Genomic DNA, 72,089 nt, shown 5'->3' with positions numbered 1-72,089 from the left:
ATACTAATAAAAATAATGTTAATAATAATAATAATAATAATAATAATAATAATAATAATAATAATAATAATAATAATAATAATAATAATAAAAATAATAATAATAATAAATATAATAATAATAATAATTATAATAATAATAATAATAATAATAATAATAATAATAATAATAATAATAATAATAATAATAATAATAATAATAATAATAATAATAATAATAATAATAATAATAATAATAATAATAATAATAATAATAATAATAATAATAATAATAATAATAATAATAATAATAATAATAATGGTAATTGTAATACTACCCCATGGAAGTAGTTCTAAAAAAAATGCCCAAGTCCGAGTTTGAACCCGCGACGTCCCGCTAACCCGATAACACATTTAACCATTCCACCATCAATTCCATTTCTGTTAATACGCGGATTTTATTTCCTTTTAACCCTCATTTCCGTATCCTTCTCCACTTTCCATTATCAAACATCATCATCATTATAACACCATCATCATCGATCATAACATCTCCACAGACTCATTATCTTTATAATGACCATATTTATCATCATGCATCATCCTAATCATAATCATAACCATACATCATCACTCATCTTACATCATGCATTACTTATCAAATCCTTGCCCTCATTTTAGTTTAACAGGAAATAAGAAAGGAAGCTGGACCACAGCCCAACAGAAAATCTAAACAGGCCGTCGGCCCAACAGCAGGTAATGAAACGGCCTAACCTAAAACAAATCCTTGTAACATGCCCAAATGCATCGTGTAACCCATCCAGTTGGGTGCTGTATTGACGTCAGGAAGGATTTTAAAATAGAAACAAGATATTATATATTTGTAGGTTAGGCAAAAGAAAATCCCTTTACTTTGTGTGTCGCCCCACACCCCAAATCATAATTCAATAAAGGAAAAAAATTTTGCTGTATCTTCCTTTATTCTATCCGTCCCCATTTATTTATCATTGTCATCAATTCAATATTCAATATACCGAATATAGTGGAAGAAAAAAAAGATCTACTCATGGTTTACTTGGCCGAAGACCTCGGTGGCCACCTTCTTGTACATGTCACCCCTATTTGTTTAAAATAATCAAATGAGTTAATTGATTAAAAGGGTGTCGGCCATGATATGTGTATTGTCTCACCCTATGAACTCATTTGATTGGTAATTTGATAAAGCATTTAACAGGAAAAGGCAAGTGATAGTAGTCTATTAAAAAGTTTATTGAGTGGGCCGTGAGTGGAACTAGAATTCGGAATGAATGGGATTTAATAATCATAATCGTACAGCAGCATGATACAGAATGATACACCTCGTTTGTTTGATTGTTCTTGGATATAAGCTAGTGGTTGGGGTCTTTATGGGCACTTATGCATACTTCCATCATGAAAAAAAAAATCAAACGTCCCTTTTGAATAGCCCCATGTCGGTCGGCCATAAAGAAAAGAAAAATAATAGACATGCACCTAATTCATTGGCATAATTGGTGCATTTTGTTCTACTTTTATTATTAATATAAGGCATATAAATTCGGCAAGATTTTAACTTGATCTTACTCTTTTTCCCTCATCACAGATCATAGTTTTGGAAACAGGAAGAAGATTTAATGCGTGTTAGATGAAGAAAAGAGAAAAAGAAGGGTGATGGTTTTGATTTACTTAGAAACAAAAATTGCATTTTGATGATGGAAGGTTCGATGGTTGATGATGGTTAGGTGGTGTCATGTTGGTGATTGAAGAAACCGAAGTGGGAAACACAAGGTGGTGGCGATGGTGGTTTGTGAGAGGGTTTTAGAGTTGGTTTCGATTGGACAGGAAGCAAGAAATAATATGGTGAAGGTGGCTGGTGGTTGGAAGGTGGTTTCACCGAAAAGTTTAAAGAAGAAGAAATCGTATCATATTCACATATGTGTGTAAGTAATCTTAATATTCCGTTTTTATTTTTAAAATTGCAGCAATGTATATATATATATATATATATATATATATATATATATATATATATATATATATATATATATATATATATATATATATATATATATATATATAATGTGTTAATTAACAATTACTACAGTATTAAGATTCGATCGTACTTTGTTTTATATGCTTGGGTCGACAGATAATATTCGATCAGAAGGAAACGAACAAAGAGAAAGAAAAGGATTTGTTAAAGCTGATGCGATTGCTAACTGAATTCTATTATCTGACTGTATGATTATAGTGATAAACTTTGTTTGCATTATGAAGGGATTTGGACGTGTAACAAGAATCAGAAAGGAAGGACAAGAGATTTCAACCATGAAGAAAAAGGATAGGAAAAACAATTTAACAGACAGTGAAAGCTAACACTTTTCGTATAAATTTTATGTTTCTTTATTTTCAGATAACAGCGAATACATATAATTGATATCATGGTGGAAGAACTCAAAGGACTTCTTCAAATATGAAGAGATTGTCGATTGTTTTCTAGCCAAAAGAAATGTCGACACAGAATTACGATAAGAGCAAGAAGACAGAAAGAAAAAATGGAGCTGAGAGTGATAGCAATTTAATTCGTACAAGTTACATATATCTAGCCGACAAATTACCCAGTTTAAATAATGATAGGGAAACTGATTTTGATTCCTATATGTATAAATACGTAATTATCTGTATTATATATATATATATATATATATATATATATATATATATATATATATATATATATATATATATATATATATATATATATATATATATATATATATATATATATATATATATATCAATGTATTTTGTATATGTATATGCATTTATATACCTGTTCATATAACTGTATATGTATGTATATATATAATTGGTAAATTTTGATAATTAACAAGTATACATATACTAATACTATTAATAATACTACTAGTTATATTACTAATTAATATTATAAATGATAATATTAATATTAATAATAACGATATACTATTTTATACATATCAAATTTCATTTTTATATAATAATATTATTAATATTGATGTTAATATTAATATTTATTTTAATGTAAGTAATACTACTATAACAATTACATTTTAACTTATAAGTAATTTTACTAGGTTTAGATTTCATATTATTAACTCTGTAATATTTAACAACTATATAATAACATATATTGATTATTTATATCTTATATATATTACATTATACATATAAAAATAGTTATACAGGAAAATCATATATATTTATATATATTTAATTACATATTTATTTACAAACAAATTGTTCGTCAATCGTCGGAAATGGTCGAAGTTAAATGAATGCAAGAAAACAGTTCAAAAATTTTGAGACTCAACCTTACAGACTTTCCTTATCGTGTCAAAAATATTAAATCGTATCGAGAGTTTGGTTTAAAATTAGTCGAAATTTTCCGAGTCACTACAATAAGCCCAACATGTGACGACCCAGAAATTTTACACCAAATTTAAACTTAATCTTTATATGTTTCCGACACGATAAGCAAAGTCTGTAAGGTTGAGTCTCGAAAAGTTTAAACTGTTTCGTATATTCAATTGACCTTTGACTGCTCTCGACGATTCACGAACAATTAATTGTAAATAGATATGTGTGTATGTATATATAAATAATAATTCGAAATATAATTTGAAGTATTATATGTTTTTTTTTATTAAAAATTAATAAAATAAAAATAGGATATTATAATAATTATTATTTAAAATCTACCTCTATATATAAATAAAATATATTAAAAATATATATTAAATTATTGTAATACTCGTTTGATGTTTCAATTGATATTAAGCAAGTTAAATTCAAACTTATGTAATTTTAAAATAAACGGTGATACGAAAATGAGTTCTATAAATTTTAGGCTTATTAAAAATGTATTTAGGAACTATTTGTTAAGTTTTAACACTTTTTATATTTTACCCAGAATTGAGAGGGACAATTGATGTAATTTTTATTTAATAAATTAAGGATCGAATTTTATACCATAACGACCAAAATAAATAAATATAATTAATTTAAAAATATAGGATTTTTCTGAGACCTTTTTATCCGTCACTGATTTAACAACGAAGTACGATTTAGCAGTCCGTGAAAACTGTCGGCAGAATAATTCTAAAATCATGGCTGATCACTTTTTCTAACACGTTTTAGTTTGTGAATTGAATGATTATGATTATAATATATTATTATTATTACCTTACTTTTTGATTATATGTATATATATATTATTATGCATATTACTCCAAGAACACCCACCACTACCTCTCCCATTCTTTCTTTCTTGTTTAATATTTTCCCAAGTACCACTCTTTCTTTGCTTCTACTATTTATGTTTTTGGATTGACTCATCACCATATCCAATATCAAAACAATAACCACCATCACCTTCTTTCAGTTAACAATGGCTAACAATATCAAAATATTAGTTTTCCTGTCTCTTGTAAACCCAAACCGAAATTGTTTCAGTCGACTTCCCAACCCATAGACAAGTTGACTACAACCATAATCGAACCCATACGGTTCTCGTTACTCAAGCACGAAATCGAAACTCACTTTAATCTCACTTTCATCTTCACCTACAACCGCTACTACCACTATCTCTTTCCATTATATATATATATATATATATATATATATATATATATATATATATATATATATATATATATATATATATATACATATATATATACACACATATACTAACGTGAAATTTTAATCAAACCGACACCAACACTAGTCGAGCAAGTTTTTCTGTTTTGTTTCTCTCCTGACCTTTCGACCGAATCACAACACCATAACATACCCGCCACCATACCATGATCATAAACCACCACCATGAACCCTTTAAATACTGTTACTACTACTCGTTTTCTTTCTGGATCAATTCAAAGAGATAAATATCACAACCATCTTTAAACCGAAACCAACCAATACATGATGAAGCCAATTGAAGTTATCGAACGAAAATGAAAATAATAATAATAATAATAATAATAATAATAATAATAATAATAATAATAATAATAATAATAATAATAATAATAATAATAATAATGACGATGAACAGTAAAATGGCCTGAGATTACACTTTGGGTGTAGCTTGATACACGTTTCGCGTATTTGATCACTGGGTTACAAGATTCGCATGGAACTTAAGCGGTTCATGCAATTTGAAGAAAAAGAAAATGATGTTACCATTTCCTACAGCTATCGTTGCTTCTGTTTACTTTTCGGTGTTGGTTCTAACTACGACTACTACTGCTCGAGGTCTCTGTTCAGCTAACAATGATGATTGACGTAATGATGATTAAGTGAAAGATGATGAATAGTCACTCTATTGAACGATGAAGAAGATGAAGACTCGTTAACGAAAATCACGATGAAGTAAAGATGATGGTTACATACGGTTATGATGAGGAAGATGATGATTTTTTTAAAACCTATCGAACACCATCATATATTATCCTCAATAATTAAAACTTGCTACAGTTGCCCTCGATTCTGTGTTCTATTCCGATCATCAAACAAACAACTTTGCAAACTGCTACTATTCGACATACAGGATGTTGTTTTCTGTTCGACGGCTCAAAACACGTACAAACCATCGTTTATGTTTTCTGTTATCAACCAATTTACAGCCCATCAAAAAGTTAATTTAAATCATGTTTGTGGGCTTGTGAATTAATTTCCTTATTGGACTTATCAAATTGCTACTAGGCTATTTAATGTTGTTGGGCTGTATACCCTTGTGTTGCTGGGCCGAGTCCCATGATATGCTTTATAATTTGGGCCGAATACACATATATAGACGTGGGTACGAATTGAATCATAAATGAGAAGTAGAGCAGATGGTTGGGCGTTTGGATGGTGAACGAGAGGTCGTGGGTTCGAGCCCGGCCTGAGACAAATTTTTTAGGAAAAGCTTTTTAAGGTAGTTCATTTATTCTTATTTTTAATATTATTATTATTATTATTATTATTATTATTATTATTATTATTATTACTACTACTACTACTACTAATATAAATATTATACTTATTATTTATATTATTATCATTAAAATGAGTATTAGGATTATCATTACTATTAATATTATTATTACTATTATTATTAAGTATTACCATTAAAATTATCATTTTTAAAATTATTATTATTAACAAAAGTATTTTTATTAAAAATTATCATTCTTATGAAAATTATCATTTTTAGAATTTTTATTATTATCAGTATTATTATTATTATTACTATTAGTATTAACAATATTTTTATTATTATTTTTAACATTAAAATTATTATTTTTAACATTATTTATCTAAAGTATATATATAAAATAAATATAGTTAATTAAATTATTAATGAAACATAAAATTTACTAAAATAACAATTAATAATAATATATATAAATTTGTTCGATTACAAATTATATGTGTTAATATACATAATTGAATATAGGTTCGTGAATTTGAGGCCAATCCTGCATTGTTCAGTTCCGTCGTATTCATATTTTTACTACAAAATATCGTATAGTGAGTTTCATTTGCTCCCTTTTTAAATGCTTTTGCAATATATATTTTACGACAAAGAATACATGCGCTGCTTTTATAACTGTTTTACGAAATAGACAAAAGTACTTGAAACTACATTCTATGGTTGGATTATTATACCGGATATCACCCTTTTAGCTTGATAGCCTAAGAATTAGGGAACAGACCCCCTAATTGACGCGAATCCTAAAGATAGAACTATGGGCCTAACAAACCCCATCCAGGTTATGGATGCTTTAGTACTTCGATTTTATATACATATGAGTGTACCTGTATATTTGGGGATATTCTAGATGCATTTGTTAATTTCGGTTACCAGGTGTTCACTATATGAATGATTTTTAATTCGCAGGTTATGCGTACTATTTTGTACTCGGGTTATGTGTACAATTAAATATCTGAAATCTTGTGGTATATTAAAATATTGAAATGATTGTTATGATAAACCTATGAACTCACCAACCTTTTGATTGACACTTTTAAGCATGTTTATTCTCTGGTATGAAAGAAATCTTCCGCTGTGCATTTGCTCATTTTAGTGATATTACCTGAAGTCATTCATGACATATTTCAATAGACGTTGCATTCGAGTCATTGAGTTCATCAAGATTATTATTAAGTCAATTATAGTTGGATATATTATGAAATGGTATGCATGCCGTCAACTTTCGATGAAATGAAAGTTTATCTTTTAAAAACGAATGCAATATTTGTAAAATGTATCATATAGAGGTCAATTACCTCACGATGTAACCAAATGTAATGTATTCGTCCAGATGGATTAGGACGGGTCGTTAAAGTTGGTATCAGAGCGGTTTGGACTTCGACCGTGTCTGCATGTCAAAAGTTTTGCTTATCATTTCGTGTTGAAAATTATCTACTTATCATTCTTAGGGAATCACTTGCTTATCATTCTTAGTCTAGACACATCTTACTGCACTGATTGCATGAATAGTATATAGACAAAATTCACAACTTAGCATATCTGTTAATTCATATCTTAGCGTATCTGTTACTGTTACCTTTGCCTGACAGCTTTCGAAATTTTCTCCGTAATCTGCGAAATCTTTATGCTATATATAAGTATTCTATGTAGTTAGAATATCATCTAATATCCGAAAATTATTTCATATCGAAAAATCCTCTATTCAATCGTACGAAATGGAATTCGCCACTAGTTCAAGTCCCTCGGATTCTGATATGGAGTTTCACTCGAGCTCTGAAAGCAGTGTGACCGGAATGAATCAACCAATTAGACATCATCTATTCTGGATGAATTAGGGATGGGTTCGTAGCTTACTTAATTATTGGAGACAAGAAGAAGGTGATCCCTTCCATCCACCATATTCACCCATTGGTGAAGAACCTGAAGCACTTACCGGCGAACCTGTCCGAAACACCATATTCACCCTCATTGCCAGGATATCTCACAACTATTATATGATATCCCAAATTATGAACCTTATTCATCCGCTTGTTCCAACCAACAATCATACCGGTATAATAGAAGAAGTCAACGAGCTTCGCGCTTGAATTGTGACTCTGGAGAATATGGTGCAATAACTACGAGCATCAGCGGCACCAGCAGCATAACCAGTACCACCATCTATAACATCCACATCCCATGATTCAACATCACAAAATGTCCCACGAGCATCAATGTCGTACGCACCATAGATACCAAGGAGTACTAATAAAAACCAACGATGAAGTATTGATTCATAACTTCATTGGAGAACTATTAGGCGGCGATTATGTAATCTCTAAAGTCTTAGAGATTATATATTCTACATATCTGTTCTACATCGATTATCTTTGTTCTACATAATCATTCTATATCATATATCTTCACTGAACATGGCGATTATGTAATCTCTAAAGTCTTAGAGATTATCTATTCTAGTTCAAACCGAAAAGCAAATGAGATTAATATCATATTAACTCATTAAATCCATGATTTCATCTGAAGAAAAAAAAATATGTATATATGTTTTCATAAAGATTGTAATTAAAAATTCTTTTGTACAAACTGATAATGGTGAAAATATTTTAACGGGTAGGTAATACCCGAGGAATATTTAAATTTCACATTAATAAGTTACACTGTAGATTCTTCGAATCTGATTCAACATCCATTTACTATCCAACTTACATCCACAGATATACGTATCCGTTCACCGTAGAATAACCATTTTTATTCAATTTCATATTTGGATTTTGACCTATCAGAATCCAACAAGTGACATAATGAAGAAAACATTAGACAAAATAAAATTTGTTAGAAACAAACAAGTTAACTATGAGAAATTTGGTTAAGAATCCACGCTAACAAAATCCTAGCTAACTGTTCTTAGCTAACTGTTAATTCCTTATTACATTTATTTATCGCAATTTATTTATCGCAATTTTAATTCTCACAATTTTATTTATCGTCATTTAATTTTTGTTATTTATTTTACGCACTTTAAATATCGTCGGATAAATTGGGACACATATACAATGTTTTGACATATCATATCGATGTCATATATATATATTATTTGGAATAACCATAGACACTCTATATACGGTAATGCTCGAGTTAGCTATGCAAGGTTGAGGTTGATTCTAAATAATATATATACTTTGAGTTGTGATCGAGTCTGAGATATGTATACAATGGGTCACGACACGTATTAATTAATTCGAATATAACATATTAAACTAAATATGAATTATTGAATTGTTAACTATGGACTACTAACTGTGGACTACTAACATTGGACAATTAAAATGAATTAAAATATGATTATAGCATATGAAACTAAACATTTCTTCAAGTTTGTCACTTGATTTCATCTTAAATCTCATTTGTATCTTGACGATTACAATCTGCATTCAAACCTTTCATGATTCTTGAAAACAACTCAATCGAGAGGATGAACCAACCGCACTTCATCTACGGAAGAAAAGATTGATGCATGTAGTTATGTACCTGAAAACACTCGGAACCTGAGTAAACGTTTAACACGTATCTGTGCTAGTTCCATTGGCATTGCTATTACCAAAAATAACATTGCATTTTTTTTAATTAGCCAATTTTGTCACAGCTCCAGCAAATCAACATCAACCTTTCATTCGAATAAGTCTTATTATAACATTGATATATACGTTTGCCCCTTCATCATCGTTACCAGATAACCGTTTATATTCCACCACATTAGCAGTAAACTTACCAGCAACTTCATTACTCATTGGCTTAAATCTCTCCAAAGAACCATTATATTTATTTGTTAAAACCTATTCATATACGCATCCACATCTTATAACGATAACTACCACACCAATTACTGGGAATTAGCAATCAGTATTTTAAAATCTCGCAGCATGTCTACATCAACAGTTATATGTATACATATAACCTTTATCTCTTAGAATAATGAGCTTCCATTCTGAAATTCTGAAAAGCACCCAGTCTACGAATCAATACTCCAAATTTTGAAAGAGCCGAATGAAGTAGCAAAAACTGTAGACAACTGTAAATGACCTTAACCGTCAAAAGTTTGATGATAAAGAATAGTATGTTGGCAAAGCTCAGAAATGTTGGAACTAGAAAACGGATAGAGCAAACCATTAAGGAGGCTGTAGACCAATCACAAGGACTAAAGTGCCTTCAAAGAATCCCAAATGATTCAGTATATGCTGAAGTCATTAATGAATACCTAGCTCCTGACTCTAAACCTTTACGGACAAATCTTATTATCATCCTTTGATATTAGAAATTCTAAGATATCATCGTATCTTTCATTATAAATATCCTCGATATTTCTGAAGATATTTTCATAACTATTCTTATCTGAAATCATTTATCTCTTTGCGATATCAGTGTTACATCAGAAAGGAAACTGTTTTAGTTTCTAAATTCTAAAAAAATTTGAATTAAAATATGAATGTTTTGAAGAAGTGTTGGGAACTAAAGTATGAGTTAGTATAATATAATGACACTTGATCAACGTGATTATATTACAGTAAGTCATGCTGAGTTTCTAATAGAACGTGATGATTCACAGATTATAATGTCATCATATACCATGTTACGCGACTCTTACATTCTATCTAATATACAAACATATCAAGAATATATCTTATTGATAGTTCTATCTTTTCTCTTGAATTCTGGTAAACTAACCAATCAAGATCGTGCTATTACAATTTCTCTCTTAGAATGATAGTCATGTTCATTCGAAACTTTATACCTACGAATTCTGGACCACTATTCGCTTGACTTAAAGTCGGGAAGAGAAAACAAAAGGATGGAACTCCAAAATATAAAGGAAATGAAGAGGGTGGATTTATAGTGAAATATCCGACAGAGCAATCAAGACAGATTATCGTATTTAACCAAAGAAGATCCAATTTCTTTAATTACCGAAGAATCAAATCTTATTACGAAGATTTTCTCTAAATTCCTTGAATTCCGAAAATTCACCGTGATTATGTCAAAAGTTAAATCTTTATCTCAATCTTTTGTGATAGCTTCATGCGTACTCTTCATATAAATGAATTGTTTTATCCATATTACTCACTGAGGATAAAACTCTAAGTTCCAACTCATATGAGTCATGAAAACATATTTATTATAAGCCATGACCATCCCAATCAAATTTCGGGACGAAATTTCTTTAACGGGTAGGTACTGTGACGACCCGGAAAATTCCGACCAAATTTAAACTTAATCTTTATATGTTTCCGACACGATAAGAAAAGTCTGTAAGGTTGAGTCTCAAAAAGTTTGAACTGTTTCGTATATTCAATTGACCTTCGACTGCTCTCGACGATTCACGAACAATTAATTGTAAATATATATGTGTGTATGTATATATAAATAATAATTCGAAATATAATTTGAAGTATTATATGTATTTGTTATTAAAAATTAATAAAATAAAAATAGGATATTATAATAATTATTATTTAAAATATATCTCTATCTATAAATAAAGTATATTAAAAATAAATATTAAATGATTGTAATACTCGTTTGATGTTTCGATTGATATTAAGCAAGTTAAATTCAAACTTATGTAATTTTAAAATAAACGGTGATACGAAAATGAGTTCTATAAATTTTAGGCTTATTAAAAATGTATTTAGGAACTATTTGTTAAGTTTTAACACTTTTTATATTTTACCTAGAATTAGAGGGACAATTGATGTAATTTTTATTTAACAAATTAAGGATCGAATTTTATACCATAATGACCAAAATAAATAAATATAGATAATTTAAAAATATAGGATTTTTCTAAGACCTTTTTATCCGCCACTGATTTAACAACGGAGTACGATTTAGCAGTCTGTGAAAACTATCGGCAGAATAATTCTAAAATCATGGCTGATCACTTTTTCTAACACGTTTTAGTTTGTGAATTGAATGATTATGATTATAATATATTATTATTATTACCTTACTTTTTGATTATATGTATATATATTATTATGCATATTACTCCAAGAACACCCACCACTTCCTCTCCCATTATTTCTTTCTTGTTTAGTATTTTCCCAAGTACCACTCTTTCTTTGCTTCTTCTATTTATGTTTTTGGATTGACTCATCACCATATTAAATATCAAAACAATAACCACCATCACCTTGTTTCTGTAAACAATGGCCAACAATATCAAATATTAGTTTTCCTGTCTCTTGTAAACCCAAACCGAAATTGTTTCAGTCGACTTCCCAACCCATAGACAAGTTGACTACAACCATAATCGAACCCATACGGTTCTCGTTACTCAAGCATGAAATTGAAACTCACTTTAATCTCACTTTCATCTTCACCTACAACCGCTACTATCACTATCTCTTTCCATTTATATATATGTATATATATATATATGTATATATATATACACACACACACATATACTAACGTGATATTTTAATCAAACCGACACCATCACTAGTCGAGCAAATTTTTCTTTTTTGTTTCTCTCCTGACCTTTCGACATAATCACAACACCATAACATACCCGCCACCACATCATGATCATAAACCACCACCATGAACCCTTTAAATACTGTTACTACTACTCGTTTTCTTTCTGGATCAATTCGAAGAGATAACTATCACAACCATCTTTAAACCGAAACCAACCAATACATGATGAAGCCAATTGAGGTTATCGAACGAAAATGGAAAAAAAAAATAAAAAATAATAATAATAATAATGATGATGAATAGTAAAATGGCCTGAGATTACGCTTTAGGTGTGGCTTGATACACGTTTCACGTATTTGATCACTGGGTTACAAGATTCGCGTGGAACTTAAGCGGTTCACGTAATTTGAAGAAAAAGAAAATGATGTTACCGTTTCCTACAGCAATCATTGTTTCTGTTTACTTTTCGGTGTTGGTTCTAACTGCGACTACTAATGCTTGAGGTCTCTGTTCAGCTAACAATGATGATTGACGTAATGATGATTAAGTGAAATATGATGAATAGTCACACTATTGAACGATGAAGAAGATGAAGACTCGTTAACGAAAATCACGATGAAGTAAGGATGATGGTTACATACGGTTATGATGAGGAAGACGATGATTTTTTATAAAACCCATCGAACACCATCATATATTATCCTCAATAATTAAAACCTGCTACAGTTGCCCTCGATTTTGTGTTCTATTCCGATCATCAAATAAACACCTTTGCAAACTGCTACTATTCGACATACATGATGTTGTTTTCTGTTCGACGGCTCAAAACACGTACAAACCATCGTTTATGTTTTCTGTTATCAACCAATTTACAGCCCATCAACAAGTTAATTTAAATCATGTTAGTGGGCCTGTGAATCAACTTCCTTATTGGACTTATCAAATTGCTACTAGGCTATTTAATGTTGTTGGGCTGTATACCCTTGTGTTGTTGGGCCGAGTCCCATGCTATGCTTTATAATTTGGGCTGAATACACATATATAGACGTGGGTACGAATTGAATCATAAATGAGAAGTAGATCAGATGGTTGGGCATTTAGATGGGGAACGAGAGGTCGCGGGTTTGAGCCCGGCCTGAGACAATTTTTTTTAGGAAAAGCTTTTTAAGGTAGTTCATTTATTCTTATTCTTATTCTTATTATTATTATTATTCTTATTATTATTATTATTATTATTATTATTATTATTATTATTATTATTATTATTATTATTATTATTATTATTATTATTATTATTATTATTATTATAATTATTACTAATATAAATATTATACTTATTATTATTATTATTATCATTAAAATGAGTATTAGGATTATCATTACTATTAATATTATTATTAATATTATTATTAAGTATTACCATTAAAATTATCATTTTTAAAATTATTATTATTAACAAAAGTATTGTTATTAAAAATTATCATTCTTATGAAAATTATCATTTTTAGAATTTTTATTATTATCAGTATTATTATTATTACTATTAGTATTAACAATATTTTTATTATTATTTTTAACATTAAAATTATTATTTTTAACATTATTTATCTAAAGTATATATATAAAATAAATATAGTTAATTAAATTATTAATGAAATATATAATTTACTAAAATAACAATTAATAATAATATATATAAATTTGTTCGATTACAAATTATATGTGTTAATATACATAAATGAATATAGGTTCGTCAATCCGAGGCCAACCCTGGATTGTTCAGTTCCGTCGTATGCATATTTTTACTACAAAATATCGTATAGTGAGTTTCATTTGCTCCCTTTTTAAATGCTTTTGCAATATATATTTTGGGACTGAGAATACATGCGCTGCTTTTATAACTGTTTTACGAAATAGATACAAGTACTTGAAACTACATTCTATGGTTGGATTATTATACCGGATATCACCCTTTTAGCTTGATAGCCAAAGAATTAGCCAAAGAATTAGTACTTCGATTTTATATACAGATGAGTGTACCTGTATATTTGGGAATATTCTAGATGCATTTGTTAATGTTGGTTTCCAGGTGTCACCATATGAATGATTTTTAATTCGCAGGTTTTGCGTACTATTTTGTACTCGGGTTACGTGCACAATTAAATATCTAAAATCTTGTGGTCTATTAAAATATTGAAATGATTATTATGATAAACCTTTAAACTCACCAACCTTTTGGTTGACACTTTTAAGAATGTTTATTCTCAGGTATGAAAGAAATATTCCGTTGTGCATTTGCTCATTTTAGAGATATTACTTGGACTCATTTCATGACATATTTAAAAGACGTTGCATTCGAGTCATTGAGTTCATCAAGATTATTATTAAGTCAATTATAGTTGGATATATTATGAAATGGTAAGCATGCCACCAACTTTCGATGTAATGAAAGTTGTCTTTTAAAAATGAATGCAATGTTTGTAAAATGTATCATATAGAGGTCAAGTACCTCGCGATGTAACCAAATGTAATGTATTCGTCCAGATGGATTAGGACGGGTCGTTAAACAACAGAATATTATCCATACAACAATTTAAAAAGGGTTCAGTTTATAAAAATAATGAAACGAGATAAGGTTTGAGAATTGGGGCAGCCATCGAAGATTATATCATCATACAGTATCATCATCATTCTCGTAACATAAAATCACATCACCATCATCTTCGTTAACTTCAAATTTTCGTAAATAGTGTTAACATTTCACCATCGTCAACTATCAGTCATCCTTATCATTACTGTACGCATGATAGGAGTAGAAATAGAAAAAGAATTGTGGTCATAGCAGCGGCTGCTAGTAGCAGTGGTCTCCGACTGAAAAGGAAAGAAGGAAAGAAAGAAAAAAAGAAACGCGAATGGGTTTTGAGATGGAGGTTGTGATTCGGTTGTATTAGTTCTCAATCATCCGGCCAAACAGAAAAAAAATATTAAGTGGGTTTCATTGGTTTTTAATGGTGATCAATATGGGGGTTTCAGTTTTTGCAGAAGACACAGGTACAAACAGTTTAACAGGAAGATTGTGTGTGGGTATCGATCAAGTTGAGAGTGTGGTTTGTAAATAGGTGGGTTTCATCAGAAAAAAAATTCGAATAAATTAGTAGCAACATAAGTGAACTTAGTGACGGTTTGTTGTGGTTGTTCTGGTTCGATGGTAACCAATGAAAACTCAGGATCACGATGGTTTGTGGTAGTTGTAGGTGGTGAATGGTCACCGTTTAAGGAGAGAGTGACGGTGAATGATAGGAGTGGTAGTTCTGAGCAGAATAACGGCATTCGAACATGTTGATTGGTGATGGTGACCGAACAATAAAAGAAAGAAAGTCAAGTGGTGGTGGTTGTTTTAAATTGACGGTGGTTCATTGGTGGCCTAAGGTGGTGGTGGTTCTCGGTGGTGGGCGATGGGGATCAAGGTGGACTATCTATATTCATATGCTATATATATGTATATCTATAATATAGAGATCAGATAGATAACAGAAAAGAAATAAAGAAGTGGGTGTAAGTGAAGCTCGATGGAGAGGGTGGCAGGTTAAGGTGATGGTTGTCTAAGGTGGTGGAAGGTTTGATCGCTGAAGTTGATGGTGCTCGGTTGTGGTCACGAAGATTAAGCAGAAAATGAGATGGATGAAGTGTTGGGTTTTCATCTCTCCATCTGTATGCAATATCTATATATATATATTTATAATGATATAATATTAGTAAAGTAATAATTAACAATAAAAATATAATAATAGTTTTAATATAATAATTCAACTGAATTATGAATCACATGGTGATCAACGAATAGTTAGCAGCCTAAAGTTTGTATATATATGCCGACAGTTTATCACGGATGGCCATATCGTGTTCATTGCTAAACAGTTAACGTAGTAAAGTGTTCCTAAAAATTCCAAATTTTTAGTTTAAATATATTTATTTATTTCAGCCATTAACTGTTTTGAACATGATCAAAAAAGTTCTATAATTATTTATTTTCTGTTCTAATTAATATGTACGGAGTACTAATATTTAAATTTAAAAAGGTAACAATATTTTTAACAAATCTAAAATCTTCGTAATCAATTTACAGTCCAACTTTTATTTCAATCCTTCATGAACATGTACTATATCTATATTAAAACTAACAAAACGTCAACCGAGTGTTACTGACGTTTACTAATTAAGCTCGAAATCATTTGTTTTTAATATATTCTTTTTCTATATATAAACAGTTTTAAAAATAGCAAGTTTAATTACTAAAACAAATATATTATATATTTTTAAACAAATAGATTTAATATAACTTTATATATTTACAAGTAATATTTATATACATAATTATATATATCTATATATTTATAAATATAGTTTCCATTAGATCGCATATTGTTTTACATAGTTAATTCTAACAATTTAATCATATATTATTTCAATAATATCTCAAATTATATATATATATATATATATATATATATATATATATATATATATATATATATGTTATATATATATTATATATATGTATATATATATATATATATATATATATATATATATATATATGTATCTATTTACAAACAGTTGTTCGTGAATCGTCGGGAACGGTCGATGGTTAATTGAATATGTGAACATAGTTCCAAAAATTTTGAGACTCAACATTACAGACTTTGCTTATCGTGTCAAAATCATATAAAGATTAAGTTTAAATTTGGTCAAAAATTTCCGGGTCGTCACAGTACCTACCCGTTAAAGAAATTTCGTCCCCGAAATTTGATCGAGGTTGTCATGGATAACAATAAGAATGTTTTCATGACGAATATGAGTTGATAAATAGAATTTTTATCAACATTGAGTAATATGGATAAAATAATTCGTTTATGTGAAGAGTACGAGTGAAGCTATCACAAAAGGGTGAAATGAGTAAATGCGGGTTCGTCTTAACCGGTGACGTAGTCACAGATGATTTTCGGAATTCAAGGGATTTAAAGAGAATCTTCAAAATCTATATAAGATTTGATTCATCGGTAAACAAGGAAATTATGGTTCTCTTTAATTAAATTCGATGATCTGCCTCGATTACTCTATCTTATACTTTCATTATAAATTTACCTCTACTGTTCCATTATCTTCATCCCTTCTATACTTTTCTTTCCGTGATTTTTAATTTCCCAAGGATTTTGAAAATGCTTAATCCCATTCTGATCCTTGTATTTTTTTCTAACAATCGCTTCTGTCTTCCTACTTTTTCATTTACCATCGGAGAAATCGTTTTTCTTCTGTTATTACCTTGGGGTTATAGTGTTCTTAATTCTCCCGTGCCTTTACGTTGCAATACATATTGATATGCACGGTTTGTAATTTATATGTTGTTATCGGGCTTTATATTTTCCTTTATATTCAAGATTTCCATGCTTTTGTTTTCTTCTCGACTTAAAGTAAAGCGATTAGGACGTTTCGGTTTAGTAGATTAAATCTTTGAATTTTGAATGATCATGGCTAACGTTCTAAGAAGGAACTGGTAATAGCATGATCTGACTTTTTAAATTACCAGAGAATTCAAAAAAGATAGAACTATCAAGAAATTATGTTCTTGATATGTTTGAAGATTAGGTAGAATGTAAGAGTCGTGTAACATAGCACCTAATGACGTTATGGTTTGTGAATCATCAAGTTCCATTAGAAACTCAGCATGACTTATTGTAATATAATCACATTGATCAAGTGTCATTATATTATATTAACTCATGCTTCAGTTCCCAACACTACTTCAAAAACATTCATATTTTAAATTTAGTTTTTCAGAACTTAGAAACTAAAACAGTTTCCTTTCTGATGTATTACAGATAGCGTGAAGATATAGATGATTTCAGATAAGAATAATTATGACAAATATCTTCAGAAATATGGAGGATATTTATAATGAAAGATACGATGATATCTTAGAATTTCTATTATCGATGGATGATGATGAGGATTTGTCCGTAAAAGTGTAGAGCCAGGGGTAAGGTATTCGTTAATGACTTCAGCAGACACTGAATCATTTGGATTCTTTGAAGGCAAATTTAGTCTTTGTGATTTTTCCATAGCCTCCTTCATGGTCTGCTCAATCCGTTTTCCAGTTCCAAACCTTCTCTTTTTCTGAGCTTTGCCAACACACTATTCCCTATCATCAAACTTTCGACTGTTAAGATCGTTTACATTTTTTTTGCTACTTCATCCGCATTTTTCCAAAATTCGGAGAACTAGTTCGCAGTTTAGGGTGTTTTTCAGAAACTTCACATTCGAAGTATGTAAGTCTAGGAGATAGGCGTTATATGTATATATATAACTGTTGGCGTAGAATTGCTGCGAAATTCGAGAATAATGATTCAAGCTTTTTGGTATGGCAACTACCGTTACAAGATGCAGATGAGTATATGATTGGGTCTCAATGTATGAGTATAGTGATTTTTCGGAGAGACTTAAGCCAATGAGTAATGAAGTTGATGGTAAGTTTATTGCTAATGTGGTGGAATATAAACGGTTCTCCGATAACGATGATGAAAGGCAAACTTATATATCAAAATGATAATAAGGCTTATTTGAATGAAAGGTCGAAGTTGATTTGCTGGAGCTGTGACAAAATTGGCTACTTTGGAAAGGGGTTGTAAAGTTATATCGGTAATAACACGCCAATGGATCATAAATTCGTTTTAAACTTCTACTTAGGTTCCAAGAGTTTTCCAGGTGCATGACTATATGCATAAGTCCTTCTTTTCGTAGATAACGAGTGGTTGGGTCATTCTTCTCGGTTGTTTCTTAATTAAGGGGTTTTCAAGAATCATGAAAGGTTTGAACGCAGATTCTAATCGTCAAGATACAAATGAGGTTTAAAATGAAATCAAGTGGCAAACTTGAACAAATGTTTAGTTTCATATGTTATAATCAATATTTTAATTCATTTTAATTGTCTAAGGTTAGTAGTCCACAGTTAGTAGTTCACAGTTAGAAGTTCAATAATTCATATATAGTTTAATATATAATATTCGAATTAATTAATACGTATCGTGACCCATCGTATACATGTCTCAGACTCGATCACAACTAAAAGTATATGTATTATTTTAGAATCAACCTCGACCCTTTATATGCTAACTCGAACATTACCGTAATATAGAGTGACTTACGGTTATTCCAAATAATATATATAGATGACATCGATATGATATGTCAAAACATTGTATATGTGTCCCGATTTATCAGACGATATTAAAAGTGCGTAAAATAAATAACAGAAATTAAATGACGATAAATAAAATTGCGAGAATTAAAATTGCGATAAATAAATTGCGATAAATAAAATGTAATAAGGAATTAACAGTTAGCTAGGATCAGTTAGCTAGAATTTTGTTAGCGTGGTTTCTTGACAAAATTTCTCATAGTTAATTTGTTTGTTTCTAACAAATTTTATTTTTGTCCAATGTTTTCTTCATTATGCCACTTGTTGGATTCTGATAGGTCAAAATCCAAATATGAAATTGAATGAAAATGGTTATTCTGTGGTGAACGGATTTGTATATCTGTGGATGTAAGTAGGATAGTAAATGACTGTTGAATCAGATTCGAAGAATGTACAGTGTAACTTATTAATGTGAAATCTAAATATTCCTCGGGTATTACCTACCCGTTAAAATATTTTCACCATTAACAGTTTGTACAAAAGAATTTTTAATTACAATCTTTATGAAAACATATATACAAATATATTTTCTTCAAATGTAATCATGGATTTAATGAGTTAATATGATATTAATCTCATTTTCTTTTCGGTTTGAGCTAGAATAAATAATCTCTAAGACTTTAGAGATTACATAATCGCTGCCTAATAGTTCTCCAATGAAATTATGAATCAATACTTCATCGTTGATTTTTATTAGTACTCTTTGGTATCTATGGTGCGTATGACGTTGATGCTCGTGGGACAAATTTTGAAGTTGAGGTTTGCGGTGCAGATGTTGTTGTTGATGGTACTGGTACTGATGCTGGTGGTACTGTTGGTGTCGGTGATGTTGCTGAAGCTGGTAAATTTTGCACCATATTCTCCAAAGCCACTACTCGAGCGCGAAGCTCGTTGACTTCTTCGATTTTTCCGGGATGATTGTCGGTCGGAACAAGCGGGTGAATAAGGTTCAGAATTTGAGATAGTATATAATCATGGCGAGATATTCTGGAAATGAGGGTGAAAATGGTGTTTCGAATTGTTTCGCTGGTGAGTGCTTCAGGTTCATCGCCAAGAGGGAAATTTGGTTGATGGAAAGTATCGCCTTCTTCTCGTCTCTATTAGTCAACTACGAACTCATCCCCAATTCATCCAGAATTGATGATGGCTAATTGGTTGATCTATTTTGGTTACATTGCTTTCGGAGTTTGAGTGGAAATCCATATCGAAATAGCTGTCAGAATTCGAGGAGTTTGAACTAGTTGTGAGTTCCGACTTGTACGGTTAGTGTAAGATCCGTTTATTTGTAGTGTACATAGGTGTAGTTAATGTACTTGAAGTGGGGTTTTGGTTGTACATATTTAAAAGAAGGCAGAAAAATGGGATGGGCGTTTGGCGCGCCGCGCGGCCTTTTGGCGCGCCGCGCCATTGTTCTTTGACAGATTCCTTTTAATTAGATATTTTGAGGGTAAATTGGTAAAATCACAAGGAATCTGACTTTAAGGCTTGGGATCAGTTGTTGGAGCCTCATTTACTCCATTTCCACCCACTTAATCATCTTCCATTAAATCCTAGAGAGAGAGGAGGTTCTAGAGTGAGAAAGCTCCATTAAAGGAAGAAGGAGGTTGAATCGGGTCTTAGTGCGAGTTTCAAAGTTGTTCAACTTTCCTCTAGCTACGTTTTGGTGATAGTGGTATACTCTAATCTTGATTTCTTGATTTTAATTTGATTATGGGTTAGGGTTTGGGGTAAGTGATGAACCTAAAACCCATTTGTTAGTAAATTGGGTGTTTTGGGTGAATTTGGGTCATGTAGACCCAAAGATGACTAGCTAGGGTTTTCAAAGTATTAAACTATGTTTATGAGCCTAAATTGGTTAGTTAAAGTACTAGCACACTTATATATATGTAAATGGGTGTTAAGTGGGTTAGTGGGTGACCTGAAATGGGTGTATTGACTTTAAATGGTCAAATGGGTCATGATGGATCTAAGTGGGTAAATGTATGTGTTTGATGCATAAACCTTGTATTGGAAAGTGTCTTAGGACCTAGCTTGGATAATGATTAGGGTTTTAGGGATGTTAACCCAAATATTAGGGTTAGGGTTACAAATAGGTCAAAATTGCACCATGGGTCAAGATAACCCTAGAATGGAGTTTTAGTGGGTTGACCAACTTGAGTTTGTGATTGATATATGTATAATGTAATAGGTACGTTACATTGAAGGTTCTCGGACTTGATTATCTTTCACCGAAGGCGTAAGATGAGTGGAATAATTATATGTGTAGGTATATAATGTACTCCCTCCGTCCCTAAATTATTGTCCAGTATTCCATTTTGGGATGTCCCAAATTAATTGTCTACTTCCATAAATAGAAAGGAAAGGAGATATTTCATTGGTGGATCTGGAGAGAGAAGATATTTCATTGGTGGAGAAATAAAGTTAGTGGGATTTCCTAAAACTGTGTGTTTTTTGTCTGGGGACAATTAATCTGGGATTGAGGGAGTATCTATTTGTTGTAGTGTGAGATGTGAAGTGTCGAGGTGCTAAGACACCACGTTTCACCTGATGATTGAAGCATCGAGGTGTTAAGATGCCACTCGGGGTGAAGCATCGAGGTGTTAAGATGCCACCTAGGGGTGTAGTGTCGAGGTGTTAAGACACCACTCCGTAACTTAATGAGTGAAGCATCGAGGTGTTAAGATGCCACTCGGGGTGAAGTACCGAGGTGTTAAGGTGCCACCCTAGGGGTTAGTGATACGAGGTGTTAAGTACCCTAACGGATGTTATGAACACCGATGGCGTTTTTGCGAGCGCCATTCCCTTGTACGATTGGTTAACCATGGTTATTTGTGTTGTAAGTGTAAGCATAATATATTATTCGAATTATATTATATGCGTTGCAATGCTAGCTTGTGGTATTGGAGATTTCTAGCTTGTATTCGAGATTATAAGCTAATTGTGTTGCTAGCATGTATGTGGTGTTTGAGTAAGTGATTTGCAAGTAGGTATATTATAAATGTATGTGTATAATTATTGCATTCACTAAGCTTTGCTTACCCTCTCATTGTTTACCTTTTTATAGGTTCGGTTGTGGTTAAGGGTAAGGGCATCATCTTGGATTAAAGATCCCGTCGTTGTTAGAGAATGCTTTTGGGATATTTAGCTTTTGGAGTTTGACCGAGATTTGGGTAGTTTAATCCCAAACACCATGCTCGTAGTGTAGTTTGGTACTTAAACTTTTTGATGGTCGAAACTCATATTTTGAATTAAACTCATAAAACGGCCTATGTGGGCCCCGCTTTGTAAAACTCATTTTATTAATGGAATGTGTTAGTCTTACATATTTGAATATGTTGTTAAAAGCGCTTTGTCTAATTATGTCGGGAAGTGGCCAATCTTTTTAGCATTTCAAGACTTTTGGGACAGACCAGAATGGCGCGCCGCGCCATATGATGTACCAGCAATTTTTTTTTATTTGATATTTTTCCGCGGGTTCGTTTGTGTTTTGGTTTGGGTCGTTACAAGTGGTATCAGAGCATGGTCTAAGGGATTTAGGTGACTTGAGATAGGCGCCTAGACTTAGACTTTTGTGTGCGCGTTATGCGGGACTTGTAGGACTTTGGGTCGGATCGGGTTTTGGTTAGTGCATAGGTTTATGTGAACTAATCATGCGCTATTGTTTTGTGTGGTATTTGAAATCGTCAAGTGAGATAGACGTGGTACTAGTGAGTTAATGCAATGTGCTCGCGTAACAATGATTAGCTACCATTGTTACGGGTTCAAATCGTGCCAAACAAGCGATGTACGATGATTTTTGAGCAAGATGGGGTAGTGTGGTGTATATGTATATACATATGGGTTATATGTATATACATATGGGTTAAGTCCTTTCGTTTTGTTGCTTAATTTACTTCTTTTTATAGAATGAAGATGAGAAATGGACACGACACCAATGACGGAGGTACGAGTGAGGACGTTGAACTCACGGCCAAGGTTAAGGCCATCTTTAAAAGGCTAAAGAGGGATTTTTTTGACGACGTTCAAAAGGTCTTCCAAGAGTCGGTCGATGGACAAGTGACCGAAATGATCAATGATCGAATGAAAGCCACAATAGAGGAGGCTTTAGAGGCTAGAAACATTTATCCTCGAGGTGAAGGGGGTGAAGGTAATGGTGGGGGTGGAAGGCGGGACTTCCACTACAAAAATTTCAAGGATACTGAACCTCCGATGTTTAATGGGGTGCGAGATCTGTTGAAAAGCACGTGTTGGATTTCCGATATCGAGGGGGCTTTCCGTACCGCGGAGTGTCCTCCTGAAAGAAGGCGAGGTATGGTTCTAGTATGTTGAGGGAAGAAGCCAAGTTGTGGTGGGACGACAAAATCAACTTATATGGTGAAGAGCAATGCATGAACTTGACATGGGAGGAGTTTAAGAAGGAATTTTTCAAAGAATACCGAACTTCTTCCGATCTTGATAGAATCCGGGACGAGTTGCACCATTTGCAACAAGGTTCAATGGACTTGGTCACACTCAAGTCTACCTTTTTGGCAAAAACTCGTTTTTGTCCGGAATATGTGGGTGACGATCACAAGCTAATGAAAGATTTCTACCGTAGTTTGAATGATGAGTTCAAGGGCAAGATTAGTCGGGGTATGGCTAAGTCTTTTGATGAGTTATTTGAATTGGCCCGGGGTTTTGAGCCGGATGTTCCAAGAAAAAGCGATTTCACATTTTTCAAAAGAAAGTTTGAAGGTTCTAGTCATTCTAACTTTTCAAACATGAAGAACAAGAACAAGAAGGGTTCCGAGAGTGTTAATAGCGTGAAGAAGGGCGCTTCCGGGGGTTTTTCTTATGCGTGCTACAATTGTGGGCAACCGGGTCATATGGCTCGTGAATGTCCTAAACCATCTTTTTTGAAACAAGGTCACTTGTTTTAATTGCGGAAAAGAAGGGCATAAGAAGCCGGAGTGTCCCAATTTGCGAAACGATAATGTGAAGCGATTAGAGAAGGCGGCGGGTACGGTTAGGGGTCACAACTATTTGATAACCAATGATGAAGCCAAACAATCGAACGAAGTTGTCTCAGGTACTTTCATGGTTAATTCTAATCCGGCAAGGATTCTTTTCGATAGTGTTGCAAATTTGTCGTTTGTGTCTCCTAAATTTGTGCCTAAACTTAATAGACCGTTAGCTAAGTTAAGTCATCCGGTAGAAGTCAAAATAGCGGACGGCAAGACGGTGCTAGTGGTCGATGTGTGCAAAAATTGTGATGTCGTGTTTAGTGCCAAAAACTTTAAGATAGATCTCATTCCGATGACTTTAGGCGACTTTGATATTGTTATGGGTATGGATTGGCTCGATCGTAATAGATCCGATATTGCATGCCATGAAAAATTTATTCGTGTGAAGACCCCAAGTGGGGGTGAGTTAATTATTCACGGTGATAAGCGTAGAAGACTTGTGCCGATATGCACTTTTGCACGGTCACGTTGTTTCCTTGTTAGTGGTGGCATGGATTTTCTTGCCCATGTTGTTGATACTCGTGATGAGCCACCACCCATTCTTGAAATTCCGGTGGTTAGTGAATTCGAGGACGTTTTTCCGGACGAGTTACCGGGTGTTCCGGCGAAAAGACAAGTTGAATTTCGCATTGAGTTGGTTCCGGGGGCTACCCCCTTTGCTAAAACTCCTTATCGTTTAGCGCAGACGAAAATGAAAGAGTTGTTAAATCAAACCCAAGTATTGCTCGAGAAGCGTTTTATTCGACCGAGTGCTTCTTCATGGGGCGCTCCGGTTTTATTCGTGAAAAAGAAGGATGGTAGTATGCGGATGTGCATCGATTACCGGGAGTTGAATAAAGTGACGATCAAGAATCGTTATCCATTACCTCGGATTGACGATTTGTTTGACCAACTCCAAGGTGTGACGTATTTCTCAAAGATTGACCTGCGGTCCGGTTATCATCAAATGCGGGTCCGTGAGGAAGATATAGAGAAAACGGCTTTTCGAACTCGTTATGGGCATTTTGAATTCGTAGTTATGCCTTTTGGTCTTACGAATGCACCGGCGGCATTCATGGATCTTATGAACCGAGTGTGCCAACCTATGTTGGACAAGTCGGTAATTGTGTTCATTGACGACATACTAGTCTACTCGAAAAGTATGAACGAACATGAACGTCATTTGCGTGAAGTATTGAAGACGTTACGAAAGGAGAAGTTGTATGCTAAGTTCTCCAAATGCAAATTTTGGCTAAGGGAGGTTCAATTCCTTGGTCACATTGTGAACAAAGACGGCATTCAAGTAGATCTGGGGAAGATAGAGACGGTGAAGAGTTGGAGACAACCGACTACGCCTACGGAAGTTCGAAGTTTTCTCGGATTGGCCGATTATTATCGACGGTTTATCCAAGACTTTTCTAAGATCGCTTCTTCATTGACGAAATTGACGAGGAAGAATGCGAGATTTACTTGGGAGAACGAGCAAGAAATTGCTTTTCAATTGTTAAAAGAGAAGTTGTGTCAAGCTCCGGTGTTAGTGTTGCCGGAAGGAGTGGAAGACATGACGGTTTATTGTGATGCTTCGTTAAATGGGCTCGATGTGTTCTAATGCAAAGAGGTAAAGTCATCGCTTATGCCTCTCGCCAACTAAAGGAACACGAAACGAGATATCCGACTCATGATCTTGAGTTGGCGGCGGCTGTACATGCGTTGAAAATTTGGCGCCATTACTTGTATGTTGTCAAGAGTACGATTTATTCGGATCATAAGAGTTTGAAACACCTCTTTAATCAACGAGATTTAAATTATCGTCAACGTAGGTGGATAGATGTGGTGAAAGATTATGATTGTGAAATACTTTATCATCCGGGCAAGGCGAATGTGGTCGCGGATGCGTTAAGTCGAAAGAGTCATCACCCGGCGATACGATTGGGATTGTTACCTATGATTATTACTAACGATTTTCTTGAAAAACTTGGTGTGATTCAAATAGAGGCTTACGTTCACAACAAGCATGCGGAACGAATCATGGGGCAATCGGAATTCATTACTATGGGCTTGCGTGGTTTGTTGTCCTTTCAAGGGAGAGTGTGGGTGCCTAAGATGGGTGATTACCGGCAAGTGCTACTTGATGAAGCACATAAGTCCAAGTATTTCATTCATCCGGGCATGACGAAAATGTATCGTGATTTAAGGAAGGATTATTGGTGGCCGGGCATGGAACGTGATGTTGTGAAGTATGTCGAGCAATGCGTCACGTGTTTGCAAGTTAAGGCCGAACACCAAAAGCCGTATGGTAAGTTACAACCGTTAGAAATCCTGAAATGGAAATGGGAGCACATTACCATGGATTTCATCACAAAGTTACCTAAAACGGCGAGAACCCAATTTGATTCAATTTGGGTGATAGTTGATCGATTGACGAAAAGTGCTTTGTTTCTTCCCATTAAGGAAGCGATATCGTCGGAGACTTTGGCTAAGTTGTTCATCAAGGAAGTCGTCTCTCAACACGGTGTTCCTATATCTATTATTTCGGATCGAGATACCCGTTTTACATCTCGGTTTTGGGAAAAGTTTCACGAAGATATGGATACACAATTGAAATTGAGCACGGCGCATCATCCTCAAACGGACTGTCAAACCGAACGTACGAATCAAACTTTGGAGGATATGTTACGAGCGTATATTATTGATTTTGGTGGTAGTTGGGACGAGCACTTACCTTTGGTGGAATTCTCGTACAATAATAGTTATCATACTAGTATCGGGATGCCGCCCTATGAGATGCTTTATGGGCGTAGGTGTCAAACCCCGATTTGTTGGGGTGAAATTGGCCAAAAGGAAATCGGGAGTACCGATTTGGTCTTAGAAACGAATAGCAAGATTGATATGATTCGGGATCATTTGAAAAAGGCGCAAGATAGACAAAAGTCGTATGCCGAAAAGTGTAGACGAATGATCGAATTTCAAGAAGGTGACATGGTGATGCTTAAGGTTTCGCCATGGAAAGGTGTTATTCGGTTTCGAAAATGGGGAAAGTTAGCTCCTCGGTTTATTGGACCATTTAAGGTTTTAGCTCGTGTTGGTGAAGTCGCATATCGTTTGGAATTACCCGAAGAGCTTGCGGGGATCCATAATACATTCCATGTTTACCATCTTCGTAAGTGTCTTGCTGATGATTCATCGTGGGTACCATTAGACGAAATTGAGATAAACAATAAGTTAGAGTATATTGAGGAGCCGATTGCCATACTCGATGAGAAGGTCAAAAGGTTGAGAAATAAAGAAGTGAGGACTTTTAAAGTTCAATGGCATCGTAGAAAGGTTCCGAGTTTACTTGGGACCCCAAAGAGTTTGTGTTGGTTTATCTTCCTTCTTGTCATGCGGCGCGGATCGCGAGGACGCGCTCCGATTCAAGTGGGGGAGAGTTGTAAGACCCGTTTATTTGTAGTGCACATAGGTGTAGTTAATGTACTTGAAGTGGGGTTTTGGTTGTACATATTTAAAAGAAGGCAGAAAACTGGGCTGGGCGTTTGGCGCGCCGCGCCATTGTTCTGTGACAGATTCCTTTTAATTAGATATTTTTAGGGTAAATTGGTAAAATCACAAGGAATCCGACTTTAAGGCTTGGGATCAGTTGTTGGAGCCTCATTTACTCCATTTCCACCCACTTAATCATCTTCCATTAAATCCTAGAGAGAGAGGAGGTTCTAGAGTGAGAAAGCTCCATTAAAGGAAGAAGGAGGTTGAATCGGGTCTTAGTGCGAGTTTCAAAGTTGTTCATCTTTCCTCTAGCTACGTTTTGGTGATAGTGGTATGCTCTAATCTCGATTTCTTAATTTTAATTTGATTATGGGTTAGGGTTTGGGGTAAGTGATGAACCTAAAACCCATTTGTTAGTAAATTGGGTGTTTTGGGTGAATTTGGGTCATGTAGACCCAAAGATGACTAACTAGAGTTTTCAAAGTATTAAACTATGTTTATGAGCCTAAATTGGTTAGTTAAAGTACTAGCACACTTATATATATGTAAATGGGTGTTAAGGGGGTTAGTGGGTGACCCGAAATGGGTGTATTGACTTTAAATGGTCAAATGGGTCATGATGGACCTAAGTGGGTAAATGTATGTGTTTGATGCATAAACCTTGTATTGGAAAGTGTCTTAGGACCTAACTTGGATAATGATTAGGGTTTTAGGGATGTTAACCCAAATATTAGGGTTAGGGTTGCAAATGGGTCAAAATTGCACCATGGGTGAAGATAACCCTAGAATGGAGTTTTAGTGGGTTGACCAACTTGAGTTTGTGATTGATATTATGTATAATGTAATAGGTACGTTACATTGAAGGTTCTCGGACTTGATTATCTTTCACCGAAGGCGTAAGGTGAGTGGAATAATTATATGTGTAGGTATATAATGTATCTATTTGTTGTAGCGTGAGATGTGAAGTGTCGAGGTACTAAGATACCACGTTTCACGTGATGAGTGAAGCATCGAGGTGTTAAGATGCCACTCGGGGTGAAGCATCGAGGTGTTAAGATGCCACCTAGGGGTGTAGTGTCGAGGTGTTAAGACACTACTCCGTAACTTAATGAGTGAAGCATCGAGGTGTTAAGATGCCACTCGGGGTGAAGTACCGAGGTGTTAAGGTGCCACTCTAGGGGTTAGTGATACGAGGTGTTAAGTACCCTAACGGATGTTATGAACACCGATGGCGTTTTCGCGAGCGCCATTCCCTTTACGAATGGTTAACCATGGTTATTTGTGTTGTAAGTGTAAGCATAATATATTATTCGAATTATATTATATGCGTTGCTATGCTAGCTTGTGGTATTGGAGATTTCTAGCTTGTATTCGAGATTATAAGCTAATTGTGTTGCTAGCATGTATGCGGTGTTTGAGTAAGTGATTTGCAAGTAGGTATATTATATATGTATGTGTATTATTATTGCATTCACTAAGCTTTGCTTACCCTCTCATTGTTTACCTTTTTATAGGTTCGGTTGTAGACAAGGGTAAGGGCATCATCTTAGATTAAAGATCCCGTCGTTGTTAGAGAATGCTTTTGGGATATTTAGCTTATGGAGTTTGACCGAGATTTGGGTAGTTTAATCCCAAACACCATGCTCGTAGTGTAGTTTGGTACTTAAACTTTTTGATGGTGACACTCATATTGTGAATTAAACTCGTAAAATGGCCGATGTAGGCCCCGCTTCGTAAAACTCATTTTATTAATGGAATGTGTTAGTCTTACATATTTGAATATTTTGTTAAAAGCGCTTTGTCTAATTATGTCGGGAAGTGGCCAATCTTTTTAGCATTTCAAGACTTTTGGGACAGACCAGAATGGCGCGCCGCGCGGCCTTCTGGCGCGCCGCGCCTTATGCTGTACCAGCAAAAAAAAAATTTTATTTGATATTTTTCCGCGGGTTCGTTTGTGTTTTGGTTTGGGTCGTTACAGTTAGATAAAGGTTTTTCGATATGAAATGATTTTCAGATATTGGATGATATTCTAATTACATAAAATACCTATATATAGTACAGGAGATCCCGTAGATTACGGAGGAATTTTCGGAAGCTGTCAGGCAAAGTTTACAGTAACAGATACTCTAAGATATGAATTTTGTCTATACACTATTCATGCGATCAATGCAGTAAGATGTTGATAATGCTAAAAATGAACATATATTTCATAGCATTATCTCTCAAGAAAGACAAGCTTTTAGTTGCAATTGTCCTATTTACAAATGATATTCGTTTAAATAATAAAAGGTGAAGACAAAAGACAGATTCGACAAATTAAAGATGCAAACGACCAAAAAGCTCAAAAGTACAAAATACAATCAAAGTGGTTCCAATTATTGATAAGAAACGTCTCGAAATTACAAGAGTACAAGACGCGAAACGCAAAATACAAGATATTAAATTGTACGAAAGGACGTTCGAAAATCCGAAACGGGGACCAAAGTCAACTCTCAACACTCGACGCGACGGACCAAAAATTTCAAATCAACTATGCATAAGAATAAAATAATATATATAATTAATTATATATATTATTATATAATATAATTTTACGCTTCCCACGTTTTGGATCTAATATGTGAGCTGTTTTCAGACCTCCGCACTCGCGCTACTTTTGTGAAGGAAACCTCAGCACTCGCGGAACTCTACAGTGCAACGTGGGCCTATAAAAGCCATCGAATTCTGCACGAATTTTACATCTTTTCTAATTCATTCTCTCTATCTATCACGTATATATATATATATATATATATATATATATATATATATATATATATATATATATATATATATATATATATATATATATATATATATATATATATATATATATATATATATATATATATATATATATATATATATATATTATAATTTTAATTTTAATTTTAATTTCTAATAATAAGGGTATGTTAGCGAATGTTGTAAGGGTGTAAGTCGAATTTCTGTCCGTGTAATGCTACGCTATTTTTAATCACTGTAAGTTATGGTTAATGTTATTTTTAATTTAATGTCTCGTAGCTAAGTTATTATTATGCTTATTTAATGCCGAAGTAATCATGATGTTGGGATAAATATTAAAATTGGGTAATTGGGCTTTGTACCATAATTGGGGTTTGGACAAAAGAACGACACTTGTGGAAATTAGAATATGGGCTATTAATGGGCTTTATATTAACTAAATGATACCTCGTTAATTTAATATATAGTCTTATAATTTGATGTATTTATATATAACCACATACGCTTGACTGGGTACGGTGGGCGGGATATCTATAAATACCAATAATTGTTCATTTTACCGGACACGGAATTGGATTAATAGTTAATAGACTTGTTGAAACAGGGGTAGATTATATTCAAGGGTAATTGGTGTAATTGTTAACAAAGTAGTAAAACCTTGGTTTACAGTCGATAACCTGGTGTATTCATTAAACAAAGTATTAAGACCTTGTTACAATTCGAATCCCCAATTAGTTGGAATATTTGACTTCGAGAATAAGAATAATTTGACGAAGGCTTTCGCACTTTATATTTATGACTGATGGACTATTATGGACAAATCCGTATGGACATATTAAATAATCCAGGACAAAGAACCAGTAACCCATGGAAATAAACTAAAAATCAACACGTCAAACATCATGATTACGGAAGTTTAAATAAGCATAATTCCTTTATTTCATATTTAATTGAACTTTTAATTATCGCACTTTTATTTATTATTATTGTATTTAATTGCACTTTTAATTTTCGTACTTTTTAATTATCGCAATTTTATTTTATCGCACTTTTATTTATCGCAATTTCATTATCGTTATTTACTTTACGATTTAAATTAAGTTATATTTATTTATTTTTTATATTTTACATTAGGTTTTAACTGCGACTAAAGGTTTAAAATCGACAAACCGGTCATTAAACGGTAAAAACCCCCTTTTATAATAATAATACTACTTATATATATATATATATATATATATATATATATATATATATATATATATATATATATATATATATATATATATATATATATATATATATATATATATATATATATAGTTTTTAAAAAATATAGCGTTAAAATTGGCTAGTTCCCTGTGGACGAACCGGACTTACTAAAAACTACACTACTGTACGATTAGGTACACTGCCTATAAGTGTTGTAGCAAGGTTTAGGTATATCCACTCTATAAATAAATAAATAACTTGTGTAAAATTGTATCGTATTTAATAGTATTTCGTTGTAAAAATAATACTATTTCCTAGTACACCTCGCACACATCAAGTATTTTTGGGGCCGCTGCCGGGGACCGTAAAACCCCGGAAGCGCAACGCTATATATATATATATATATATATATATATATATATATATAAGATTTTTATTAAGTTTTAAAGTGTTTTCTGTAAAAATATACGTTTTAAATATTAAAAATACAAGAAAAAGAAAAATATATTTATTTATTTTTAAGTTTAGTTAAATTAAAAAGGTTTGTTTTTATTCATTGTGAAAAAGTTATAAAAAAAATAATAAGTTTTATTTATTGTTTTACTTAATTTAAAAACAGAAAACAAAATTAAAAAAAAAACTGAACCTGAATAAAAATCGACCTGCATCTAATCTGAAACCGGGGTATCCGCACTCGCGGTGCTTTTTGCCAGTCCACATCCGCACTCGCAGAAGTTTCTGACAGGTCAAACCTCAGACTGTTATTAATACGGATTTAGGGTTAATTTTATTATTATTAATATTAATTAGGGTTTTAATTAAATTAATATTTAGTTTAAGTTTTTACTTTATTTATATTATTAAGTTATAATTAGTTTTATTAAATATATAAACTAATACTTTTATAAAATAAATAATATAAAAATAATATTTTTATAAAAATTGTACTTTTTACAACTTTAAGTATATTTTTATATTTTGTATCTTTTTAATTGTTTTAACATAATATTTGTATTTTTTTCGTTCGTTTTTAGTTTCAAGTCATAGTTTTTGCCATAGTTATTTTTACTTCGAGATTTTTAGGCTTTGCCGTAAAATCCCTTAAGTGCTTTTTCTTTAGACTAAGATTTAGGTGCTTTAGAATTTTGTGACGCCATTTTTACATTTTAGTACCTTTTTAAGTTATTGCCGTTTTGGGATATAGTATTCTTTTAAGCTTTAATATTTTTAGACGCAACTTTTAATTTTTAATTTTTAGTTCCTTTTTAAGTTTCGACGTGCTACTTTCTTATTTTTATTTTTCGACGCCTATTATTTTTCGATCTTTTTTTTCGACGTTTTTCGACGCGCTCTTTTTCTTTCTTATTTCTCGACATTCTAGTTTTAGGACTTAGAATTTTCTATTTCTTCTCTAATATTTCTTTAAATTTCAACGAAAAATTATTTTAAGCGGTTAAATTGATAGACATCAAAATTTTCTGGTTCGTAGTAATAGTTGGATTTGTACGTGGACCGGGTTATTGGAGCCAAATAGTACTCAATTATATTGAGACCAAACGAATCCTGCCCCTCTGCTGCATCGTTTGGCTATTCGAAACGTGGGCAAAATCAGAAAAGTCTATTAAATTGATAACTTATATAATTTTCCTTATTTTTATAACTAATAGGATATTCAGTGAATGCACCGAGCAAAACGTTCACCACCTTTTGTACGTTCACCACCTGTAACTCGATCAAGACATCTAGCAAACATTGTTGCCGTTGATTTTTCTTTAGAATCGTCATCCAGTCGACCAACTACTCCAATTCAAATTTCCGATAATCCATTTTTTGAACCCGACCTCACAATTGAGAATTCGGAGAATATTCAGGGACAATTTAGAGATCCTGAACCATTAATCTTTCCTCCGAAACCACCAATCATTCAAACAGAGATTGTCAAGGAACCAACCATTAAATCAAAATCCTCTAGTGATTCAGATTCAACAAATTCAATCATGGAGAATCTAGAACCTCTAAGTATGGAAGACCGAATGCGAGCTAAACGCACTGGCCCAGGTCACGCAATTACTCAACCAGACATTAATGCGCCAGATTATGAAATCAAAGGACAAATTCTACACTTGGTAACTAATCAATACCAATTTAGTGGTGCACCGAAGGAAGATCCAAATGAACATCTTCGTACCTTTAATAGAATCTGCACTCTATTTAAAATAAGAGAAGTTGAAGATGAACAGATATATCTCATGTTATTTTCCTTGACTTTAAAGGGAGAAGCCAAAGATTGGTTGGAATTGTTACCTGAAGGGGCGATTGATACATGGGATGTTTTAGTTGAAAATTTTCTTAAACAATTCTTTCCGGCATCTAAAGCTGTGAGACTTCAAGGAGAAATTGTTACGTTCACACAAAAGCCAAATGAAACTTTATATGAGGCATGGACAAGATTTGGAAAATTATTGAGAGGATGTCCGCAACATGGTTTAGACACTTGTCAAATAGTTCAAATATTCTACCAAGGATGCGACATCACTACAAGGAAAGACATCGATATAGCAGCTGGTGGTTCCATTATGAAGAAAACAACAACTGATACTTACAAAGTTATTGATAACACTGCTTCCCACTCACATGAGTGGCATCAAGAAAAAGATATCGTTAGATCATCTAAAGCAGCTAGAGCCGATTCTAGCCATGACTTAGATTCCATTTCCGCAAAGATAGATGCTGTAGAGAGATGAATGGAAAAGATGACTAAAGATATCCACTCAATACGAATTAGTTGTGAGCAGTGTGGAGGACCACATTTGACAAAAGATTGTCTCAGTATTGAACTAACAATGGAACAAAGAGAGAATGTTTCATACATAAACCAAAGGCCAATCTACAATCAAAATCAGAATTATAATCGAAATGTTCCATACAACAACCAACAAGGTCCAAACAATCAACAAGTATCCAATAATACTTACAATCAACAAAGACCTATTTTTCAAAATAAACCACCACAAACGGATGATAAAAGGCCGAATTTAGAAGATATGATGACGAAGCTAGTTGAATCTCAAACTCAGTTTTTCACATCTCAGAAACAAATGAATGAACAAAATGCTCAAGCATTTAGAAATCAACAAGCTTCTATTCAAAATCTGGAATAAGAAGTGAGCAACCTAGCAAGGTTGATAGGTGAAAGAAAACCGGGAAGTCTACCTAGTGATACAAATGCTAACCTCCGGAATGAAACAGCTAAAGCCATTACCACAAGAAGTGGTATTATACTTAAACCACCTGAAATACCTTTAATTTCTGATGAAGCTATTCCTACTCCACAAGAACCACAACCTGAACAAGATAAGAAAACAGAACCGGTAGTTGAAAAGGTTAATGAACATAACACAGTTAAGGCTAAACCATATGTTAAACCATATCAACCACCACTTCCTTACCCGAGTAAAATGAGAAAAGAGAGACTTGAAGCCGAGCAATCCAAATTCTTGGATATGTTTAAACAGATAAATGTCAATCTTCCTTTCATTGATGTGATTTCAGGAATGCCTAGATATGCTAAATTTTTGAAAGATCTGATGACAAATAGAAAGAAAATGGAAGAACTCTCGGCTGTTACTATGAATGCAAATTGTTCTGCAGTACTGTTGAATAAGATACCAGAAAAATTATCAGATCCAGGAAGTTTCACAATTCCATGTTTTCTGGGTAGTCTTAGTTCAATAGAAGCATTGGCAGACTTAGGTGCTAGTATAAATTTAATGCCATATTCACCATACACTAAACTAGACCTTGGAGAATTGAAACCAACACGAATAAGTATGCAACTAGCAGATCGATCAGTAAAATATCCTAGAGGGATAATGGAGAACATGCTAGTTAAAGTTGGTACTTTAGTATTTCCAGTAGATTTTGTTATTCTGGACATGGAAGAAGATTCTCAAGTTCCTCTCATATTAGGAAGACTATTCTTAAACACGGCTAAAGCAATGATAGACGTGTTTGGTAAGAAACTGACCCTAAGTATAGAGGACGAGAGTGTTACCTTTTCAGTTGATAGAGCCATGCAACAACCGCAATCTGCAGATGATACATGTTATTATATTCAAACTATAGAATCACATGCAGAATTGTTAGAAGAATTTCCAGAATTACAAGGAACAGGAGAATGTTCTTTAGGAGAAGGAACTGAACCAATTGATGAAACTGAAATGTTAGCTACAATCATGGCTAATGGATATGAACCAACAACAGAAAAAATTCAAATGCTAAAAGAAGAAGACAGATATCGATACAAATCATCGATAGAAGAACCACTGAAATTAGAGTTAAAGCCACTTCCAAACCATTTGGAATACGCTTGTTTACATGGTGAATCTGAATTACCTGTAATAATATCGTCTTCTCTTATTGAAAATGAAAAATCTCAACTAATTTCTGTGTTAAAAGCTCATAAACCAGCTATTGCATGGAAGATTCATGACATTAAAGGCATAAGTCCTTCGTATTGCACACATAAAATTCTTATGGAAGAAGGTCATAAAACCTTTGTGCAATGCCAACGAAGACTAAATCTAAATATGCAAGATGTTGTTAAGAAAGAAATTATTAAACTGCTAGATGCAGGTTTAATTTATCCAATCTCTGATAGTCCATGGGTAAGCCCAGTTCAATGCGTACCTAAGAAGGGTGGCATGACTGTCATCACAAATGAGAAAAATGAGCTTATTCCTACTAGGACTGTAACAGGATGGCGTGTTTGTATTGATTATAGAAAATTGAATGACGCCACCAGAAAAGATCACTTTCCGTTACCTTTCATTGATCAAATGTTGGAAAGATTAGCCGGAAATAGTTACTATTATTTTCTTGATGGTTTTTTCGGATATTTTCAAATTCCAATACCACCCGAACACCAAGAGAAAACTACATTCACGTGCCCTTATGGTACTTTTGCTTACAAACGCATGCCATTTGGACTTTGCAACGCCCCTGCAACCTTTCAAAGGTGCATGATGGCGATTTTTCATGACATGATAGAAGAATGCATGGAAGTTTTCATGGATGACTTTTCAGTCTTCGGTGATACATTTGAATCATGTCCAGTTAATATTGAACGAATGCTTATTAGATGCGAACAATCAAATCTAGTACTTAATTGGGAGAAATGCCATTTCATGGTTAAAGAAGGCATCGTTCTTGGACATAAAATTTCAAAGGAAGGAATTGAAGTGGATAGAGCTAAAGTAGATGTAATTGCTAAACTTCCACATCCCACCAATGTTAGAGGAGTTAGGAGTTTTCTAGGGCATGCCGGTTTTTACTGACGTTTCATAAAAGATTTTTCTAAAATTGCCACTCCTATGAATAAACTCCTAGAAAAGGATGCTCCGTTCATCTTTTCAGATGAATGCATCAAATCTTTTAATATACTTAAAGAAAAACTCACTAATGCGCCGATCATGATAACTCCAAATTGGAATCTACCGTTTGAATTTATGTGTGATGCAAGTGATTTTGCAATGGGAGCCGTTTTAGGACAAAGGATTGAAAAATGATTTCAACCTATATATTATGCTAGTAAGACGTTACAAGGAGCACAAACAAATTACACAACTACTGAAAAAGAACTCCTTGCTATTGTCTTTGCTTTTGATAAATTTCGTTCATATCTAGTTCTAGCTAAAACGGTGGTCTATACCGACCATTCTGCTCTTAGATACCTATTTTTGAAACAAGATGCTAAACCACGATTAATCCGTTGGATCTTACTCTTACAAGAGTTCGATATTGAAATCCGAGATAAAAAGGGAGCAGAAAATCTAGCCGCTGATAATATTTCTCGTCTTGAAAATCCTGAATTAGAAGTTCTAAATGAATCGGCCATACAAGACAACTTTCCTGATGAATATTTATTGAAGATAGATTATAGTGAAATTCCATGATTTGCAGATTATGAAAACTACTTAGTATGTGGATTCCTTGAAAAAGGGTTGTCGTACCAAAAACGAAAGAAATTCTTTAGTGATATAAACACTATTTCTGGGAAGATCCACATTTGTTTAAAAGTTGTCCCAATGGAATAATACGCCGATGTGTATTCGGGAATGAAGCTAGTCAAATCTTAAACCATTGTCACACAGGACCAACAGGAGGGCATTATGGGCCTCAACTTACAGCAAGAAAAGTTTACGATGCTGGATTCTATTGGCCTACAATTTTCAAAGACGCACACATTCTTTGCAAATCCTGTGATGCTTGTCAAAGGGCCGGAAAAATAAGTCAACGTGATGAAATGCTACAAAATGTCATTCAAGTATGTGAAGTATTTGACATTTGGGGTATTGACTTTATGGGTCTATTTCCAAAATCTCATAATAATCTCTACATTCTCGTTGCCATTGATTATGTATCTAAATGGGCGGAAGCACAAGCTCTCCCAACTAATGATGCACGAGTTGTAGTCAACTTTTTAAAACGTCTTTTTGCAAGGTTCGGAACACCGAAAGCTTTAATAAGTGATCGGAGTACTCATTTTTGTAATAATCAACTTGCGAAAGTTCTTAAAAGATATAGAGTAACTCATAAAATCTCCACTGCTTATCATCCACAAACAAGTGGACAAGTTGAAAATACCAACCGAGCTTTGAAACGTATTTTAGAGAAAACCGTAGGATTAAATCCAAAGGAATAGTCCATTAAATTGGAGGATGCACTCTGGGCTTTTAGAACATCCTACAAAACTCCAATTGGAACCACACCTTTTAAACTCGTTTACGGAAAAACATGTTATCTTCTAGTAGAAATTGAACACAAAGCATTTTGGGCTTTGAAGACATGTAATCTTGATTTACATGAAGCCGGACGTCTACGGTTAAGTCAACTAAACGAATTAGAAGAATTGAGACATGAAGCATACGAAAATTCATTAATCTATAAAGAAAGAACGAAGAAATGGCATGATAAAAGAATCAGAAGTTCAAAAGAATTTAAAGAAGGAGACAGAGTTCTTCTTTTCAATTCACGATTCAAGCTATTTCCTGGAAAATTGAAATCAAGATGGTCTGGACCATTTATAGTCAAAAGAGTTTTCCCATACGGAACAGTAGAGTTAATAAATTCAAATGGGATTAAATTTAAAGTTAATGATCACAGAGTTAAACATTACATACATGGTCCTATGGAAGTTGACAATGAAGTCAATCATAATTTCACCACCCAAGAAAGCCCTCAAAATGAAAACATAATTATGTTATCAACAACATATGAAAAATCAAAAATGGAAAATAGGGAGGATTCAAATTGGAGTGATGAAGAAGAATTCTTATACAAACCTCCCATTCCAAGAAACGAAGAAAAATGTGAACAAGAAGTTCAAATAGAAGTGAAAGAACCAAGAAAAGAACATCCGAAAAAGGTTTACAAACCAACTCGACTTACTAAAGCAGGAGACCCGGGTGAATTTATCATTTCTTTCTTGCTTAATGATGGTGCTGTATATAATGGACTCGGAGATTTAGGAGCAAGTGCAAATATTATGCCTCTTTCCTTATACAAAAGATTAGGTATGGGTAAATTAAAACCAACTAAAATAGGAGTTCAATCATTTGACCTAACCATTAAACACCCGGTTGGAATAGCAAATAATTTACTTGTTAACGTGGGAAGTTTGACCTTTGTTGCAAACTTCATAGTGATTAATATGGAGTAAAACCTTGATATTCCTCTAATTTTAGGTCGCCCATTTTTAGCAACCACCGAGGCATTCATTGAAGTAAGAGAAGGTAGAATGACACTTAGGGATGGTGATAAATCAATCACCTTTGTAAATCGAAAGTTTAGATCTCCACCAACCAAAACTGTTAGACCAATAAAAACGCATAAGTATGGGAAAGATGATGAAACACTTAATGATGATCCGATCACAAAGAACCCCGTTGATGATAAGAAATTAGATGAACCCGTTTTTAACAGTTCAACGAAGAAACTTTATAAACGGATTCACGATGCTAAGATTAAGGGAAACTTTAAGTTATGTAACCGATTAATATCCAATTTATCGCCAAAAGAAAAGGCGATGTTAGTTGAATTTGTGAAAGTTACGGAGGAAATCAACAAATGGATTGAAGTAAAAGTTAGAGATATACAAGTTGTTGATGATCCAATTGAAAATAACATTAATCACAATTTCAACTAAGTGTGGGGAGAATCGAATCTTTTTAGGGTAATATGTATTTCTGTTAGAGTTAGATTTTCTGTTTTCGTGTAGTTCTCAAAAATGGAACCCGAATGGTCTTTCCCTAGCAGACCCTAAAGAACTAGTCTTCTCCCCCCATTCTGAATTTTTATTTTTTTTAGGTTTTACGATATGAAGACTTCCTGTGAACTAAACCATGGTCTAATGCTACATGCTTTGATCACTAAACGTAATAATGACACCCTTCCAAGTGAAATAGTATCATTAATCAGAGGTAAATTGGACGGAGTAAGAAAAGAATCCAGAAACGAAAATAATAAGTTACAATTTGGTAAAGGAAAATCAAAATCCGCAGCGAAAAAGAGAGCTCGACACCTTGAAAGATGTCATAAATGCGGAAAATGGTCACACGAAGGAAAATGTTCGACGAATCAGACATATTCCAATACCGAATTTGTTACTTTATGCAGAGATGGACCATTCATATGTTTCGAAGAAAAAATGTTGAATGCTCGAGGTTACGCCTATGTAGCTATGGAAAACCAATTAGTCCGACTATCTTATGAGTGGGCTAAAGCAGGTCACTAAGAATTCTATTTCACAGGTAAGTATGTACAGTTCTTATTTTTATTATTAACCTTTTGATAATAAACGTTAAATCGTTCGCTATAAAGTATTAAATTGGTATTCGATAAAATTAGGTATGCGTGACCGAAATTATTGATATCATACAAAAATTTATTACATCACTGCGAAATTTACCGTTTATTCTTAAGGTATAAATATCTTTAATCAATCAAACCAAAATATTTCAAAAATTCGCCAGGAGTAAAACTAGGTAATATAGCCAAAATTACTTTATCGAAAAGAGAGGCGTGTATTTTTGATAATATATGATTGATTAAAGTGGGATAAAAAAATTTAATTTAATTTTTACTTTGTTTTTTAAAATTAATATTAAATTAATATTGTAAATTTTTATAAATCAATATATTTAAATTTGTAAATATTTGAAAAATTAATATTTTTAATATAAGTTTGTATGTATTAAAATAAAAATATAATTTAAGTTTGGTGTGAATTTTTAATATGAATTTTTAATTTTATGCATTTTAAATTTAAGTTTGATGTGAATTTAAAAACAAAAATTTACTTTATTTCATTAAGTTAAAATTTTGATATTTAAAATTCGTCATGAGTTGAAGACTAGGTCATTGAGGGACGAGAAATTTTATTATCATTATTTTTAATCTTATTGAATTAAAGTATGCCAAAAACATTAAAAAAAACAAAAATCTTTGCTTTTAAAACAAACGTCAATATGTTTGGAAACTTTGGTAAAATTTAATCAATTTTCTACCCTAATCACCTTCAATAATTTAAATTGTTACTGATTTCTTGCAAATGAGGGCATTGCAAGATCTTAAGTGTGGGAAGGGGTTAAATTCTTTCAGATTTTAAAATTTTTTAACTTATACACTTGGTTACCATTAAAAATACTAGTAACGCAGTAGTTGTATTAGAATCTAGTGCTCTCTGATAATAAATAACAGCCCTAGTCTTATATACTGACTACCCAATTCTAGTAAAATTTTTCAAAATTTTCAATTAAATGAATTCAAAATCATGTTTATACATATTTATGAACGATAAAACTAGGTGTTAACACCGAAATTATTGTTACCTCAGAAAGGACATAAATTGAGAAACAACCTAAAATGTTAGAATTCATTTAAAATGGAATAGAGGACAATAAAAAGGAAAATAAAAGCCAAGTGTGGGAAAAATTACCAAGTTATTTAAAACATATATCACATATTTTTGTGCAAATAACTGAAGATACTCTTGCTTTGGACTAATCTAAACAGTTTTACCTGATTTACTGTAATATATTTGAAAGAAAGATGGAGCTACACGATGAATCAATTCCATCGTTAAAAGAAAGTAAAGTCTTCCGAAAAAGACACGCGCTTCTTGATTTAGGTCATGAAGTTGTCGTCCAGACTAGCTGTAGGTTGACGAAAAATCTAGAAAAGTCATCTCTAAAATCAGCAGGAAATCCACGGACCTCAGCATCAAACAGGGTCGCCAAGTGGTCAGACTTATCCTAACCATGAGAGGATCTGTCTCGTAAAATGGGGAGGACGCCGTGCAAATTAGCTGGATAAAACTAATGAATCAGATCCCCAGAAAGATAATCTCCTTAAAGATCAAAAATCAGCTTTAAGCCTGATATTACTCAATCCTAGAGATTGACCTTAAAGATTGAGAATTATAAACTCATGGAATTCAATGATATCTAAACTCGAGCTTGAACGAGAAAATATTTTGATCAAAATTACAAACCGATTTGTTTTCTGAAAACCTATTTTTAATGCGTTCATTACCATTGAACGTAAAATCCTAAAAATTCACCTGGAATTCAATAGGTCACCTGAACCAAATCGGGTGTCAACCGTAAGAACGGTGGTTGCATAGCATGGTCAAAGACAGGACCTTGTGCCAGACCGGAAAATTATAAGGGTGAGCTTTACTATTGCTCCTACAAAGGATAGTAATTGCATCCGACACGTTATAGACCATAAATAAAAGCATGTCAGGGGACATTGCCATAACAGTTGCTTGTTCAACGCTTTCCTTTACAACCGAACGGTAGTTTATCGAAAGGTAATATACGGAACAAGTATACTGGACGTGTTGCTTTCCCAATACAAGGTTAGCAAGTGGGTGACACAAAACCGTAAGTTTTGAGCTAAAATTTTCAAATCCGAAACCCACCAAACCCACAAAAACAATTTGCAAACACCGGTGAAGGGTTATTCCGGAAAACCTATCTAGGTTAAAAGCTAGATTCAATTTTCAAAAGATTAAATATTTTCATAAAGATTCAATTTCCTTAAAGGATCTAAATTTTCATAGTCATGTGGGACTGTAAGCCACAACGTTACTACCATTGTTTATACCGCTGTATAGAAATCACTGATGTACAAAGTGTGAAGAATAAAGAAGTGATTCTAGTATTTTTATTTCAAGACTAAATTGCTTGAGGACAAGCAATGCTCAAGTGTGGGAATATTTGATAATACTAAAAACGAACATATATTTCATAGCATTATCTCTCAAGAAAGACAAGCTTTTAGTTGCAATTATCCTATTTACAAGTGATATTCGTTTAAATAATAAAAGGTGAAGACAAAAGACAGATTCGACAAATTAAAGATGCAAACGACCAAAAAGCTCAAAAGTACAAAATACAATCAAAGTGGTTCCAATTATTGATGAGAAACGTCTCGAAATTACAAGAGTACAAGACGCGAAACGCAAAATACAAGATATTAAATTGTACGCAAGGACGTTCGAAAATCCGGAACCGGGACCAAAGTCAACTCCCAACACTCGACGCGACGGGCCAAAAATTTCAAGTCAACTATGCATAAGAATAAAATAATATATATAATTAATTATATATATTATTATATAATATAATTTTATGCAGCTCCATTTTGGATCTAATATGTGAGCTGTTTTCAGACCTCCGCACTCGCGGTACTTTTGTGAAGGAAACCTCAGCACTCGCGGAGCTCTACAGTGCAACGTGGGCCTATAAAAGCCATCGAATTCTGCACGAATTTTACATATTTTCTAATTCATTCTCTCTATCTATCACGTATATATATATATATATTTATATTATAATTTTAATTTTAATTTTAATTTCTAATAATAAGGGTATGTTAGCGAATTTTGTAAGGGTGTAAGTCGAATTTCTGTCCGTGTAACGCTACGCTATTTTTAATCACTGTAAGTTATGGTTAATGTTATTTTTAATTTAATGTCTCGTAGCTAAGTTATTATTATGCTTATTTAATGCCGAAGTAATCATGATGTTGGGCTAAATATTAAAATTGGGTAATTGAGCTTTGTACCATAATTGGGGTTTGGACAAAAGAACGACACTTGTGGAAATTAGACTATGGGCTATTAATGGGCTTTATATTAACTAAATGATACCTCGTTAATTTAATATATAGACTTATAATTTGACGTATTTATATATAACCACATACGCTCGACTGGGTACGGTGGGCGGGATATCTATAAATACCAATAATTGTTCATTTTACCGGACACGGAATTGGATTAATAGTTAATAGACTTGTTGAAACAGGGGTGGATTACATTCAAGGGTAATTGGTATAATTGTTAACAAAGTAGTAAAACCTTGGTTTACACACAGTCGATAACCTGGTGTATTCATTAAACAAAGTATTAAGACCTTGTTACAATTCGAATCCCCAATTAGTTGGAATATTTGACTTCGGGAATAAGAATAATTTGACGAAGGCTTTCGTACTTTATATTTATGACTGATGGACAATTATTGACAAATCCGTATGGACATATTAAATAATCCAGGACAAAGAACAATTAACCCATGGGAATAAACTAAAAATCAACACGTCAAACATCATGATTACGGAAGTTTAAATAAGCATAATTCCTTTATTTCATATTTAATTTCCTTTATTTCATATTTAATTGAACTTTTAATTATCGCACTTTTATTTATTGTTATTGTATTTAATTGCACTTTTAATTTTCGTACTTTTTAATTATCGCAATTTTATTTTACCGCACTTTTATTTATCGCAATTTCATTATTGTTATTTACTTTACGCTTTAAATTAAGTTATATTTTTTTTTTATATTTTACATTAGGGTTTAACTTCGACTAAAGTTTTAAAATCGACAAACCGGTTATTAAACGGTAAAAACCCCCTTTTATAATAATAATACTACTTATATATATATATTTATATATTTACAAATATAGTTTTTAAAAAATATAGCGTTAAACTTGGCTAGTTCCCTGTGGATGAACCGAACTTACTAAAAACTACACTACTGTACGATTAGGTACACTGCCTATAAGTGTTGTAGCAAGGTTTAGGTATATCCACTCTATAAATAAATAAATAACTTGTGTAAAATTGTATCGTATTTAATAGTATTTCGTTTAAAAATAATACTATTTCCTAGTACTCCTCGCACACATCAGATGTGTCTAGACTAAGAATGATAAGCAGGTAATTTTCGACATGAAATGATAAGCAAAACTTTTGACATGCAGACACGGTCGAAGTCCAGACTTACTAATGCATCCTAACAACTATTAGTTAGACACACTAATGCAAAACCTGGTTCGCTAAGACCACTGCTCTGATACCAAATGAAATGTCCCGTTCATATCGATTATAAACGTTACATAATAATTGATTTCATTGCGAGGTATTTGATCTCTATATGATACATTTTACAAACATTGCATTTTTTTTAAAAGACAAACTTTCATTACATCGAAAGTTGACAGGCATGCATACCATTTCATAATATATCCAACTATAATTGACTTAATAATAATCTTGATGAACTCAACAACTCGAATACAAAGTCTTTTGAAATATGTCATGAATGACTCCAAGTAATATCTCTAAAATGAGCAAATGCACAGCGAAAGATTTCTTTCATACATGAGAATAAACATGCTTTAAAGTGTCAACCAAAAGGTTGGTGAGTTCATATGTTTATCATAATCATTCATTTTCATCATTTTAATAGACCACAAGATTTCCAGATATTTAATTGTACACGTAACCCGAGTACAAAATAATACGCGTAACCCGCGAATTAAAAATCATTCATATGGTGAACGCTTGATAACCGAACTAACATGATGCATATAGAATATCCCCATCATTCCGGGACTCTCATCAGATATGATAATCGAAGTACTAAAGCATTCGTAACCCGAATGGTACGTGTCAATGTCCATAGATCTATCTTTAGGAATCGCGTCAATTAAGGGCCATTTCCTTAATTCTTAGGCTACCAAGCTAAAAAGGGGCATATTCGATTTCGATAATCCAACCATAGAATGTAGTTTCGGTTACTTGTGTCTATTTCGTCAATCATTTATAAAACAGCGCATGTATTCTAAGTCCCAAAAATATATATTGCAAAAGCATTTAAAAAGGGAGCAAATGAAACTCACAATACAATATTTTGAAGTAAAAATATTCATACGACGATACTGAACAATGCAGGGTTAGCCTCGGATTCATGAACCTAAATCATTCATATATATATTAAAACATATACTTGTAATCGAATAAATATATATTATTATTAGTGATGTAATTTATATATTTAATAATTTATCAGTTTCATTATTTATTTATATATCTTTATTTTATATATGTAAATATTAATATAGTTAAGTTATGTGTATTAAATATATTTATATATATAAAATATTTATTTTTATACTTATAATCTTAACAACGTCATTAAAACCTTTATTTCATAATCAATATTATTTTAATAATAATGTCATAGATATTAATTGATAATAATAATAATGATAGTTTTCATAAAAATAATATTTTTAATAATAATGGTAATTTTAATATAAATAGTTTCAATAATAATCTCAGTAATCATATTATTAATATTATTGTTTAAATGCTAATTCTAATAATGATACACAGTAATTTTAATAATAATAATGATAATACTAATCTTAATAAAAATGGCAGATTTCAATTATAGTGATACTCTTAGTAATGATAATATCAATAATATTATTGATAATAATAATTTTAAAAATAACACTTTTATTACTAATGTTAATAATAATAATAAGTGATAAATAATAATAATAATAATAATAATAATTATAAAACTAATAATAATAACATTAATAATAATTTTAGTAAGAGAACTACCTCCAAAAGCTTTTCCTAAAAAAATGCCTCAAAAGTGCTCGAACCCGCGACCTCCCGCTCACTCGCAAACACTTTCAACCATTCCACCACCCATTCATTCCTATTTTATATTCGACTTTTATCTTATATAACCCATATCCTCTTAATCTTGACCCAATTTCCTTTCGGCCCATAACAGTTTATTAAACCCAATTTCATAGAAGCCCAATTATCGATTAGTGGCCCAACACTTAAAATAAGCCCAACAGAATATGATTCATACAATACTTTAAAAAGGGTTCGGTTTATAAAAATAATGAAATGAGATAAGGTTTGAGAAGTGGGGCAGCCATTGAAGATTATATCATCATACAGTATCATCATCATTCTCGCAACAAAAAATCACATCACCATCATCTTCGTTAACTTCAAATTTTTGTAAACAGTGTTAACATTTCACCATCGTCAACTATCATTCATCCTTATCATTACTGTACGCACGATAGGAGTAGAAACAAAAAAAATAATTGTGGTCATAGCAGCGGCTGCTAGTACTAGTGGTCTCCGGCTGAAATGGAAAGAAGGAAAGAAAGAAAAAAAATGAAATGCGAATGGGTTTTGAGATGGAGGTGGTGATTCGATTGTCTTGGTTCTCAATCATCCAGCCAAACAAAAAAAAATATTAAGTGGGTTTCGTTGGTTTTTAATGGTGATCAATATGGGGGTTTCGGTTTTTGCAGAAGACACAGGTACAAACAGTTAAAAGGAAGATTGTGTGTGGGTATCGATCAAGTTGAGAGTGTGGTTTGTAAATAGGTGATGTTCTTGTGTGGGTTTGTGGGTTTCATCAGAAAAAAAATTCGAATAAATTAGCAGCAACATAAGTGAACTTAGTGACGATTTGTTGTGGTTGTTCTGGTTCGATGGTAACCAATGAAAACTCAGGATCACGATGGTTTACGGTAGTTGTAGGTGGTGGATGGTTACCATTTAAGGAGAGAGTGACGGTGAAGGATAGGAGTGGTAGTTCTGAGCAGAATAACGGCATTCGAACATGTTGATTGGTGATGGTGACCGAAGAATAAAAGAAAGAAAGTCAAGTGGTGGTGGTTGTTTTAAGTTGATGGTGGTTCATTGGTGGCCTACGGTAGTGGTGGTTCTCGGTGGTGGGCGACGGGGATCAAGGTGGACTATCTATATTCATATGCTATATATATATGTATATCTATAATATAGAGATCAGATAGATAATAGAAAATAAATAAAGAAGTGGGTGTAAGTGAAGCTCGATGGAGAGGGTGGCAGGTTAAGGTGATGGTTGTCTAAGGTGGTGGAAGGTTTGATCGCTGAAGTTGATGGTGCTCGGTTGTGGTCACGAAGATTAAGCAGAAAATGAGATGGATGAAGTGTTGGGTTTTCATCTCTCCATCTGTATGCAATATCTATATCTATATTTATAATGATATAATATTAGTAAAGTAATAATTAATAATAAAAATATAATAATAGTTTTAATATAATAATTCAACTGAATTATGAATCACATGGTGATCAACGAATAGTTAGCAGCCTAAAGTTTGTATATATATGCTGACAGTTTATCACGGATGGCAATATCGTGTTCATTGCTAAACAATTAACGTAGTAAAGTGTTCCTAAAAATTCCAAATTTTTAGTTTAAATATATTTAATTATTTCAGTCATTAACCGAACATGATCAAAAAGGTTCTATAATTATTTAGTTTCTGTTCCAATTAATATGTACGGAGTACTAATATTTAAACTTAAAAAGGTAACAATATTTTTAACAAATCTAAAATCTTCGTAATCAATTTATAGTCCAACTTTTATTTCAATCCTTCATGAACATGTACTATATCTATATTAAAACTAACAAAACGTCAACCGAGTGTTACTGACGTTTACTAATTAAGCTCTAAATCATTTGTTTTTAATATATTCTTTTTCTATATATAAACAGTTTTAAAATAGCAAGTTTAATTACTAAAACATATATTATATATTTTTAAACAAATAGATTTAATATAACTTTATATATTTACAAGTAATATTTATATACATAATTATATATATCTATATATTTATAAATATAGTTTCCATTACATCGCATATTGTTTTACATAGTTAATTCTAACAATTTAATCATATATTATTTTAATAATATCTCAAATTATTATATATATATATATATATATATATATATATATATATATATATATATATATATATATATATATATATATATATATATATATATATATATATATATATATATATATATATATATATGTATGTATCTATTTACAAATAGTTTTTCGTGAATCATCGGGAACGATCGATGGTCAATTGAATATGTGAACATAGTTCCAAAAATTTTGAGACTCAACATTACAGACTTTGCTTATCGTGTCGAAATCATATAAAGATTAAGTTTAAATTTGGTCGAAAATTTTCAGGTCGTCATAGTATGCTGCAGAAAAAGAGAATGCGCAGCTGTTTCTTGCTGATATGTTTCAAAAAATTACACCAAAAGATATGCAACATAAGTTTGATCAGCGTGATGTCATCCAAAAGATGATTGAAAAGTATTGAGCAGATAACAAAGAAACGCGCACTAAAACAGCAACAGAAATCACTTCGGTTACTGACAAGTTTGTTCCGCATATTTCAGACTATTCAATAACAACGCCGCCAATTGTGCCTGCAACATTGGGCGTGTACTTAGGCTTGACTGATCCGCTAGATTTTTATCAGCGATTTGAAGGAGTTGTGAGTACATACAATTGGGATGAGCCAGTCATGTGTCATGTTTTTCCCATGCTCCTACAAGGACTTGCACGTGAATGGTTTCACAATTTAAATACGCGAAGTATTGTTGGTTTTATTGATCTCCGCAAAAAATTTCTTTTGCAGTTTCAAAACCTATTACCGCAAAAGAAAACGTACATTGAGTGCCATGATATACGGCAAGGTTTTAAAGAAACGCTTGGTGGATTGCTCACACGTTATATCTATGAGTGTCAAAAGATACATAGTCTACATGAAGACCAAAAGATTTATGTATTTGTTCACGCAATCAATCCGCAGGAACATCCTACATTAGTGTGGCGATTGAACATATATGTACTGCCAACCTTTGTAAAGGTTATGCAGGAAACATATGATTATATCCATTGCGGTGAAGATAGCAACATTACCTATAATTGCAATTGGGGCAAGGAGAAAAGTTGGCGCGATGATCATGATTCTTACCGCGATGATAACCAAGATAATTATCGTGATAACAACCGCGGATCAGGGTACCAAAGAAGAAATAACAATGGAGGTTACTGATGTTAAAGCTAAGGGGTATAAAATACTAGGAAATTTTACTAGGAAATACTATTAAATACGATACAATTTTACACAAGATATTTATTTATTTATAGAATGGATATACTTAAACCTTGCTACAACACTTATAGGCAGTGTACCTAATCGTACAGTAGTGTAGTTTTTAGTAAGTCCGGTTCGTTCCACAGGGAAAAATCTTTAACCAAAGCTTAACGCTATATTAGTTTTAATTTATAAAAATACAAATATATAAATAAGTAATATTATTATTATAAAAGGGGGTTTTTACCGTTTAATGACCGGTTTGTCGATTTTAAAACTTTAGTCGCAGTTAAAACCTAATGTAAAATATTAAAAATAAATATAACTTAATTTAAAGCGTAAAGTAAATAACGATAATGAAATTGCGATAAATAAAAGTGCGATAAAATAAAAGTGCGATAAAATAAAATTGCAATAATTAAAAAGTACGATAATTAAAAGTGCAATTAAATACAATAACAATAAATAAAAGTGCGATAATTAAAAGTGCAATTAAATATAAAATAAAGGAAATTAAATATGAAATAAAAGAATTATGCTTATTTAAACTTCCGTAATCATGATGTTTGACGTGTTGATTTTAGTTTTATGCCCATGGGTTAATTGTCCTTTGTCCTGAATTATTTAATATGTCCATCTGGTTTTTGTCCATAACAGTCCATCAGTCATAAATATAAAGTGCGAGTGTCCTCGTCAAATTATTCTTATACTCGAAGTCAAATATTCCAATTAATTGGGGACTTAAACTGTAACAAGGTTTTATTACTTTGTTTAATAATTACACCAGGATATCGACTGTGTGTAACCCAAGGTTTTAATACTTTGTTATCAATTATGCCAAGTGTCCTTGTACATAATTTCACCCCTGTTTTAATAATTTCATAGACTATTAATTCATTCCCGTGTCCGGTTAAATGAACGATTATTCGTACATATAAATGTCCCGCCCATCGTGTCCGATCGAGTGTATATGGTTATTTATAGGGACGTCCAATTGTAAATCTTTATATTAAAATTAACAAACTATCATTTAGTTAAACAAATATAAAGCCCATTAATAGCCCATAGTCTAATTTCCACAAGTGTCGTTCTTTTGTCCAAACCCCAATTATGGTACAAAGCCCAATTACCCAATTTTAGCAATTAGCCCAACATCATGATTACTTCGGATTAAATAAGCATAATAATAACTTAGCTACGAGACATTAAATTAAAAAGGTTGAACATAACTTACAATGATTAAAAATAGCGTAGCGTTACACGGACAGAATTTCGACTTACACCCTTACAACATTCGCTAACATACCCTTATTATTAGAAATTAAAATTAAAATTAAAAAAAAAATATATATATATATATATATATATATATATATACGTTTTTATAGAGAGATTAAAGGATATTTTTTACGATCAAAATGCGTTGGCTTTTATAGGCAGTTTCAGAATTTGGGGCTCCGCGAGTCGCGGTCAATTTCCCCTTCAAACTTCGCGACTCGCGGAGTTTGCTTTTACATATATTTATATTTTAATAGAGAGATTAAAGGATATTTTTTACGATCAAAATGCGTTGGCTTTTATAGGCAGTTTCAGAATTTGGGGCTCCGCGAGTCGCGGTCAATTTCCCCTTCAAACTCCGCGACTCGCGGAGTTTGCTTTTACAGCTCATCCCTTTTTGGATCTTCTTTGCCGACGGTTTTAATATATAAATATAATATATATATAATTTATATAATTAATTATATATTATATTATATTTATATACATAGTTAACTTGTAATTTTTAGTCCATTGCGTCGAGCGTTAAGAGTTGACTCTGGTCCCGGTTCTGGATTTTCGAACGTCCTTGCGTACAATTTAATATCTTGTACTTTGCGTTTTGAATCTTGTACTCTTGTAATTCTGAGACGTTTCTTATCAATAAATGGAACCACTTTGATTGTACTTTGTACTTTTGAGCTTTTTGGTCGTTTGCGTCTTCAATTCGTCGAATCTGTCTTTTGTCTTCACCTTTTATTATTTAAACGAATATCACTTGTAAATAGGACAATTGCAACTAAAAGCTTGTCTTTCTTGAGGAATAATGCTATGAAATATATGTTCGTTTTTAGCATTATCAGTTACCAGTGCAATGACAGATAGTGGTCAAAAATGCCAGAAGAAATCTTGATGCAAGAGCGGATTGCTAGAACTTTCCTAGATCCGCCACCGCTATCAGAAAACAACAGACTCGATAAATCTAAGTTTTGTGTCTTTCATGATGATTATGGTCATGACATAAAAAGATGTCGCGATCTAGTTGAATTGATTGCAGAAGCAACAACGCAAGGCAATTTGGATCATTTGTTAATTGATGAAACAACGAGCATAGCAGATGCAACGGTTTCGCTCAATTTGTCCAACACGCCTAAAACACCAAATGTGAGCGCAACTGTGCAGCAGTAGAGAAAGGTTCCCGCAGTCAGAAAATTTGGGCGCAAAAGTTGTTGGAGAGAAGGAAAATTTGCAAGAAATCAAAGTAATCAATATGGTTCAAGTCAACAATGTTCGCAAAAGAGAAAGGCTGAAGATGTTTTGAAAAAATGGCAGTTTGCACCAATTACGTTTCCTCCTGTGCAAAAATGTGGATTTTCTGATGAGCCTATAATTATCTCTTGCAAGATTAAGGATGCAGGAATTATGATAATGAAAGCGCACAATGATACAGGCAGCAACGTTGATGTGATGTACGCGCAATGTTTCAGCAAATTGCCAGAACACATCAAAGCGAAATTGAAGCCAACCGCAGTATCATTGTCTGGATTTTCCGGAGAAGCAACATGGCCTTTAGGGCAATTAGAGCTAAATATTAAGCTAGTGGATGAGGTACACGTAAAGCTTACGCGAAAAGCATGTTTGAACCTATATGTTATGCGTTCCACTTCGCGCTTTAATATCTTGTTAGGACGCACTGCGCTCTGTAAGCTTGGAGTCATTTCATCAACAATCCATGGCATGAATTTCATCAACAATCCATGGCATGATTAAGTTTGAAACATGTAAAGGGATAGTGACGGTAAATTCTACAGAAACTGAGCAAATTTGCACACTTATTACTGCGCATGAGAGTGTGGGTGTTGAAGGTCACAGAGTTTTGACCCACCGCATTATTCCAAAGCAAAGTAGTAGCAGTTCAAGTAAGAGTGCGAATCAATCGACAATGGCAATATAGCACATGGCACAAAAACCAACTCACTTAGCTGAAAAAATGCTAGCTGCAAAAGGCATTAGCGGTTTGTCTATGACAACATTCATGCGCAACTTACATCTTTGTGCAGATGGATTGCGCAAGTATTTTCAAAACGATCACGCGGATGATTTAATACACATGCAAACCTCGGTTGAAACTGAAGGCTCTGTTAATGAAATCTCCCGTTCATATTGATTATAAACGTTCCATATTAATTGATTTCGTTGCGAGGTTTTGACCTCTATATGAGACGTTTTTCAAAGACTGCATTCATTTTTAAAACAACCATAACCTTTATTTTATCAATAAAGGTTTTAAAAACATTACGTAGATTATCAAGTAATGATAATCTAAAATATACTGTTTACACACGACCATTACATAATGGTTTACAATAGAAATATATTACATCGACATATGTTTCTTGAATGCAGTTTTTACACAATATCATACAATCATGGACTCCAAATCTTGTCCTTATTTTAGTATGCAGCATCGGAAGCTCTTAGTATTCACCTGAGAATAAACATGCTTTAAACGTCAACAAAAATGTTGGTGAGTTATAGGTTTAACCTATATATATCAAATCGTAACAATAGACCACAAGATTTCATATTTCAATACACATCCCATGCATAGAGATAAAAATCATTCATATGGTGAACACCTGGTAACCGACATTAACAAGATGCATATTTAAGAATATCCCCATCTTTCCGGGACACCCTTCGGATATGATATAAATTTCGAAGTACTAAAGCATCCGGTACTTTGGATGGGGTTTGTTAGGCCCAATAGATCTATCTTTAGGATTCGTGTCAATTAGGGTGTCTGTTCCCTAATTCTTAGATTACCAGACTTAATAAAAGGGGCATATTCAATTTTGATAATTCAACCATAGAATTTAGTTTCACGTACTTGTGTCTATTTTGTAAATCATTTATAAAACCTGCATGTATTCTCATCCCAAAAATATTAGATTTTAAAAGTGGGACTATAACTCACTTTCACAGATATTTCCTTCCTCGGAAATAAGACTTGGCCACGGATGGATTCACGAACCTATACAAATATGTACATATATATCAAAGTATGATTAAAATATAATTACAACCATTTTTATTATGTTTTAAAGATTTGAGTGTATTAAGTCAGCTGTCCTCGTTAGTAACCTACAACCAGTGAGATATTTCATGCTAGTTTCCAAATGATGGTTCCCACATGTGTTAGGTGACTCACATGGGCTACTAAGAGCTGATCATTGGAGTGTATATACCAATAGTACATACATCTAAAAGCTGTGTATTATAGGAGTACGAATACGGGTGCATACGAGTAGAATTGTTGATGAAACTGAACGAGGATGTAATTGTAAGCATTTTTGTTAAGTAGAAGTACTTTGATATGTGTCTTAAAGTCTTTCAAAAGTGTAAGAATACATATCAAAACACAACATGTATATACATTCTAATGGATTCGTTAAGTCTTCGTTAGTCGTTACATGTAAGTGTTGTTTTGAAACCTTTAAGTTAACGATCTTGTCATAACCCATCCTTAACCGTAAGAACGTGTTAGATAACGTATGATTTCATTGCGAGGTATTGACCTCTATATGCGACATTTTTAAAAGAAAAACTGCATATATTATACATTACAAACCATGATTCTTATTTTTGATACAAGCTTTGGACGAAATAAAGATGATTATCGTTTAGCGATAATCTTCGACTTACAAACTTTACAAATGATGATAACAACACGATTTCTAGCATATTTTACAACACAAGTTCTTGGATATGCAGTCTTATTTTTGACACAAATATGCGTACGCAAGATCCTGCTCAAATTCAACATAATGCAGCGGAAACTTCTAATTATCACCTGAGAATAAACATGTTTAAAACGTCAACATAAAGTTGGTGAGATATAGGTTTAGTGCCGGCAGCAATATATATATAGACCACAAGATTTCGTATATAAACAGTTTAATAAAAATATTCTAAGTGGTTGAGCACTTGGTAACCATACTTAACAATTAATCACGTCGCATATTCCCTTTAATATGAAATCTTACTATACTGTACCAAGTGTAGTCACGAAACGAAGTACTGTGCAACCGTTGAATACTGGTCGTCCAGTCCGGTTGGGGTTGTCAAGCCCGATAGATCTATCAACAGGATTCGCGTTTACAATACCGCTGTAAATATTAGTTACCAAGCTACAGGGAAGTATGCCAGTGGTACAACTCAACGTAGAATATATTTTTCAGTTACTTGTGTCCATAACGTAAAACATAAAATACATGTATTCTCATCCCGAAATATTTAAAGTTTAAAAGTGGGACTATATACTCACTTTCGTCTTGAAGATATATATATTTTGACTTGGTCTCCCGGTTGATATCACGAACCTATCCATATATAATATATCAATACCTTTTCTTTTTAAACAACGTCACATATATATTCTTGTTATACTTTTAATACTTTTTATAATTCCTTAGTCCGTAGTTAGCAGTTCGTTGTTAGTAATTCAATTTTAATGGTTCATATTTAGATGTTTAATAAACCCCCAACGAAATAAATAAAACCCCCAACGTATATGTATTGGTCGAGATTAATCTTGACCCACGGTACCGGTGTTGTCAAATGACGTGTTGCTTACATAAAGTACCGGTGTTGTCAAATGACGTGTTGCGTACAAACATGGGATCTTATGATTAATCTTCTCGTGTTGTTTACGGGTGATCCTGAACCATATAAAATTGAATTATGAGTACATATATATAAAATATCATGTTATCTTAAAAAGATGTGATTTATTTTAATTTTCTCCAATTAATCCCGAAGTTAAACTTGTCTTGGATAGCCAATTTTGTTTCGGTCATAGTTTCTTCGTTACAACTCCGTTTTCGTTGATTCAACTTGCCATCTCCTTGGATCGAGTTTCTCTTTAAGACTATGAACTGTAAATATCTTAGTTTGTATTCAAAATCACACGGCATAGGTAAAACTTTAGTGAAACTTATGATGTTAAACCTTTTCCTTTATGTAGGCAACCTTAAATGATTATTTTTCTAAAAATACTTATACTTTGAATTAAATCATGAAATTTTTATGTGTTACCATATTCATAGTAAAAATCATTTTTCCAGAACATAAACCTTCAATTCAAAGTTTAAGATGGTTTTTAATTATCCAACCCAAAACAGCCTCCGGTTACACTCTGACGTCGTAAAAACAGTTTTTAAGGTGTTCTTTGAAAAACCAAGTTATACCTTGTTAAATTAGCATATATTTAAGTTATATTACAGGTCTTGAAGTATTTTAAAAGTTAAGTTAGAAGGATCTATTTAGTGTGCAAACAAGTTTGAAAACATTCAAACTATGTTCTTGTTGTTAAAATTGTATACCACAAAATATGATAGCTATATATATATGAATCGAATAAGGTTATGAACATAGATACTACCTCAAGTTCCTTGGACAAGGTTTCTGTAAAAGAGGAGTAAGAACCTAGAACCAAAAGGGTGATGGAATTGGATGAAAGATTTGAAGTAAGTTTGTGTTCTTGGAAGGATTTCTTGAAGTGTTTTTGTAAGGTTTTCTTATGAGATTTAAGTGTTGTTTTTGAAGCTAAATGATGGAGAAAATGCTTGGAGATGATCAAGTATGAAGTTAAGAGTATTTTGAGAGAGAAATGGAAGTGTAAGTATGAGAAAATGGGGTGAAGAAATGGTGTGCATGCATAAAAACATTTTTAGGTTATAAAGGAAAAAAAAGATACCTAACTTTGTTTTCTTGCTAAATAATTCATGCTACTTGACAAATGGTTGGTTCCACATGTTTCTTAATCATTTAAGGCTGCTAAGGAGCAGATTTTTATTGGTATATACCAATAGTAAATACATCTAGAAGCTGCGTATGATACGAGTACATATACTCTAGATATACGTATAGAAATTTTGTGAAAAATGGAATGAGGATTCAAATATAGCTATCTTTTGTGAATACACTTATATGGTTTTATGTATTTAAGTTCTTAAAAGTGATTAAATTCATTATTTATACGATATATGTATAAACATTATAGGTCATAAGTATTTAAGTCAAATAACGTTGCGTATGGTTATCGTTTTGAAAACTTAAGTTAGTAGTTTCAAAATATACATATAACTTATTGTTATTAATACAAAATGAGATATTAAAACATTCTTAGATCATGTTAAATATGTATATATACATATATATACACAAACGTATAATTATCATATGTTATATAGTTCGTGATATCATCGGTCAAACTAGACGGTCAAACGTTGTGTAAAACTCTTTTGAAAAACATAAATCTCAACAATTTGGATTGCTTATCATGTTGGTAAGGTTTAATTTATGTAAATATTAATCTTACAAGTATAGAATGATCGAAAAAGTGTGGGTCATTACATTACCTACCCGTTAAATAAATTTCGTCCCGAAATTTTAAAATTGTACCTATTTTGCGTCATCGGGAAACAAGTGTGGATACTTTTGTTTCATTTGATCCTCTCGTTCCCAAGTAAACTCGGGACCCCTTCGAGCATTCCAACGAACCTTAACGATCGGTATGTTGCTCTGCTTGAGCCGTTTAACTTCACGATCCATGATTTCGATTGGTTCTTCGATGAATTGTAGTTTCTCGTCGACATGGATTTCTTCAAGAGGAATGGTGAGGTCTTCCTTTGCAAGACACTTCTTAAGGTTTGAGACGTGAAAGGTATTATGTACTCCGGCGAGTTGTTGCGGTAACTCGAGTCGATAAGCTACCGGTCCAATGCGTTCGATGATCTTGAACGGGCCTACATACCTTGGGTTTAGTTTACCCCTTTTTCCAAAACGTATTACACCTTTCCAAGGTGACACCTTTAACATAACCATGTCACCGATCTGAAACTCTAATGGTTTCCTTCGAACATCGGCGTAGCTCTTTTGGCGACTACGGGCTGTTTTCAATCTCTCCTTGATTTGTACTATCTTCTCAGTCGTTTCGTGTATGATCTCGGGACCAGTTAATTGTCGATCTCCTACTTCATTCCAACAAATAGGAGATCTACACTTCCTTCCGTACAATGCTTCGAATGGCGCAGCTTTAATGCTCGCATGATAACTATTATTATACGAGAATTCTGCTAATGGTAGATATTTATCCCATCCGTTTCCAAAATCGATCACACATGCCCTGAGCATGTCTTCAAGAGTCTGAATCGTTCTTTCACTCTGCCCGTCGGTTTGCGGATGATACGCGGTACTCATATCCAAACGAGTTCCTAGGGCCTCCTGTAGTGATTGCCAGAACTTTGATGTAAATCTACTATCACGATCGGATATAATGGAAATAGGTATTCCATGCCTTGAAACAACTTCCTTTATATACAATCGTAATAGTTTCTCCATTCTATCCGTTTCCTTTATAGGCAAGAAGTGTGCAGACTTGGTGAGACGATCAACAATCACCCAAATGGTGTCGTATCCCCAGGCAGTCTTTGGTAACTTCGTGATGAAATCCATGGTAATACCATCCCATTTCCATTCTGGGATTTCTGGTTGTTGAAGTAACCCTGACGGCTTCTGGTGTTCAGCTTTGACTTTGGAACAAGTTAAACATTCCCCAACATATGTTGCAACGTCTGTCTTTAAATTAGGCCACCAATAATGTGTCTTAAGATCTTGGTACATCTTTCCAACTCTAGGATGTATCGAGTATCTTGTCTTATGTGCCTCATTTAATATTAACTTCCTTAATCCACCCAACTTCGGTACCCAAATACGATTTGCAAAATATCGAATTCCATCTTCCCGCATAACGAGTTGCTTCTCATACTTCTTCATTATTTCATTTCCTATATTTTCTTTAGTAAGTGCTTCTCGTTGAACTTCTTTGATTTGTGAGTTGAGATTCATGCGAATTTTTATGTTCATCGCTCGTACTCGAATTGGTTCTCGTTCCTTTCTGCTTAAAGCATCGGCCACCACGTTCGCCTTCCCGGGATGATAACGAATTTCACAATCATAGTCGTTTATTAACTCGACCCACCTACGTTGTCTCATGTTCAGCTGTTTCTGATCAAAAATATGTTGAAGGCTTTTATGATCAGTAAACACAGTGCATTTAACCCCATACAAGTAGTGTCTCCATATCTTCAATGCAAACACGACTGCTCCCAGTTCTAGATCATGCGTCGTATAATTCCGCTCGTGAATCTTCAATTGTCGGGATGCGTATGCAATAACTTTCTTTCGTTGCATAAGAACGCAACCAAAACCTTGTCGCGAAGCGTCACAATATATTTCAAAATCATCGTTCCCTTCTGGTAACGATAAAATAGGCGCCGTAGTTAACTTCTTCTTTAATAATTGAAATGCACTCTCCTGCTCAGAAGTCCATTCATATTTCTTCCCTTTTTGCGTTAACGCTGTCAACGGCTTAGCTATTCGGGAAAAATCTTGAATAAACCTTCTATAATAACCGGCTAAACCCAAAAATTGGCGTATCTGCGTTGGTGTCTTAGGAGTCTCCCATTTTTCAATGGCTTCAATTTTTGCTGGATCAACCTGAATTCCTTTGCTACTAACAACGTGGCCAAGAAATTGCACTTCTTTCAACCAGAAAGCACATTTAGAAAATTTAGCATATAGCTGTTCTTTTCTCAACAACTCTAATATCAACCTTAAATGCTGCTCATGCTCTTGCTCACTCTTGGAATAGATAAGAATATCATCAATGAAAACGATAACAAACTTATCTAAATATGGACTACAAACTCGATTCATGAGGTCCATGAATACAGCTGGCGCATTTGTCAACCCAAATGGCATGACCAAAAATTTGTAATGACCATAACGTGTCCGAAAAGCAGTTTTCGGAATGTCCTCTTCTTTGACACGTAATTGATGATAGCCCGACCTTAAGTCAATTTTTGAGTACACACATGATCCTTGGAGTTGATCAAATAAGTCGTCAATTCTCGATAGTGGATACCGATTCTTGATAGTTAACTTATTTAATTCACGATAATCTATACACATCCTAAAAGATCCATCTTTCTTTTTAACAAATAGAATCGGAGCTCCCCACGGTGAAGTACTTGGTCGTATGAATCCATGATCCAGTAATTCTTTTAACTGACTCTGAAGTTCTTTTAACTCGGACGGTGCAAGTCTATATGGAGCACGAGCCACTGGTGCAGCTCCTGGTACTAAATCTATTTGAAATTCTACAGATCTAAATGGAGGTAATCCCGGCAACTTTTCCGGATAGACTTCAGGAAAATCTCTTGCCACAGGCACGTCATTGATGCTCTTCACTTTTTCCTGTGTTTCGACTTTATTAACATGTGCTAAGATAGCATAGAACCCTTTCTTCAAGCACTTTTGAGCTTTCAAATAACTAATGAGTTTTAGCTTTGAGTTACCCTTCTCTCCATAAATCATTACTGGTGTTTTATCCTTACGAGGAATGCGAATTGCCTTCTTGGCGCACACAACTTCAGCTCCTATTTTGGACATCCAGTCCATGCCGACTATTACATCAAAACTTCCTAATTCTACGGGTATCAAGTCAATTTTAAACGTTTCTCCGGCTAAATTTATTTTACAATCACGGCAAATTTTATCGGCTTTAATTAGTTTACCATTAGCTAACTCAATCATGTACTTAGCATCGAGAGGTAATGATGAACAATTCAATTTAGCGTGAAAGTCTCTACACACGTAACTTCTATCAGCACCAGTATCAAATATAATAGATGCGGATAAGTTATTAATGGTAAACGTACCCGTAACAAGCTCCGGGTCTTCACATGCCTCTTTAGCATTAATAACAAATGCTCTTCCACGTGCAGGTCCGATATTCTTCTCTGGATTCGGGCACTGGTTCTTATAGTGACCTTGTTTTCCACACCCAAAACAAGTAATGGTAGCCAAAGCAGTTCTATTTGCATTGGTGGCAGGAGTCTTGGTACCATTTGTATTTGTAACGAGAGCCCTACAATCTTCAGCAAGATGACCCTTTCGATTACATTTGTTGCATACCACATTACAGTAACCAGAGTGATGTTTGTGGCATCGGTTGCATAAAGGATTTTGTCCTTTATAACCAAAGCTTAAACCACTACCCGTACCTTGCGTGTTTTCTTGTTTCTTAAAAGATTGTTGTTGGTTACCTCGATCATAATTTCCATTCCACTTTCTTTTGTTACCTGATACCTTCACATCAGTATTGGATACTTTCTTATCCATGATGACCTGATCCATTAGCTCGTTTGCCATGGTTATAGCTTCATGAATTGTCTTAGGTTTCGATGCTGTAACATTTGCCTTGACCTTTTTGGGCAAACCATCTTTGTACATTTCAATCTTCCGTTCTTCGGTTGGAACCAATTCAGGACATAGCAAAACTAATTCCATGAATCGCTGATTGTAGTTGGTGATTTCAGTACCAATAACCTTCAGACTTCGTAACTCATCTTCCAACTTCCTAACCTCGTTCCTTGGACAATATTCATTGATTAACATTGTTTTGAATTCTTCCCACGGAGTATCATAAGCTACATCTCCTCCTACAGCCTTCACATAATTTTTCCACCACGTGAGTGCACTATCTTGTAAAGTGCACGATGCGTATTTGGTCATGTCCTTTTCAACACAACCACTGATTTTGAACACAGTTTCCATCTTTTCTATCCACCGGGTTAAACCGATCGGTCCTTCTGTTCCACTGAATGATGAGGGCTTGCAAGCTTGAAAAGTTTTGTAAGTGCACCCCACACGAGGATTTGGGTTAACTGCAGCACCTCTTGCAGCCTCGACCCATAACATTCTGTCGTTCACTCGCTGATTGATGAGTTCCTGGATTTCTTGTTCCGTCATTCGGTTCAATCGCGCCATATTCTTCTATAAGAATGAAAAGAAAATAATTATTCACATGGAATATTATAGATGTAGTGTATATTTACAGTACATTATAGCTTATTAATAATATGAACCAGGTATTATTATAAAAGCCTTTTCTTCTTATTAGCGTTTTATAATTATATCTAGGGTAGTACCTACCCGTTAATGTCCATACTTAATAGCTTAGTACAGAATCAATTACTACCATCTAAATAATACTTAACCATGGAAAATTATTGCATTTCTCACTTCACTATTTTACATATGCTTATCTTACATCGAACATTAAGCAAACCACACTAATAATATAATACAAAACATTATATGATCCCATGGTTTAATACGGCAGCGCATCATTTGGTCTACTTTCTAGGACGTTTAGGTTCAAAGAATCGCTTAACACTTATCCTGGCTGTCTGCCTGTATTTTGGCTGTGGGACTGAAGAACTGGATGCCGGGATAGAACGAATAGGAATAGCGGGAATAGGGGTGGTAGTGTCTAGTGGAGTTGGTGCCACATCATCCTTATTAAACTCAGGATTTGAATTTTCTAATTCATTAGCCTTTCGTTTCTTTCCTAGTTCGAACTCTTCTTTTGTAATTTCCTGTATTTCTTCCTCGGGTTCACTTTCCTCCTCGGGTTCACTTTCCTCCTCGGGTTCACTTTCCTCCTCGGGTTCACTTTCCGGGTTCTCTATAGTCGGTTCATCCGGAATTTGTGAGTCTTCCCCAAAGATATTATTTTCGTCATCGGATAGGTTAATGACTGGAACACCATCTGAAGATTCTGGTTCGGAGTCGCTGAATGTGATAACAAGTTTTGAGCCCGACATCTATCACACAACAACTAACCCATTAGTACTACATAATATTTACATATAAATTTTAACCAACATTGATAAGCAATGGTTTTTAAATCAAACCCGGTCAAAGTCCAGACTTACTAATGTATCCTAACGACTTATCAGTTAGACACACTAATGCAAACCTGGTTCGCTAAGACCACCGCTCTGATACCACATGTCATAACCCGTCCTTAACCGTAAGAACGTGTTAGATAACGTATGATTTGATTGCAAGGTATTGACCTCTATATGCGACATTTTTAAAAGAAAAACTGCATATATTATACATTACAAACCATGATTCTTATTTTTGATACAAGCTTTAGACGAAATAAAGATGATTATCGTTTAGCGATAATCTTCAACTTACAAACTTTACAAATGATGATAACAACACGATTTCTAGCATATTTTACAACACAAGTTCTTGGATATGCAGTCTTATTTTTGACACAAATATGCGTACACAAGATCCTGCTCAAATTCAACATAATGCAGCGGAAACTTCTAATTATCACCTGAGAATAAACATGTTTAAAACGTCAACATAAAGTTGGTGAGATATAGGTTTAGTGCCGGCAGCAATATATATATAGACCACAAGATTTCGTATATAAACAGTTTAATAAAAATATTCTAAGTGGTTGAGCACTTGGTAACCATACTTAACAATTAATCACGTCGCATATTCCCTTTAATATGAAATCTTACTACACTGTACCAAGTGTAGTCACGAAACGAAGTACTGTGCAACCGTTGAATACTGGTCGTCCAGTCCGGTTGGGGTTGTCAAGCCCGATAGATCTATCAACAGGATTCGCGTTTACAATACCGCTGTAAATATTAGTTACCAAGCTACAGGGAAGTATGCCAGTGGTACAACTCAACGTAGAATATATTTTTCAGTTACTTGTGTCCATAACGTAAAACATAAAATACATGTATTCTCATCCCGAAATATTTAAAGTTTAAAAGTGGGACTATATACTCACTTTCGTCTTGAAGATATATATATTTTGACTTGGTCTCCCGGTTGATATCACGAACCTATCCATATATAATATATCAATACCTTTTCTTTTTAAACAACGTCACATATATATTCTTGTTATACTTTTAATACTTTTTATAATTCCTTAGTCCGTAGTTAGCAGTTCGTTGTTAGTAATTCAATTTTAATGGTTCATATTTAGATGTTTAATAAACCCCCAACGAAATAAATAAAACCCCCAACGTATATGTATTGGTCGAGATTAATCTTGACCCACGGTACCGGTGTTGTCAAATGACGTGTTGCGTACATAAAGTACCGGTGTTGTCAAATGACGTGTTGCGTACAAACATGGGATCTTATGATTAATCTTCTCGTGTTGTTTACGGGTGATCCTGAACCATATAAAATTGAATTATGAGTACATATATATAAAATATCATGTTATCTTAAAAAGATGTGATTTATTTTAATTTTCTCCAATTAATCCCGAAGTTAAACTAGTCTTGGATAGCCAATTTTGTTTCGGTCATAGTTTCTTCGTTACAACTCCGTTTTCGTTGATTCAACTTGCCATCTCCTTGGATCGAGTTCCTCTTTAAGACTATGAACTGTAAATATCTTAGTTTGTATTCAAAATCACACGGCATAGGTGAAACTTTAGTGAAACTTATGAAGTTAAACCTTTTCCTTTATGTAGGCAACCTTAAATGATTATTTTTCTAAAAATACTTATACTTTGAATTAAATCATGAAATTTTTATGTGTTACCATATTCATAGTAAAAATCATTTTTCCAGAACATAAACCTTCAATTCAAAGTTTAAGATGGTTTTTAATTATCCAACCCAAAACAGCCTCCGGTTACACTCTGACGTCGTAAAAACAGTTTTTAAGGTGTTCTTTGAAAAACCAAGTTATACCTTGTTAAATTAGCATATATTTAAGTTATATTACAGGTCTTGAAGTATTTTAAAAGTTAATTTAGAAGGATCTATTTAGTGTGCAAACAAGTTTGAAAACATTCAAACTATGTTCTTGTTGTTAAAATTGTATACCACAAAATATGATAGCTATATATATATGAATCGAATAAGGTTATGAACATAGATACTACCTCAAGTTCCTTGGACAAGGTTTCTGTAAAAGAGGAGTAAGAACCTAGAACCAAAAGGGTGATGGAATTGGATGAAAGATTTGAAGTAAGTTTGTGTTCTTGGAAGGATTTCTTGAAGTGTTTTTGTAAGGTTTTCTTATGAGATTTAAGTGTTGTTTTTGAAGCTAAATGATGGAGAAAATGCTTGGAGATGATCAAGTATGAAGTTAAGAGTATTTTGAGAGAGAAATGGAAGTGTAAGTATGAGAAAATGGGGTGAAGAAATGGTGTGCATGCATAAAAACATTTTTAGGTTATAAAGGAAAAAAAAGATACCTAACTTTGTTTTCTTGCTAAATAATTCATGCTACTTGACAAATGGTTGGTTCCACATGTTTCTTAATCATTTAAGGCTGCTAAGGAGCAGATTTTTATTGGTATATACCAATAGTAAATACATCTAGAAGCTGCGTATGATACGAGTACATATACTCTAGATATACGTATAGAAATTTTGTGAAAAATGGAATGAGGATTCAAATATAGCTATCTTTTGTGAATACACTTATATGGTTTTATGTATTTAAGTTCTTAAAAGTGATTAAATTCATTACTTATACGATATATGTATAAACATTATAGGTCATAAGTATTTAAGTCAAATAACGTTGCGTATGGTTATCGTTTTGAAAACTTAAGTTATTAGTTTCAAAATATACATATAACTTATTGTTATTAATACAAAATGAGATATTAAAACATTCTTAGATCATGTTAAATATGTATATATACATATATATACACAAACGTATAATTATCATATGTTATATAGTTCGTGATATCATCGGTCAAACTAGACGGTCAAACGTTGTGTAAAACTCTTTTCAAAAACATAAATCTCAACAATTTGGATTGCTTATCATGTTGGTAAGGTTTAATTTATGTAAATATTAATCTTACAAGTATAGAATGATCGAAAAAGTGCGGGTCATTACAGATCTCAATTAATGTTGTTAACCCAATGTTTATTATATTAAATGAGATGTTAAATTATTATATTATCATGATATTATGATATATTAATATCTCTTAATATGATATATACATTAAAATATCGTTACAACGATAATCGTTACATATAAGTCTCGTTTCGTAATTCTTGAGTTAGTAGTCTTGTTTTTACATATGTAGTTCATTGTTAACACACTTAATGATATATTTAAATATCATTTTATCATGTTAAATATAGTGTATCAATATCTTAATATGATACATATGTATTTAGTAGACGTTATCATAACGATAATCGTTATATATATCATTTCGAGTTTCTTAACTTAGTAATCTCATTTCTTATGTATATCACATCACACATTGTTAATATACTTAGTGAGATACTTACTCATCGTAATCTCATGTCAACCATATATATATGTCTATATATACCACAACATGTAGTTTTTACAAATTTGTAACGTTCGTGAATCGCCGGTCAACTTGGGTGATCAATTGTCTATATGAAACTTATTTTATTTAATCAAGTCTTAACAAGTTTGATTGCTTAACACATTGGAAACCTTTAGTCATGTAAATATCAATCTTAATTAATATATATAAACATGGAAAAGTTCAGGTCACCACAGTACCTACCCGTTAAATAAATTTCGTCTCGAAATTTTAAGCTGTTGAAGGTGTTGACGAATCTTCTGGAAATAGATGCGGGTATTTCTTCTTCATCTGATCTTCACGCTCCCAGGTAAACTCGGGTCCTCTACGAGCATTCCATCGAACCTTAACAATCGGTATCTTGTTTTGCTTAAGTCTCTTAACCTCACGATCCATTATTTCGACGGGTTCTTCAATGAATTGAATTTTTTCATTGATTTGGATTTCGTCCAATGGAATAGTGAGATATTCTTTAGCAAAATATTTCTTCAAATTCGAGACGTGGAAAGTGTTATGTACAGCCGCGAGTTGTTGAGGTAGCTCCAGTTGGTAAGCTACTGGTCCGACAGGATCTATAATCTTGAATGGTCCAATGTACCTTGGATTTAGTTTCCCCCGTTTACCAAATCGAACAACGCCTTTCCAAGGTGAAACCTTAAGCATGACCATTTCTCCAATTTCAAACTCTATATCTTTTCTTTTACTGTCCGCGTAGCTCTTTTGTCGACTCTGGGCGGTTTTCAATCGTTGTTGAATTTGGATGATTTTCTCGGTAGTTTCTTGTATTATCTCCAGACCTGTTATTTGTCCCCCACTTCATTCCAACAAATTGGAGACCTGCACTTTCTACCATAAAGTGCCTCAAACGGCACCATCTCAATACTAGAATGATAACTGTTGTTGTAGGAAAATTCTGCTAACGGTAGGTGTTGATCCCAACTGTTTCTGAAATCAATAACACATGCTCGTAGCTTGTCTTCAAGCGTTTGTATCATCCTTTCACTCTGCCCATCAGTTTGTGGACGATAGGCAGTACTCATGTCTAGACGAGTCCCCAATGGTTGTTGCAACGTCTGCCAGAACCTTGAAACAAATCTACCATCCCTATCAGAGATAATAGAGACGGGTATTCCATGTCTGGAGACAACCTCCTTCAAATACAATCGCGCCAACTTCTCCATTTTGTCATCTTCTCTCATTGGCAGGAAGTGTGCTGACTTGGTGAGACTATCAACTATTACCCAAATAGTATCATAACCACTTGCAGTCCTTGGCAATTTAGTAATGAAATCCATGGTAATGTTTTCCTATTTCCATTCCGGGATTTCAGGGTGTTGTAGTAGACCTGATGGTTTCTGATGTTCAGCTTTGACCTTAGAACACTTTAAACATTCTCCTACATATTTAGCAATATCGGCTTTCATACCCGGCCACCAAAAGTGTTTCTTGAGATCTTTATACATCTTCCCTGCTCCGAGATGTATTGAATATCTGGTTTTATGTGCTTCTTTAAGTACCATGTCTCTCACATCTCCAAACCTTGGTACCCAAATTCTGTCAGCCCTATATCGGGTTCCGTCTTTCCAAATATTAAGATGTTTCTCTGATCCTTTGGGTATCTCATTCTTTAACTTTCCTTCTTTTACAACCCCCTGTTGCGCCTCCTTTATTTGAGTAGTAAGGTTAGTATGAATAATTATATTCATAGCTTTTACCCGTATAGGTTCTCTGTCCTTTCTACTCAAAGCGTCAGCTACCACATTCGCCTTCCCTGGGTGGTATCGAATCTCAAAATCATAATCATTCAACAGTTCAATCCACCTTCGTTGTCTCATATTCAGTTGCTTCTGATTAAATATATGTTGGACACTTTTGTGGTCGGTATATATAATACTTTTGACCCGATATAAATAATGCCTCCAGTCTTTAATTCAAAAACAACAGCACCCAATTCCAAATCATGAGTCGTATAATTTTGCTCGTGAATCTTCAATTGTCTAGACGCATAAGCAATCACCTTCGTTCGTTGCATTAATACACAACCGAGACCTTGCTTTGATGCGTCATAATAAATCACAAAATCATCATTCCCTTCAGGCAATGACAATATAGGTGCCGTAGTTAGCTTTTTCTTCAATAACTGAAACGCCTTCTCTTGTTCATCCTTCCATTCAAATTTCTTCCCTTTATGCGTTAATGCAGTTAAGGGTTTTGCTATTTTGGAGAAATCTTGGATGAATCTTCTGTAGTAACCAGCCAATCCTAAAAATTGACGTATATGCTTCGGAGTTTTTGGGGTTTCCCACTTTTCAACGATTTCGATCTTTGCCGGGTCCACCTGGATACCTTCTTTGTTCACTATGTGACCGAGGAATTGAACTTCTTCCAACCAAAATGCACACTTTGAAAACTTAGTGTACAGTTTTTCTTTCCTCAATACCTCTAGCACTTTTCTCAAATGTTCTTCGTGCTCTTGATCATTCTTTGAGTAAATAAGTATGTCATCGATGAAAACAATGACAAACTTGTCAAGATATGGCCCACACACACGGTTCATAAGGTCCATAAACACAGCTGGTGCGTTAGTCAATCCAAACGGCATAACCATAAACTCGTAATGACCATAACGTGTCCTAAAAGCAGTTTTTGGAATATCATCCTCCTTTACTCGCATTTGATGATATCCAGAACGTAAATCGATTTTCGAATAAACCGACGAGCCTTGTAGTTGATCAAATAAGTCGTCAATTCTCGGCAGTGGATAACGGTTTTTGATGGTAAGTTATTCAACTCTCTGTAGTCAATACACAACCTAAATATACCATCCTTCTTCTTGACAAACAAAACAGGAGCTCCCCATGGTGATGTGCTTGGTCGAATGAAACCACGTTTTAATAGTTCTTGCGGTTGGCTTTGCAGTTCATTCATCTCACTGGTTGCGAGTCTGTAAGGAGCACGAGCTATTGGTGCAGCTCCTGGTACAAGATCTATTTGAAATTCAACAGATTGATGTGGAGGTAGTCCCGGTAATTCTTTCGGAAATACATCGGGAAATTCTTTTGCGATGGGAACATCATTGATGCTCTTTTCTTCAGTTTGTACTTTGTGCTAGAACAGCATAGCAACCTTTTCTTATTAGTTTTTGTGCCTTCAAATTACTAATAAGATGTAGCTTCGTGTTGCCCTTTTCTCCGTACACCATTAAGGGTTCTCCTTCTTCTCGTACAATGCGAATTGCATTTTTGTAACATACGATCTCTGCTTTCATCTCCTTTAGCTAGTCCATGCCAACTATTACATCAAAACTCCCTAACTCTATTGGTATCAAATCAATCTTAAATATTTCGCTACCCAGTTTAATTTCTCGATTCCGGCATATATAATCTGCTGAAATTAATTTACCGTTTGCTAATTCAAGTAAAAATTTACTATCCAACGGCGTCAATGGACAACTTAATTTAGCACAAAAATCTCTACTCATATAGCTTCTATCCTCACCCGAATCAAATAAAACGTAAGCAGATTTATTGTCAATAAGAAACGTACCCGTAACAAGCTCCGGGTCTTCCTGTGCCTCTGCCGCATTAATATTGAAAACTCTTCCGCGGCCTTGTCCATTCGTGTTCTCCTGGTTCGGGTAATTTCTAATAGTGTGGCCCGGTTTTCCACATTTATAACAAACTACATTGGCATAACTTGCTCCGACACTACTTGCTCCGCCATTACTCGTTCTGACACCATTTGTTTCTTTCGTTCTGTTAACCCCTGGTCCGTAGACCTCACACTTCACCGCGCTATGACCATTTCTTTTACACTTGTTGCAAAATTTGGTGCAGAACCTCGAGTGATACTTTTCACACCTTTGGCATAGCTGCTTCTGATTGTTGTTGTTGTTGCGGTTGTTATTGTTGTTGGGATGATTGTTGTAGTTATTGTTGTTGTGCCATTTGTTGTAGTTGCGATTGATGTTGCGATTGTTGGGATAGTTGTTGTTGTATTGGTGACTCTTATCACCATTTTTCTCCCACTTTCTTTTGATAGCTTCACGTTGGCCTCTTCGGCCGCCTGTTCTTTAATTCTTCCATCAATCTGGTTCACTAGTTTGTGAGCCATTCTACATGCCTTTTGTATGGAGGCAGGTTCGTGTGAACTTATATCTTCTTGGATTCTCTCCGGTAACCCTTTCACAAACGCGTCGATCTTCTCTTCCTCATCTTCGAACGCTCTCGGACACAATAGGCACAATTCTGTGAATCGTCTTTCGTACGAAGTAATATCGAATCCCTGTGTTCGTAACCCTCTAAGTTTTGACTTGAGCTTATTGACCTCGGTTCTGGGGTGGTACTTCTCGTTCATCAAGTGCTTGAATGCTGACCACGGTAGCGCGTAAGCAGCATCTTGTCCCACTTGCTCTAGATAGGTATTCCACCATGTTAACGCAATACCTGTGAAGGTATGCTTAGCGTACTTCACTTTGTCTCCTTCAGCACACTTACTTATGGCAAACACCAATTCAACTTTCTCGGTCCACCGTTTCAATCCGATTGGTCCTTCGGTCCCATCAAATTCTGAAGGTTTGCAGGCAGTGAATTCCTTGTAGGAGCATCCTACACGATTTCTTACGCCGTTAGCTGTATTGCTAGATTCATAGTTATTGTTGGTATGTAGCGCAGCCTGTACTGCGGCTATGTTTGAAGCAAGAAAGGCATGAAATTCCTCTTCGCTCATATTCAAGGTGTGTCGAGTAGTCGGTGCCATTTCCTTCAAAATAGTCAAATGAAACAAGTTAATCATACAGAATATTAAGAGTAGTCAATAGTATCTCGTAGCATAATATGAACTCATTTATAAAAGCTTTTTCTTCATATTAGCGTTTTATAAGTTTAAATTCGGGTACTACCTACCCGTTAAGTTCATACTTAGTAGCTAATATACAATTCAACTACTACAATTCCATATGAAAAACTGATTATAA

The 72,089-nt window shown here is 33.5% G+C and overlaps 1 non-coding gene across 1 annotated transcript; it reads right to left on the bottom strand.

Moving 5' to 3' along the window:
* Nucleotides 1–34,592: 34,592 nt before the first annotated feature.
* Nucleotides 34,593–34,699, bottom strand: LOC139879156 (small nucleolar RNA R71). Its single transcript, XR_011770007.1, has one exon. It is a non-coding gene; the product is annotated as a small nucleolar RNA R71 (small nucleolar RNA).
* Between the last annotated feature and the right edge of the window lie 37,390 nt (nucleotides 34,700–72,089).

This window comes from Rutidosis leptorrhynchoides, chromosome 11 (genome assembly GCF_046630445.1).
Source record: "Rutidosis leptorrhynchoides isolate AG116_Rl617_1_P2 chromosome 11, CSIRO_AGI_Rlap_v1, whole genome shotgun sequence".
NCBI classification, from domain to species: domain Eukaryota; kingdom Viridiplantae; phylum Streptophyta; class Magnoliopsida; order Asterales; family Asteraceae; genus Rutidosis; species Rutidosis leptorrhynchoides.
This window is presented reverse-complemented; position numbering and strand designations above follow the sequence as displayed.